The 72,089-nt window shown below is 31.6% G+C and overlaps 8 protein-coding genes across 14 annotated transcripts in view; 4 read left to right on the plus strand and 4 right to left on the minus strand.

Moving 5' to 3' along the window:
- Nucleotides 1-24, minus strand: part of LOC132624961 (uncharacterized) — a 70,221-nt gene extending 70,197 nt beyond the window's left edge. For 4 of the 6 annotated variants that reach the window (XR_009576600.1, XR_009576596.1, XR_009576597.1 and 1 more), the window contains exon 1: nucleotides 1-24. This exon is cut by the window's left edge and continues 1,275 nt beyond it. The gene's annotated coding sequence lies outside the window, so the exon portion shown is untranslated. The other 2 variants (XR_009576591.1, XR_009576589.1) reach the window with 1 other exon arrangement.
- A 4,197-nt stretch (nucleotides 25-4,221) lies between these two features.
- LOC132629189 (probable E3 ubiquitin-protein ligase ARI8) lies at nucleotides 4,222-6,449 on the minus strand. The gene has a single exon (XM_060344911.1). The coding sequence runs from the start codon at nucleotides 6,315-6,317 to the stop codon at nucleotides 4,689-4,691; it is 1,629 nt and encodes a 542-aa protein (XP_060200894.1). The 5' UTR covers nucleotides 6,318-6,449; the 3' UTR covers nucleotides 4,222-4,688.
- A 7,172-nt stretch (nucleotides 6,450-13,621) lies between these two features.
- Nucleotides 13,622-17,256, plus strand: LOC132625055 (transcription repressor MYB5-like). The gene is made up of 2 exons (XM_060339832.1): nucleotides 13,622-14,022; nucleotides 15,096-17,256. Exons 1-2 carry the CDS (start codon nucleotides 13,733-13,735, stop codon nucleotides 15,694-15,696), a joined length of 891 nt encoding a protein of 296 aa, XP_060195815.1. The 5' UTR covers nucleotides 13,622-13,732; the 3' UTR covers nucleotides 15,697-17,256.
- A 6,468-nt stretch (nucleotides 17,257-23,724) lies between these two features.
- LOC132625042 (BTB/POZ domain-containing protein At3g05675) lies at nucleotides 23,725-27,938 on the plus strand. 2 transcript variants are annotated; one of them, XM_060339815.1, is made up of 3 exons: nucleotides 23,725-23,876; nucleotides 25,804-26,845; nucleotides 27,802-27,938. In XM_060339815.1, the coding sequence occupies exons 2-3, from the start codon at nucleotides 25,942-25,944 to the stop codon at nucleotides 27,804-27,806; spliced, it is 909 nt and encodes a 302-aa protein (XP_060195798.1). In that variant the 5' UTR covers nucleotides 23,725-23,876; nucleotides 25,804-25,941; the 3' UTR covers nucleotides 27,807-27,938. The 2 variants fall into 2 exon arrangements, with proteins under 2 accessions (XP_060195798.1, XP_060195803.1); XM_060339820.1 differs by lacking the exon at nucleotides 23,725-23,876 and adding an exon at nucleotides 24,238-24,598.
- A 239-nt stretch (nucleotides 27,939-28,177) lies between these two features.
- On the plus strand, nucleotides 28,178-29,360 carry LOC132625073 (uncharacterized). The gene is made up of 3 exons (XM_060339852.1): nucleotides 28,178-28,503; nucleotides 28,611-28,721; nucleotides 28,832-29,360. The coding sequence occupies exons 1-3, from the start codon at nucleotides 28,178-28,180 to the stop codon at nucleotides 28,836-28,838; spliced, it is 444 nt and encodes a 147-aa protein (XP_060195835.1). The 3' UTR covers nucleotides 28,839-29,360.
- An 8,653-nt stretch (nucleotides 29,361-38,013) lies between these two features.
- Nucleotides 38,014-44,351, plus strand: LOC132625065 (cytokinin riboside 5'-monophosphate phosphoribohydrolase LOG8-like). The gene is made up of 7 exons (XM_060339842.1): nucleotides 38,014-38,264; nucleotides 38,428-38,525; nucleotides 39,118-39,148; nucleotides 39,314-39,413; nucleotides 39,742-39,812; nucleotides 43,148-43,291; nucleotides 44,058-44,351. The coding sequence occupies exons 1-7, from the start codon at nucleotides 38,169-38,171 to the stop codon at nucleotides 44,133-44,135; spliced, it is 618 nt and encodes a 205-aa protein (XP_060195825.1). The 5' UTR covers nucleotides 38,014-38,168; the 3' UTR covers nucleotides 44,136-44,351.
- A 352-nt stretch (nucleotides 44,352-44,703) lies between these two features.
- Nucleotides 44,704-47,384, minus strand: LOC132625035 (uncharacterized). Its single transcript, XM_060339801.1, has one exon. The coding sequence runs from the start codon at nucleotides 46,548-46,550 to the stop codon at nucleotides 44,877-44,879; it is 1,674 nt and encodes a 557-aa protein (XP_060195784.1). The 5' UTR covers nucleotides 46,551-47,384; the 3' UTR covers nucleotides 44,704-44,876.
- Nucleotides 47,385-52,742: 5,358 nt separating this feature from the next.
- Nucleotides 52,743-54,032, minus strand: LOC132624197 (uncharacterized). Its single transcript, XM_060339015.1, has one exon. The coding sequence runs from the start codon at nucleotides 54,030-54,032 to the stop codon at nucleotides 52,743-52,745; it is 1,290 nt and encodes a 429-aa protein (XP_060194998.1).
- Nucleotides 54,033-72,089: the final 18,057 nt, after the last annotated feature.

Raw genomic sequence — 72,089 nt, forward strand, 5'->3', positions numbered from 1 at the left:
TATTTTTTATACAAACATCGTACAAACCCATAAACCTCAGTAAGATTAATGTTAAACCATTCCTCAAGCTTGTCTTTTTCTATCTCTCCGCTTCTTTTTCCTCAAGTTCCTCTTGTTAAAAAAGAAGAAGAGTATTTTGCCGCTGGTGTCACTCTTGAGTCTCTGAAATTTGAGAAGACAAACTCAGGCACACAATTTCTGTAACCATTCTTCTCAAACACTACTAAAAAATTGGCAAAAATCGACGGATTCCATCGATTTTTTCAATAATTTTTTTAAATCTTTTTTTTAAGAAAACTGTCGGACTGCGTCTGTTATTTTTTGCACGAAAAAATATAATTATTTTCTAAAATAAATCGATGTAGTCCGTCTGGTTTTTTTTTATTTTTTATTTTTTAAGAAAAGCCCGTCAGTTTTTAGAGCGAAAAAAACAGTATAAATTAAATCAATCTAAGTATATGAACAAAGAATATCAGTGGTCTAGTGGTAAAGCTCTTTAATGCCAAGGAACATACCCGGGTTCGATTCCAAGTTCCTACATTTCATTCTTTAATTTTCAAAAAAAAAAAAAAAAATCGACTGACCCAAGGAACATACCCCAGTTCAATTCCAAGTTCCGACATTTCATTCTTTAATTTAATAAGTTTTTGGATAGTTAAAGGACTAAAACCGGTAAGTGTATATTTAAGTGACCATTTTAGACCTACTCCCATAGATAAGTGACTATTTATGGCCTTTTCTCGAAATAGTTAAGTAAAAATAAGAAAATGGGCTCACATTTCTATTTTGAAGATTCAAACGCACCTATTTCCTTTTCATATTTATTTTTGTCTGCCATGTCACCTTCTGGGGTGAAATTAGTTCCACAAAAACAAAATATAATGAGGTAATAAGTCGTCTGATTAGTTGGAGTGTGAACTCGACTTTTTGTGTATAGTTTAGGGTGGATTTGATGTATTTTGCCTATAATTTAAGATTAATTTTATTCCATATTTGGTTTGGTTCATCAAAAGTTAATACTTTGTTGTTTGGTGTATGTGACAAGGATAATAATCCTGGAATAAAATTTAAGATTAATTTTATTCCATATTTGGTTTGGGTTTTAGCTAAGCTCTGGATAACTTTTATACTAAAATGGTATTAGTTATGCCATATAGAAGGCACAATAGCTAATCCAATGGGATATCCTCGGACATCTCAACATTGTACCAAGTGACCCTTTGGTTTTCGTCATATATTTTGGTGAACTCTATCTGTTAGATTTGATAGAGACTATGAAAAAAAATGAAAATTAGTGGAAAATTGCATTCAAAATGAAAATTAGTGAAAATAGGTGCTATTTTTGTAGTTTTTCTTATTTTTATTTATTTCTAGAGTCTGATACAGTTTTTGAGGTGTAATTTCTGTATTTTTTTAATATTTTTAGTATCTATTGTAGTTTTTCAATGTTTTCCGTCAAATCTAACATAAATTGTTAATACTAGTCAAAGACTAAAAACTTAAAGGACCAAAATTGTTGAATGGGTAATTACTAATTAGAGTTTCGAATTGTGATGGGATGTACTGGACAATTGTAGCCAATTGAGCTCCTTGATTTTTTTCCTTTCCTTTTCTACATTGTCATAATGATTGACAATGATGAAAGAAATTACTCCAATTACTATGGAAATTCCATTGCATATGACTATTTACTTGATAATATTCATTGCTTTCCTCCTCTTGACTGGAGTCTATTTTATTAAAATATGATGTTAATTATATGTTAGCTATCTTTCTAATTTTGCAAATTCTATTTGAAATCAGATTTCTTAAATAATAATGTAATGTATGATTACTAGTGCACGAATTAAAAACATAGATAACTTGTGTGTAAATATCACTAGTATAACTTATTAAAATTAACTTGTTATTTTCTTAATATAACTATATATAAATGTTTAGGGGATATATAGGACGTGTATTGTTCTTATAGTATCTTGCAAATTATATTCATTCTTTCTCATGATTAATCCTATTATTCACACCATAAAAAAGGTATAGTGGCTATGTTGCTTTTGGATGGTGCAAATTAATACACAAAAGTAGTGCATCTCTTAAGGATACGGAATATGTTAGCATTTTTGGAGAATCCAAGCAATGTAGGACAGACGTGGTAAGCTTAAGCTACCTAGGTAGGTTAGATTTCTCTTTTCCATTTGGTGTTTGATATTCTAGAAAATCTCATTTTAGGGTAAAACACTCTCTATCAAAGACAACTCCATTTTCATGATTCGACTTCGAGTTCTCTGATTAGGAATATAGAAGTGCATATAACTTCACCATGATCTTTGGTGATTTGTTCTTGTAAGATTTCTGCCACAACAACTTCATTAAATATCTATTTTTCAAAGTTGTTTTATCCATTTATAAAAGTTTATATACTGTGTTGGCTGGAAAAGAAGGCCAGGTGAGATTTACTACTCTCAATGCTTTGAAAATCCAATAGTCTTTTGCAACAATGTACAAGCTACAGCAAGAGATGAAATTTGGAGAACTACGAGTTACGATAATGTCTTACATTAACAAATCTATACTTATATAAATAATAAAATACACAAATGAGCTAATCTCCAGTCCATCTCGAGGAAACCTTTACACACTTATGTTATCTTTTGGGAGGTCTATGTCCCATATAGAAATTGTTTACTGGTGAGACTGTCTCTATCAGTGGCGGAGACAGAATTTTCACTAATGGAATTCAAAATATAAAAAAAGCAAACACGTTAAGAAGCCAAGGGAATTCAAAGGGGGTTCGGATGAATCCCTTCTGCCCCTAGCTCCATCCATGGTCCCTACTCCCTTGCCTCGTATTTTCGGACACAAAGTTGGACTACTAGATTTTCCAAAGTGGAATCTGGCTCGGGCCCGACTTGACATCTTTCTCATAAATATTGGTATACCTAAAAGGAATTTTTACTCATTGTAGCTTCTTTTAAGACCTAATTATTAATATTAACTATCATTTTGTTTAATTATATTTAGTAGCTAATTAACTTTTCTAAATTACAATTGGTAGCTATATCAAAAATACATACTTATATATATATATATATATATATATATATATATATATATATATATATATATATATATATTTCTTTTTTCCCAATCACTACCCATTTCAGATTTTTCATTTCTCAAAACCCTAAAAAATCTCTCTCCCCTTCTCTCAACGACCACCACCACAGCCGCACCGCCCCTCTCTCTCTTCTCCCTCTCCCTCTGTGCTCACCCCTCTCTCTCTTCACTCTGGCCGTGTGTTTTTTTTGGTGGTGGCGGCGATGACACTAATTTTGAGATGGCGGCGGAGAAGATGATGTGGAGGTGGAGAGATTAGGGTTTTGGTGGTGGTGGAGAGATTAGGGTTTTTGGTGGTGGTGGTGGTGTCTCAGATTAGGATTTTGGTGGTGGTGGAGAGATTAGGGTTTTTGGTGGTGGTGGTGTCTCAGATTTGGCCGTGTGTATTTTTTATATTTTTGTGTGTATTTGTTAAAAACCAAATACAAATACATTCAAAAAATCTACATCTCACAAATACACTATTTTTTAATGTATTTGTCTTTGTATTTTTTTAGTGTATTTTTTAGTGTATTTGTTAATAGCCAAACACACTGTTTTTGAATGTATTTGATTTTTTTTTTTTTTGTCTTGTATCTGAATGTATTTTTTGAAATTCATTCAAATACATGAAAATTTGAATGTATTTGGCTTCATATGTAGTTGGAATGTACATAATATATTTGAAATACATCAAAGAAATACATAAAAAAAAAGGCATTGAAATACATAAAAAAAAAATCACTAAAACACATCCAAAAAGAATCACTGAAATATATTATAGCAAAAAAAATCACTGAAATATATTAAAGCAAAAAAAAATCACTCTGTATTTAAAAACAAACAAATACACCCGTTAAAATACATAAAAAAAAAGGCAGCCCGGTGCACTAAGCTCCCGCTATGCACGGGGTCCGGGGAAGCCGGACCACATGTAAGTTTACCTACTTAAAACCCCGTACGGACACTCACTATATTTACATATGTAAAAGTTTCTGGCCTTTGGAAAACATCAATGAATCCTCTTTACTACTGGTTAGGGTAATGGAGTATCATTTTAACAAAACAGATGACTTAACCAAAACTGAGAAACAATGTAAATTTTTTCAGAAAATGTATATGCCATCAGCAAGAAGTCAATCAATCAGGTTAATGTCTTTTGTCTATGAATATCATTTCAAGTCTTGTTAAAAATAAAAATAAAAAGAACAATCTATAAAGTATCATACAATTCGAAATAATGAAACTATATGAATAATGCACTTGTTTTTCTACCCTGATTTTCTTGACTTAAATTAAATATAGGAGTTTTCAACACAATCCTAAAAAGAATCAATGAGCTTTTTTATGAGAAATACAAGCTTGATCAAAAAGCATGCCTGAGATAGAAATTAAACAAAACAAAAGTTGACATACTGATAACTGAAAACAAATGAAATTATATAAAAACAAATTCTTCACACAAGAAATTGAGAAAAAACCAAGCTTTATAAGTTTATCATACTAAATAATCTAGTCTTTAATTTGACCCAATTTGCTAAGCAAAAAAAAAAAAAAAATACCCCTTCTAAATTCAGTGAACTAAATTTGCTTCATTGACCAAGGCACATTTGACAAATTGTGTCAAAATCTTCATTCAAGAATGTGCACCTATCACACTTCCACATAATACCTTCTTTGTTGCTACTCATTGGTGCTTCCCTTTTTCTAGTGAATTCTCTTGAAGTATTCACATCTTTGAGTCCATTTTCTAGTGCCATAACCAACTTGTCAAAGTAATTTCCAGTAATTTTAATCAGGCCAATGACTTTCGAACGAAAATTTTCGAACTTCTTGTAAGACCCTTGCTCTGTATAATCCAATTCCTTGGTCGATCCAAGATGGTCCATCAATTCTTTCTCCACACAATGATGAAGTCGCTCCAGACCTGCCTCAGCTTCCCCTTGTAAGTACTCGAAAAATCGTGTTTTTGCCACCTCCTCTTTTGGTAAATAAAATCCATAAGCGTAAGTCCATTTCAACACCCTCCTACATTTAACAATTTGTTTCCAAGCTTGTATAATAAATTCAAATTCAGTCTCAGCTAAAGAGTGCAATTCACTAAAATTCTTCAATCCTTCATCTCTCATTTTTTTCAAATCCACTATGGCCTTTTGTTTTGACTTCTCATTAGATAACCATCTCTCATAGAAATGCATGTACCTTTGAACACATTGTTTGGCTTCTTTTATCTCTTTTTTTTCCTCATACCTATTACATTTACTATAACAAGTACCCCATTTTTCAAAACAAAGCCAACAAAATTGGTAACCACACCTACAAGTCATATGCATACACCCCATATTTTTCTCAATTGAGTTGTCACACTTGGGACACTTTTTAGTAAAAGCCAAAATCCAATTCGTATTCGCGGCTTCTTCGTGATTCCTAGAAATCCACTTAGCTATAGTGTCACAATCAATCGGGCGATGAATTTCCTCCACGCAATTCCAACAAAAACCATTAGAACAATCACAAATCACATCATAACTCTCGCTCCCTATCTCAAATTCAACAGCACATTCACATCCCGGAGCAGGACACCACTTGATCTTCCTATTTTCTTCGACATAAGATCGAAATAAACAATCATAATACATCAATCTATCTTTCTCAGAAGCTAATGTAACGATCATACTTTCACCTACCATAGCGTCACAACGTGGTTCGGGACAACGTAAACCGAGACACTTATTAGAACCATCATCAATCGACGCACTAATGTAACCTTCCCAACATAGCTTACAAAAAGGATGTTTATTACAAGTAGCAAAAGCAACCTTATCAAAAGAATATTCCTCAAAACAAATCCCACAATTCACATGATTACTACTTCTTTTCAAAGGGTTTTTATTTTCTGAGACTGAGATGTAGTTGTTTTCAGATAACATACCTATAGACTTACGAACTTCGTGTTCATTAGCAAACCACTCTTCATTAGCTCGAGTGACATTCCAATTATAACGTCGTAGAAGTGCTAACGAAACGTCTTGTGGGACAGAGAGAATGCTTGAAGTTTTCACGACATCTTCTTTCACGAGTTGACGAATATCAGTATCCTTCAAGATTTTGTAATTTTTCTGATTGTCAGAGTGCATGGATTCATCAATGTTGTCGCCATCACTGAAAACTACCTCATCTTCGTCTGAATACATATCGTAAATTTCATGGTCGGAATCCATTAGCAAAAATTTTGATAGTGAAACGTAGAAATTATTAGGAAGAGATAATATTAGCAAAAAATTTAATAGAGATAATTAATATTAATAATAAACCCTAGAGATATCCTACGGCTTTTGGAATTTGGAGGACTTTAGAAGAAGAAACCTAATGGAACTTGAAGGCCTTTTTTTAATCAGTTTATGTTTTCATATAAGTACTGTGTTAAGGAAATATATATATTTTTTTTTTGGGGCGGATTGCCTTCTTTTGGGGTTGTCTTTAATTTTTGTCCCTCAAATTGGTGGTCTTTTAAGTTTTGCCCCTCGCTAATACCTAGAGGTCCTGGGTTCGAATCTAGGCTAAGTAAAAAAAAAATCGCAAGTCATAACCAACTTATGCCTTAAGGCAAACTTTTACCCAAAATTAAGCCTTAAAGGTAAATATTTGTCTTAAGGCCTAACTTTTGCCCAAGGTAAGCCTTGAGGTTTGTGAAATTCCAGCAAAATATATATATTTTTTTTTTGCCTTAAGGCAGATTTTGAAACCCAACTTTTTCCCTGCGAATCTCAACTTATGTCTTGTAATTTTTTTTTATTTTTGACTAAGCAGGGATTCAAACTCGAAACCAATGACTTTTAGTGAAGGACAAAAATTAAAGACCACTGATTTGAGGGGCAAAAATTAAAGACCACCCCAGTGAAGGACAATCCTACAAATTGACCAATAAAATATGCATTTAAAGCACAATAGAAACCTAACGCAGAGTTACAAGTCTGTTTATGAGTTCGGGTTTGACCCAAATTATGTACTTATTTTCAATTTGTATAAATGGAAAATTACGTGATTTAATGATTTAGGCTCACTAGTTCCCGTTTTAGCAATACTATTAAATTATTACGAAAAAACAACTAGATTTTTATTTTTATAGCAAATCTTTACTATATGTATGTATGTATGACGGCAATGTATCTATGACGGTCAATATATATGTATGACTGTGTGTATACGACGACTATTGTATGTATGCATGCACGCGTGATTGTATGTATGTATGCCTGCTAGTGTATGTATGATATGTTTTGAAAAAAACTGTTGTGTATTTTGAAAACTCAATAATATCGCCATAATTTGCTATTAGGGGCATAAATAGTGCTATTAATTATGAAAATCCCCACTTAAAAATTCACTTAATATGAATAGATATTTTATCAAGAACTTAGTATGTTTTTTTTTTTTTGGAATTTAGATAAAAAAACTTTACTGAGTACCTTATTTGGACAACGCTATTTAACTTGTACCAACGTTATTAGAATTTTTGCATATATACCACTTCAGAACAACGCTATATATGTAGTGTCTGAAATTAGGCTTGATAATCATTGAAGGTATATATGACTGAAGTTCAGACATTTCTTCCTTAACTTCAAGCAAATATGACTGAACTTCAGGCAGAATAATGACGGAAGTTTAGACAAATATGACTGAATTATATTTCCTTAAATATTTTCTAAGTTATTTATTCTAATTATTGAGAGTAGTTTTTAAATATTATAAATAATCTGATGAATAGAAAATATTGTGAGTTGGAAAGTAGTTCAAATATAATATTTATTATAGTTCATATATAAAGTTCAAAGATAATATGGAAGGAATTACAGTTTTTTACATTATTTAAATAAGGATATGATTTACATAAGGTAATTAAAATCGTGATTGATTTTAAAGCGCTGAATATTATGACTTAGTTCAGATACTGTTAACTTTCTAAGCGTTTTAAATTTGTAAGTTCTATTCTTAAGAAATCAGTTTCTAAAATTACTACAACATTTTAGTTTAAGGGAGAAGTTGCCTACTAAATACTAATATATCAAAATTTTAAGAACCTCTAACGCACTTCACTCGGTTTTCAAAATAATTGACTAAACGTTATATTTTAAGAAAGAATAATTGCTTCCTACTTCTTCTAGGTTTTTTTTTTTTTTCTTTTTCTTGAGACCATATAGGTTTAGGTTGTCTATTGGGGTTTATATTTTATTGTTTTCAATTGAAGTACTACGATTATTTGTTTCAATCATCTGTCCAAGAAAATAGGAATTAAATCAAGTGGCATGCGGTTAAGATCCCCTCCAGTACAGTTTGCTCTAGTTTTGTTCAATTGGGTATTACTCCCTTCATTCCATAATAAATTACTCTTTTAGTTCATGCACACCCTTTAAAAATTACTTACTTCTAGAAAATTAGGAATATTTTTATCAACTTATCCCTAATTATATTTTAAGTTAACATTGGATATTGAATAGTAGGTAATTAAAACTTTAGTTGAATGAACAATTAACGAGGGGGTGTCATTAAACCTTCAACTAACAAAGCATATGACTTCAATGAATCTTTTGGAGTACGTACAGTTAATAGATGAAACTTTAGAACAAAAATCACAACATGTAAAAATTTCAATTGTAAATCTAGATTATAAATGAAAATTTAAAATTGGAGCCAACTTTTTTAACATTTCCCACCAAAATTGTCCTATAACAGAAGGTTTAAACTTCTTCACGTGAAACTAAAACTAATTGCTGAGTAAATATGGTTACAACAGAAAATAACCAAAGATCTTCACTTCAAATTGATCTGAATATTCCTTTTGAATATGAGAGTGAGTATGTTGGTGGAGAACAACTTGATCTTAATGTGAATACATACACATTTCATTTGATATAAAATATTGTGCTTATATACTTAAATATCTATAAAAAGAAAATGTAACTAATGAATCTTAATTATTTAAACATTAAGGACAATTTTGGAAGAATCTGTCCAAATATTCTTGAAATCCTAAAACGTCACTTATTTTGAAACAAAGAGCCCGTTTGGATTGGCTTATAAGTTGCTTATAAGCTGTTTTCAGTTTTTTTTTAGTGTTTAACTGGCCAGTTTAAAGTCATTTTGTGCTTAAAATAATCTCAAAAAAATAATTGGGCCCATTTGACTTAACTTATCTAAAGCAGCTTATAAGCTGAAAACAGCTTATAAGCCAAAAAAAATAAATTAGACTACCCCAACTTTTTTTTTTTAGCTTATAAGCTGTTTGCAGCTTATAGACATAAGTCCATCCAAACAGCCTCAAAATAAAACGCCTAAAGGTCACTTAATATGGAATGGAGGGAGTAGCTTTTTGCCACGTGTCCCACCTACATATTAATGGACAAGATTTATTGAATAAAAAATACTTGTTCAAACATATTGCTTTGTTACTTTTGCAAATAAATAAATTAATAAAACTACACGTTTCTGCTCATACAAAAAGATGTTTCCTAAATATAATTAAAACTACGTCTTAAATTGATCATAATAATAAGAACTATATATCAAAGTTGATTAAACTCATTAAGATACATAATTTGAAGAACTTAAAATTATAGATCTTGGCTAGGCTAAAACGGGGACTTCTAAATTCTCCTACGTACTAAATAGCAGTAGTAATTTAAAGAACTAGTACTATACATGTGATGAGGTTTTCAGCAATACTGAATTATCAATTAAGTAGTAGAATGAAAAATCACCCCTAAATACTTCAATTTATAATTTACCCTCCTATTATACTAGCGAAAGGTAGTTCATTCCAGTCTTTAATTTACCACCTCCACAGTTTACACCAACTAAAACAGTACTTTTTCTCAATAAATCTTGTCCATTGATATGTAGGTGGGACACGTGGCAAAAATTTAATACCCTATTAAACAAAACTGGAGCAAATTGTACTGAAGGGGATCTTAACGATGTGATTGTTAAATGGTTTTTATTGAACTTGCTTGGAGGAAATTCATCAACATTGTGACATTATAGCTAAGAGGATGATTAGGACAAATGCGGAAGAACAAAAAAATTGATTTTTCGCTTTCACTGAGTGTGAGAACTCTACTGATACTTGTACGTGTGGTTATAAATTTAACGGAAAAGGGTCAAAATTACCCTTGAACTTTGAAAAATAGTTCATTCATACCCTTCGTTATACTTTAGGGTCAATTATACCCTTACAGTTATACTATGGGGTCAATTATACCCTTATGACTAACGGCTGCCACGTGGCATCATCCCAACCCTTCAAAATTATTTTACCCTCAAATAATTTTTTACCCACTAAAATAACTCAACCCGACCTGATTTTTTTTTCGAGCAAAATTAATACGGATACTTTTTCCAGGAAAAAAAATAAAAATAATTTCGTATTATTTTTGCTAGAAAAAAAATTGTTGAGTTATTTTAGTGGGTAAAAAATTATTTGAGGGTAAAATAATTTTGAAGGGTTGGGATGATGCCACGTGGCAGCCGTTAGTCATAAGGGTATAATTGACCCCATAGTATAACTGTAAGTGGTCGTTTGGTTTGAGGTCAAAATAGTCCCGGGATTACAATCCCGGGACTAATTTATACCATCTGTTGGTATTATTTTATACCATCTGAAAGATGGTATAAAATAATACCAGTATAAGTGGGTTAAGAAGGTATAAGTTGAGTTATTCCAGCACTAATTTTTATACCACGTTTGGTACAAGGTATAAAATAATCCCGGAATAAATCTATACCTTATATCAAACGTGGTATAAAAATTAGTACCGGTATAATCCATGTTATACCTTAAACCAAACGACCACTAAGGGTATAATTGGCCCTAAAGTATAACGAAGGGTATGAATGAACTATTTTTCAAAGTTCAGGGGTAATTTTGATCCTTTTCCATAAATTTAATTTGTTGGCTTTGTTAAGTTTAACAAAATGGGACACTCGTTATGGTAGATGTAATCGTTATAAGGAAAAAGAAGAGATAAAGAAGCCAACAAAATTAGTCAAAGGTACACACGTTAGTACTATGAGAGATGGTTTTCAATGAGAAGTCACAACAAAAGTCCTTAAAAGTATTTGAAAAAAATATAAGATGAAGGATTAATTGATGGATTACCTTGGGTGTGTTGTTACTGCTTAACATAAAGGTTCATTATTTCTTGTATCGAGCCCGGTGACATGGCGCTCTCTAAATTCAGAAAACACATTTATCTTTTTTCTGATCTTGTTTTAGCCTTTTCTGCTTATTTTTTCCTCTATAATCGTTTTAATTTAAGATGCCGAAAAGACATGTCTTTTCATGTTCATTAAAGCAAGAAACTGTCCCAACAGTATTTGTTACCGTTGTATCCCTTTGTATTCCTTATTTACGGGGGAAAGAACCCCTGCAATATAAAATACAAAAGGTTCCACCAATGTAAAAACTGACAAAGGCTTCCAGCAATGGCTTTCTGACATTTCTAAAAATTTCCTCAATTTAAATCTAAAAAATATTTTTCCTGAAATGTCTCTCTTTCCAACTTTTTTCTTTCATTATTTCTACTACATGAAGCAGTTCAACCTAATTAATTAGTCTGATGAACTAAATTTATGACTTTTTGTGGCTTGCTTGGAATGCTTTTTCCTAATTTGGATATGCTTACGAAGTAGTTATAGACAACCCAATTTCTGATTATTTTAAACTATTTACTATTAGAAGAAGATCATTCTGTAAATACAATTAGGTCTTTTAAATTGCGGGAAGTGCGGGGAGTTCACTAGTGTTATTATACCAAAAACAATTTAGAATTATCCGAAAAGCAGAATGAATTATAGAGATTGGTAGGCTCAACAGACTTCGAGCGTAATATATGCTAGGATCGGATCCTTGTCACATCTTAGCCTATGGTTGAAAAATACAGCGATTAAGAAATCCTCCACTGAATAAAATATCCAAAGAAACTCTTCTCTTTTCACTATGAACAAGGCGAAGGCGCTATTTTTAGTGCCCTAACAAAAATGAACGCTCGCGAGTCATTCGGCGGTAACACTCCCAAATCTGAAAATTCATATGCGATTTTATGATATGGCACTCAAGGTTCCAGAACGGGAACTTGACTGATTTTCTGGAGGAAAAAAGTGGTGAAAGTCCCTTTTTATACATAAATATGAAAATTATGGTCTTGTGTACACAACACGTAAAAACAAGAAAAAAAAATTAACACAACCCTTAAAAATATGCAATTTTACTTTGATTTTCTCTTTAAATAGGGAGTATTTATTAGGATTTAATATTGAGTTGGTAATGCCATTGATCAAAGTAATTTTGGGTGGGTAAATGTCACTGTTCTTTGCTGCTTTGAAAGTGAGTAATTCCTACTGTGGAATATTTTGATTGAAATTAATTATGTAACAAATAGAGTAAAAGCTTATCTATTTTTCACGCCCAATAAATTTAGATCCCCCAAAACTTGCTCTATTTAAGTGTCAAAATTCACTTTTATACGTTTTGCTATTTTAGGAAGAATAAATATACAAAATTCTGTATTAGTATCTTGAGTCTTCAGTAAAAACAAAAAATATAAGGCTCGAATGACTTCATTCTATAAGGCTCGAATCCGTCGAAGTCGAGACCTCTTGTTAACTAAGGATGGAGGGATATACTTACTGTCGGACCACAACCATTAGTTACATAAATGTGTTACACAAGATTTTAATTAGATGTATCATTTTTATGTTGAATAATCAATATATATAAAAAAAGATTCAAAATTCAAATGAATAAATGTACTCTGTGACGGAAACAACCTCTCTATCTCTCTGAGGTACGGGTAAGGTCTGTGTACACTATCCTTCCCATACCGCACTTGCGAAAATATACTGGATATGTTGTTAAATGGTCTTCGATCAAATTCAAAAATATTTAAATTACTTTTTCCTTGTATATTTTGATATCTAGTTATAATCAATTCGTGAGCCCCATTCATATGCATGTCGTTACCATTTGTCCAAAAGAGGTAAATGATGCATCTATATATTGAAGTCTTCTATATTTGGCCACAACATTATATGAAGAAAACCAAGTGCAGCTTCCACCAAATTGTAGGTGGCCTGTTTTTCGACAATACAAATACAGACTTTATGTTTTGTACACTTGACAATACAAAGAATTTTTACGCTCTCAAGTAAAGTTGACGTATATACATAAACTTCCTCTACCAGTAAAAGTTTACGTGCACCAGATATTTACACCAAATTAAAAAAGATAAATCATGGTCATCAATGAAGTGGACATGTTGAGGTCTCCGGTTGAAATTGCTTCCGCAACACGCTAGCTAGGTGACTTCTTCTAATCTCTCTCAAGTCCTTATGGACAGAGTTATCAAATACTCATGCAAGCAGGTCACCAAATTAAAACCAAAAATGGCAAAATCAATCTGGCAAAAAACGTGTTCTAAATGCAAGCGTAAACTACGGAGAGAACACACTCCTTTCCCCCCTCCTAAATTTAGTACTAAGACATTATCACACTCACCCAACTTAACATGCAAACCAAAACTCCACAATCCCATCTCCATCGCTCCCAAAAAATCACAAAAAATAGAGAAAAAAGAAAATGAGAACCCCATCATCATCAAGAAAAAAAGTAGTAACACCATGTTGTAACAAAATAGGGTTAAAAAGAGGGCCATGGACACCCGAAGAAGACGAAATACTGACTAATTACGTCAGTAAAGAAGGTGAAGGGCGGTGGCGTACGTTGCCAAGGAAGGCGGGGCTCCTCCGTTGTGGGAAGAGCTGCCGCCTTAGATGGATGAACTACCTCCGCCCTTCCGTTAAACGGGGACATATTTCGTCAGATGAAGAAGATCTCATACTTCGTCTTCATCGACTTCTTGGCAACAGGTAATTCAAAAAAAAAAAAAAAAGCTTCTTGATTATATATATCGAGTGTTGTTTTGATATTATTTATGGGGTTATTGATTTTTATGTGCAATAAAAAGAAAAGAAATGCAAGTGCAAGTGCAAAAGAAAACCCTTTTCTTGGAGTAATTTTCTTGATCTGCTGATTATATAGGGTTTATTTTCTCCAGCTTTGCTGCATATCTTATTCACTTTTTTTAAGTTGTATATCTTTCTGTCATTTTTCTTTTGGCTTCTATCTAGGATTTTTGTTAGATCTATTAGTTATTTAGGGTTTTGTATCCTCAACTCTGATCTATACTTTTCCTTTTTTGGTTCTTTGTCCCGTGATCCGTACCCGCTTTGGGGCCTGATTAATTCGGACTCGTGCTTAAAATGTTCCCTATGAAAGGAAATTTCATTTTCCAGGCTCGAAACTCGAGAACTTTAATTAAAGATGGAGGAGTACGACCACTACATATTTGGGGCCATTTTGTTCAAGAGGGGTTATTCCGGTAAATTTTGGAATTAAATTTATCCAAGTGTGTGGTTGGAGATCTGTGTATTAGCTGAAATCAAGAGTATTATTTTTATACCAAAATCTTGATATATTACTTATCCCATATAGAAGATGCAGGTTATACCCCGCTTGATTATAATTCAAGGATTATAATCTTAGGATATCCTCGTTTTGATCCAGACGAACCTTTAGTGGTATATATCAGCTTAGTTATATGTTTTTACCTCATTAATTGTGTTCTTATCTTAGTTTTGCTATGGTTTGCAGTATTTTGAGTTTAATTTGTTGTTTGATTTGGTTTTGATTAATAAAAAAACTAAAGTATTTCTCGGTGGATTTTGATCAAAAGAACAAAAGAAGTATTTATCCTTTAATGAAACAATTGTTTATTTATTTTCTTTGGAATAAATCAAACTAGGACTGAATTCAGGTATTCAACTCCGATATATATGTTTTTTTCCCCTTCTGCTGTATTTTATTTAGGTGTCTCTAATATTTCTCTAATTAATTAAATGTTTTTCTTTCTTATAATTTTTTTATTGTGGAAATTTTGTAGGTGGTCATTGATAGCAGGGAGAATTCCAGGGAGAACAGATAATGAGATAAAAAATTATTGGAATACTCGCCTTAGCAAGAAATTAATCAGCCAAGGAATAGATCCAAGAACCCACAAACCAATAATACTAAACCCTATTGCCTCTGGTGATGATAATCATATTATTACCAACAATAAAGCTAATTCTACTTCTCCTTCTTCATCTTCAAAATTAGCACATAATGATCCCGACATAATTATTCCAAACCCCATTAATTACATTCCTTTCCAAATGGAAGATCAACCCTTAAGGAGCATGAATAATAATCGCCCAAGAGAAATTACGTGTTTGGATGATTATCAGTATCAGAGCAGTCAAGCAATGCTCGCCAAATATCGCGATGATGATATGAATATTGAGGTCCGTGATAAGGGAGACGATGAAATGAATTGTTGCACGGACGATGTATTCTCCTCCTTCTTGAATTCTTTGATCAATGAAGACATGTTCAGATGCCAAAATCAACAAATCAATGGTACATTGCAAGATTTTGATCCTTTGATCATAGCTTCATCTACACCTTCATCTGCTCAAATAACTCCAAGAGAATATAATGGATAAATAATGATGAATGTTTGATTATTAAATGCCTTGTTAATTACCTTCATATGTTTATATAAGAAAAACATGGATTCTTATATTGATATTTGTAACTAAACAATTCTTTCCCCTGGTGATTTTCTAGCTAGATTATTAATGCCTTAAATTTTTATATATGTAAATCTTACTGATATTGTAATAGAGTATGCATGTTTGTGAGGGTTTCACATTTAGGAATGCTATAAGTTATATATTTGAGTTTATTTTCTTGCTATCTAAGGTCTTTAAATTTACAGAATACGGGGTCGCGATGAACCAATAGTTCATGCGTTACATTAAGTTATAGCCTATAGGACTATATATACATCTGATAATAAATGTCAGACAAAAAGTAATTCCTTCCTAATTTATCTGCTGATATCAATGCTTCACTACGCTAAAGTAGCGGTTGATTAACACATGATAGCTAAAAAAACAAGAGAAAAAGAAGCACAAGAAACAAACAAAATTAAAGAAAGCAATGCAACATGTTATTAACCTACGATCGAGTATAAGCCAAGTGTTTAATTTTTTGCAACTCATAAAGCATTCATATATGGACATCTAGTTTACCAAAAAGAAATAGCTATATATATATATATATATATATATATATATATATATATATAGTTACCCGGTGTCAAGGAAAGTACTCGTGTATATTCAAATGAATAGTGAAAGTACTAGAGGTTTGGACTTCGAATGCTGGAAATTAACTGGAAAAAAAAAGTGGTAAGTAACACTTTTCTCATTAATGGATCTTATTCGACGCAAATACCGATTAGTCGAGCCATATCAATTGATACAAGATGGCTAAACAATAAAAGAAAACATAGTGAAAAATAAATGAAAGAATACCAAAACAAAAGTACTCAGAATTAAAAACATCTTGATTCTCTTAATATATATTTATGTGAAAGTAATAACTTGTTCATGTCTTCAATTGTCAAGCTACCGTCTACATCCTCATTTATATTTGACAACATGATATACCATATATATTTCGACCAAATATTCACAACTTCAACTCAAAGACAACTACCAGTCTGTTTTATTTAATATATTTGATTGGTCGGTAGCTCTACATATGCATTCATGATTTTACTTTTCTTGTACAATTTTAGAGTAAAAATGATTCTTAATTCACAGGTGGAACTAAGATTTTGAGTTTATGAGTTTCGAATTTTAGAACGGGAAAGTTACATAGTCGGCCGGTCGGCCAAAATATTAACAGTCGGCTACACAATACATATATACATATATTATACATTTTCCGGCTAACGTTTTTTTGTTAGTAGGGCGACTATATTATGTAAGAGATTCAGGATTCTAAATACAAGGTCTGGTCTAAAGTTACCAAGCTCGGCAGAACTTGCAACCAGAACATAACTCTCTTCACATGATTTTTATCCTCACTTTTGTAGATTTATTAAAGAATGTTGGTAAGTTTATATGACTACATGAGGGTATGTGTATGTATGAAAACTTTTCATTTGCTTCTCTTTTAATGGAGTTGCAATCAAACTATTAGCATTTAAAAGTTTTTTTTTTAAAAAAAAGTGTGAGAGAGAGAAGAACAAGAGAATGTTACATAATTTTATACTCCTATAACTTCTGTTATCAGATAAGAGTTCACATTTTATAATTATAAGGTCCCATAGAATGAGACTGGAAATTACAAAGGTGGTCTATCCTAACCATTCAAAAAAAAAAATAACTGAACTAAAAAAATAAATCAACGACCAAGTTGGAAATATTTCTAGTTCCTTTTTCAATTACTAAAAAGTAAAAACTTGAATTTTCGAGGGACGTTCTCATCGAAAATATGAAATTTCGGATGGGAAATCCGGCGAAAATTTTCCGACAAGCCAATTCCAGAATACAGGGTCGCGATGAACCAATAGTTCGAGCGTTACATTAAGTTATAGGACTATATATACATCTGATAATAAATGTCAGACAAAAAGTAATTCCTAATTTAACTGCTGATATCAATGCTTCACTACGCTAAAGTAGCTGTTGATTAACACATGATAGCTAAAAAAACAAGAGAAAAAGAAGCACAAGAAACAAACAAAATTAAAGAAAGAAATGCAACATGTTATTAACCTACGATCGAGTATAAGCCAAGTGTTTAATCTTTTGCAACTCATAAAGCATTCATCTATGGACATCTAGTTTACCAAAACGAAATAGCTATATATATATATATATATATATAGTTACCAGGTGTCAATGAAAGTGCTCGTGTATATTAAAATGAATAATGAAAGTACTAGAGGTTTGGGCTGGAAATTAACTGGAAAAAAAGTGGTAAGTAAAGCTTTTTTCATTAATGGATCTTATTCGACGCAAATAAGATACAAGATACGGATTAGTCGAGCCATACCAATTGATACAAGATGGCTAAACAATAAAAGAAAACATAGTGAAAAGTAAATGAAAGAATACTAAAACAAAAGTACTCAGAATTAAAAACATCTTGATTCTCTTAATATATATTTATGTGAAAGTAATAACTTGTTCATGTCTTCAATTGTCAAGCTACTGTCTACATCCTCATTTATACTTGACAACATGATATACCATATATATTTCGACCAAAGTATTCACAACTTCAACTCAAAGACAACTACCAGTCTGTTTTATTTAATATATATGATTGGTAGGTAGCTCTACATATGCATTCATGATTTTTACTTTTCTTGTACAATTTTAGAGTAAAAATGATTCTTAATTCACAGGTGGAACTAAGATTTTGAGTTTATGAGTTTCGGATTTTAGAACAGAAAAGTTACATAGTCGGCCGGTCGGCCAAAATATTAACAGTCGGCTACACAATACATATATACATATATTATACATTTTCCGGCTAACTTTTTTTTGTTAGTAGGGCAACTATATTGTGTAAGAGATTCGGGATTCTGAATACAGGGTCTGGTCTAAAGTTACCAAGCTCGACAGAACTTGCAACCAGAACATAGCTGTCTTCACATGATTTTTATCCTCACTTTTGTAGATTTATTAAAGAATGTTGGTAAGTTTATCTGACTACATGAGGGTATGTGTATGTATGAAAATTTTTCATTTGCTTCTCTTTTAATGGAGTTGCAATCAAACTATTATCATTTAAAAGTAAAATAAAAAATAAAAAAATATAGAGTGTGAGAGAGAGAAGAACAAGAGAATGTTACATAATTTTATACTTTTATACTCCTATAACTTTTGTTATCAGATAAGAGTTCATTTTACTTCTCGAACATTTTATAATTATAAGGTCCCATAGAATGAGACTGGAAATTACAAAGGTGGTCTATCCTAACCATTCAAAAAAAATAACTGAACTAAAAAAATAAATCAACGACCAAGTTGGAAATATTTCTAGTTCCTTTTTCAATTACTAAAAAGTAAAAACTTGAATTTTCGAGGGACGTTCTCATCGAAAATATGAAATTTCGGATGGGAAATCCGGCAAAAATTTTCCGACAAGCCAATTCCATAGGAAATTCTCGTTTTTTAGTAGTGAATACTTCTCATCAAACTAATGACTCCTCTTCTACATGTTATCTTTTTCTTTGTTTCATCCACAACGGGAAATGATATAATATTGGCCTGAAAGAATTTATCGACGACCCTAACTTATTTGGAACTAACGCGTATAGTAATATATCATAGCGGAAAATGTTTTTACTTAAATAGTTTTAACATTCATAGAACTCCTCACGGTCTGAAAATATAATTGTGTAGAACTGCACTTCTAGTGCATGATATGATCATATAACTAGTCAAAACTACAAGTCGAATTTAGGTAGCTAAGCTAATAATGCATTTGGCTAATTTATTTAATCTATCAACCCGAAAATTTTAAAAGTTAAAAAAATAATTTTAAAACATTACTAGCCAGTGCATTAAAAAAAGGTACCTTGCAAAAAGAAATATAGAATATGTATTCAACAAGAACAGAATTAAGAACTATATGTACATCAGAATATGTATTCCAAAGTACCAAAAATATATGAAAACAAAGACATGCGAAGTTTGTTTTTGAATAATACCATTTACTAGCTCTAGAATTAAACAGGAATTAGCAACATACAATTTCTATCGGTAAACATAAATCGTTAATCTTATTTAATTAATGATAGATTATTAAAAAAATTGTTGCTACGGTTTATTAAACAATAGATTAGCGATGAATTTTGTAGCTAATTCTTATTTTATTTTCTTGTAGTGAGGGTTTATCGAGATGACTTTGCATTAATATATCCTTAGTCACAATGAGAACTGAGAAGAATACATAAAAATTTGTGAAAATAAGGAAATAAAGAAGAAAAATAAATTCTAGAGATTAAAATATTTGACTCACCCGGAAAATTCGCAGCCATTGCCATGTTGGAGCTAGAAAATATTAATTCCTTTTCAACTTTTTCCATCTCCATTTTCCAGAGAGTACAACTTGTGAAATAAAATTGAAAAATTGTTTGTGGACAAAATCAAATTGTAGGAGAAAAATAAAGAATATTAGGTTTCAATTTGAAACTATATTAGAAGAGAGATAGAATAGAAGAGCTTCCAACATCTAAACTCCTATTTATACCCCATAGTTGCATGGTAGTAAGATAGCAATAAAATGACACCCAAAAAAAAAAAAAATGCGTCAATGACATGAGGATTCCAAGTTGAATATTAGTTGAAAAGAAAAGATATTTTGGCTATTCATGACCAAGAATATTAATGGAGCATTGCAAAAATAGTTATTTTTCCCCTAGAAAAGAGAATGTGTGCTTTTAAAAAATTTATAATTGAAGGAAAATATGTGTCTAAACTAATTAGATTGCGTATAAATCATAAAATGAGAACTTATAGGTTGTTCATATACGGAAGTGGAGGACTTGTAGCTGGAGTTACATTATATATGTTGGAGCATGTGGTAAAACATTGTCTTCGGTATGTATTAATCCTACACTATAGGTGTACTTTTATAAGGAATATTAGGATAAATAATAATTACTAAACTTTTATGTATTTACCCTAATGAATCTTTTAGAGCACTCCTTATAGATGGATTCTTATTTCCAACAAAATAATATAATCGAAGTGTTTTTTTTGTCCCTTTCCAAATTATTGTTTGCTTGTGTAAGATTGACCGGTAGTTGTTGTATATAAATGTGGAGATCTTGGCTACAAATAAATTGAACTAAACAAACATTCCAACTAATTGACAAGCAGGCTATTGACCTATTGACATGGTTTGTTACCATAAAGAATAAACTCTGAGATATGATGTATATCTAATTTCTTAAAATAATTATTTAACTGATAGTCAATATTGACAAACTTTAGGTAAAAATTGCATAGCGTGGTCTGAAGTTTTTGACACATGTTTGAAGTCCCTTTTTATATTAGGTAAGTGCTGTTAGAAAAAATTGAAAATATTGAAGAGATGAAAATTAGCTGTATAAACTACTCAGAGTTTCCTATATACGTATTCTAAGTTGGTAGAGTGTCGAGCTAAACTCTAAGCACGTCTGAACTCTGAAGTGTGGCTTAGACAAGCCAAATTACTCAAGACACATATATAGGAAGTTTGGCCTTTGCAAGCAAACTTCTTGCGCATATCTCGAAAGTGTACTTGCACAAATTACAAGTAATATGGCAAACTTCAGATAAAATTTATAACTTCGAACGCATATAGTTACAACTTCAGCCGCGTACGCTTTAAATTATTCTAGAAATGACTTAAACATACAAAAATTAATGAACTTAGGTAGTAGCTTCAATGAGATCACAAAATCAGTTGTCCCCTCAAATAGATGGAAGAAAGGAAAATCACAGCCAAGTAGCATTCGCCCATCTAGTTTACAAAATATGTACACAGTGTATAGGTAGTATATAAAGTACACTAAATATACATATATTATACATACGTATACATGTAATATACATAACAACACACTACCTATACAATCAAAGAGTAATAGGCAGTGTATACTTCCGCCATATTTGGTAAACTAGATGGCTGAAGCGTACATTTAGGTAAGTTTCCCGATCAAAAGGAAAAATTACAACCAAATGCCATTCGACAATCTAATTTAAAAAATATGTACACAGTATATAGATAGTGTATAAAGTATACTAAATCTACATATATTATACATACCTATACATATAATATACATATCTAAAAATAAGCACAAGATAAAGAATCTAGCAAATGAGAGAGGAAATTTTTTAGGTAAGAATGTTTGCAGAATTGGAGCAAAAATGCATTTTAGCGAAGAAAGGAGATCTAATATGTCTGTGTATATACATTTTTGTCGTTTAAGGTTCTGATCTTTGTAAAAGCACATCTTATGATGTGCGGGTTAGCTGACTAGACACTACATATACAATCAAAGTATATAGGCAGTTAGGGTGTATATGGATCGGGTTGGTTCGGATTTTTTAAATATCAAACCAAATTAATTACGTTGAATTTTTGTATTTATAAATCAAACCAAACCAATAAAATTCGGGTTTTTTAACCTCGGATTTTCTCGGGTTATTCGGTTTTCTCGGGTTTTTCGGATTTTTTTCCGTAAAAAGTCTTCATACAAAATACATAACTTTTACTTCAAATATTTCTTTAGTCCTAATAAGATACAACTATATAATTAAGGTTCTTCTTAAGAAATACACAAATGTGGGCTGAGTGATGACATTGTATTAAAATATTCAACAAAAAAGATTAATAAAATTGGTTAAAATAAATAGTGCTAATTAATAAGCCATAAAAAAATGACCATAATCTAAAAATACTAAGTCGTGCTAAAATAAGTACGACTAATAAGTATTAATTATATGACAGAAAAAAAATTAAGTTATGTATTTTCACTCTCTCAAACCAATTATGCAAACTAAAGAATAGATACCCAACATTATTGTCATTCTTAGTGTTAGCATTGAATTTCTTTTGTTAGCATCAGTGTTGAGTTGGTTTTGATTTGGACTTTATTTGAGTTACTAACATCTATGAGATATATAACTTCTAAGTTCAAGCTTGAAATAATACGACAAAGGAAAAAAAACTATGAAAAAGTTTAAGAAATATTTATAAATTACATTACAAATAAATATTTTTATGTATAAAATATTCAAAAATTGAATACATGTAATGTCGGGTTAGTTTGGTTCGGTATGACTTTTTTTAGCTAAAACCAAACCAAACCAATTATGGTCGGGTTTTTTTATTCAACACCAAACCAAGTTAAACCAAACTACTAGTCGGGTTTTTTTCTCGGTTTGAGTCGGTTTATCGGTTTGGTGCGGTTTATAGATTTGCTTTGTACACCCCTATAGGCAGTGTATACTTCAATCATGTTTAGTAGGTGTTTGGACAAGCGATTTGAAACCATGAGATAAAATCAGCGTTTAGACATGCATTTCATCTCATGGTTTCAAATCATGGTTTGAAATCCCAAATCATCCAAAAGGCATGATTTGGGATTTCAAACCATGGTTTCACAATTTTTAAATATAAAACTTGACCCATAAGTTTATATTTTATAAAAGAGACCCATAAGTTGGTAGATATTTTTAACAATTACTCCCACCAACCATTATTTATGTCTACCATGTGAGAGGATTATAGTAAAGAATATTTACATTACTATTCATGTTAAATTTTCTTTTTTATTGAACTAAAAATTTTAATCAATTGATGTTGTATTTTTTAGAAAGGCCTTCCAGTAGCATATTAATTTTGTTATAAACTATGACTTGCTCATTCGGTAAGATTGTATAAGAATTGAGAATATTTTGATAGTTGTCACAACTTGTGGAGTTTTTATGTCTATAACAAAAAATATAACTTAAGAAATTCAAATTATTTGAACAAACATGATTTCAAATTATGATTTCAAACCATGTCCAAACGACTCCTTAGTAAACCAAACACCGAAGTGTACATTTAGATAAGTTTCTCTAATAGAAATATTGAGGCCCAATTTTTAAGCCCAAATCATGTATCAACAGACTCAAATTTAGACCCGAAAAACAAAACCCAATGTCAAACGACAACCATAGTTTTCTTCTTCAACTAAGCTCTACTTTAACTGCAAAAAAAAAAAAAAAAAATCCTTCATTTCCACCTCTCTTTATCCATAGAAAATCAAATGTTTTAGGTACTTCTCTTTCTCTCTCTCTAAAACCCTTTTTATTTATAATTTTTAATCAAAGGAAATAGTCAACTGCATAAAAAAAAGCTTTAATTTTTTTTTTCAGTTCTTGATTTTTTTTATCTTAAATATGATAAAGTTGAGATTTTTTGGTTATGATATAAAAATTACTCTTAAATATGATAAAGTTGAGTTCTTTAAAATTTTATTGTTTGGGTATGATATAAAAATTTATCTTAAATATGATAAAGTTGATTTTTGTTTTTTGTTTTTTAACATTTTATTGTTTGGGTATGATATAAAAATTAAATCTTGATATCTTGGTACCCTAAAACCCTTTTTACTAAGAAATTTTTAATCAAAGAAAATACTCAACTGCATAAAAAAAGCCTAATTTTTTAACAATTAAAGTTGAGTTTTTTAATATTATTTTGTTTGGGTATGATATAAAAATTTAACTTAAATATGATAAAGTTGAGTTTTTTACTTTTTTATTTTTCCGGTATGCTATAAAAATTAAATCTTGGTACTCTAAAACCCTTTTTTACTAATAAATTTTTATCAAAAAAAAAATACTCAACTGCATGTTCTTCTTGATTGTAACAAGTTAACAACTAAATTTGATTACTGTATAGCTGCTAAAGAGCATCTTTTTTTGCTTTATGGAGTTACATTGTACTTGTGCTGCTGATGGGAGGTAATAGGTACCCTATGTAGAATTAGTCGAGGTACGGGTAAGCTGGTTCAGATACAAAAATAGAGAGTCTTTTTTAGCTTTAGGGTGTGTTTGGTACTAAGGGAAGTGCTTTCCATGGAAAATATTTTTTTAGAAAATGTTTTCCAAGTTTTGCTGTGTTTGGTAAGTAAACAAAAGGATATTATCCTAAGAGCATTTATATGTAATCTAGAAGAGAAAAACACTAATGGGGTGGGGGTTCAGAGGTTGGGGGGGGTGGTCAAAGGGTAATAAACTTATTAGGCGTTTGGCCATGAAAACCAAATATTTTTCACTTTATTTGGTATTTTGGAGTTGGAGTTGGAGTTTAAGATGCAGTTGTTGGTTATAGTTTTTGCAAAGAATATTTGGTTGTTTGAATGTATTAGAAGTGAAAAAAGTGGGAAAAAACGTGAAAAACAAGTTTTGGTTGTTTTTCAAATTCCAAATACAACTTCAAGTTGTATGTAGAATTTTTATGGCCAAACACCATAAAGTGAAAAAATATTCCGGAATAAAGTGAATAATTCTCATGGACAAACGGGCCTTAGAATGTCACTTATGGAACTTGTTTTCCCTACTTCCATTTTTGGGAATTATTTTCCTACAGAAAAACGTTTTCCATAAAATGTTTTCGTCCATACCAAACACACCCTTAGAGGTGATAGTTTTTATTTTGGTTGCATAGGTGATTTATGTCACCAGTGTCTAGTATATGTTAAGCAGATGATTTGGTCCTTTTCTCCAGTTTATTCCTGATTACACTTGAAGAGTGCAATGTAGTAAACTGGTTATGTTTTAGCTTGTTAGAGATTACTCCTTGTATGCACCAGAATTAACCAGTGGCGGAGGCAGAATTTTGAGTTTATGGGTTTTGAATTCTAAAAAAAAAGGCAACTTATTGGGTTCTGGATAAATTGTTGATACATATTAAGTGAATTTCTTAACACAAATACAAGTTTTTGACCAAAGCTATTGGATTTTGTTGAACCCCTAGCTTTCTCTCTAGCTCCGCCCCTGCAAGTAACATGGTACAAAGTTTAACTCATTGTGGAAGAATGAGAAGGATGTTTACTCAGATATGCATTCATTTGCTTCTTTGCTAGCTATTACTGTCTTTGCAATCTGCATGTTGTTTCCCTATTTGAAACTCCTTATGATTCTTGTTTCTTTCAAATCCTTCTTTTATTCCTCAAGATTAACCCTTTTCTGCTTCAGGTGGACTCTCTTGGATGTAAATTTCATATTCTTGAAGTCCGTGCTTCTTCAAATTAGGGGGATTCTTCATAGTTGCATTCCGTCGTTTGACTTTTCCTCGGATAATAAAGAGGGAGAGATAATAGGACTTCCTAAACCATGTCCATATTCTTCAATGTACAAGAAACAGAATTAAGTTGTACAAAAGAAGTTTTCTTGTCTGCCATCCGCTTTGCCACTTCCACCGCTGATTCTTTCCCTCAATTCGAGGATGATCTAAGAACCTCAGCCCAGGAACAAGTCGAGTTCATGCTCGAGGATGATGAAAATATTCCCCTGGTCATGGCTGATGATGAAATAAAAGTGGAGACTAGAATTTTGGTGTCTAAAATCTTTAGTTCTTTCGAAAATGAATTATTCTCCTTGATATTGGAGCCCGATTTTGCAAATGAAGAGATGGAAAAGAAAATAATGCGGAGTCTATCTGACCTTGAATGGATCCATAACACTCTTTTGAAGATGGATCTCGTGAAGGATTTTGTCTCCAACTGGGTTAATATATCGAGCAATTTACTGAAGGTCATCGAAGATAAAAGACTTGATTCTATCATGTGGGGTTTGAAGATAAAGTTAATAGAAGTGACATCAAAAGTATTGGAAGCGGTAGGTTATGGAACCGTAGTTCTTCCAGCAGAAAGTCGAGTAGAATTGGTCAAGAAATGGATACCCTACATAAGAAAAATGAAATCCCTTTCCGATAAAACGGAGGCCGCATTTCCATACAAGATGAGCGAAGACCTTTGCCAAGGCGTCGAGGGAGCAATAGTTTCATTGGTTTCAGCATTACCATCAAATGATCAAGCTGAAATTCTATCAGATTGGATAAGTGCTGAGCAGGTTAAATATCCAGACCTTAGTGAAGCTTTTGAGATATGGTGTTATAGAACCAAGTCCGCGAAAAGAAGATTGGACGAGGCTTTGACCGAGTCAGCAATGCCATTGTCACCCTTAATTTCCGAAGAGGAAACTTCACCACTTAGTAGAGTGCCCAACATATTTCCTGGTGAGTTGGCGCTTTGAGAAGATGTGCTGTTTTTGTATCTATCTGATTAATTTTAGTAATTTGATGTGTAATTGTAACCTGCTTATTTAACCGTAACTGGAAACTTCTTTCATCTAATAGACATCTAAAGATAAGAAATGATGCACCACAAATAAAACAAGCATACATTAAAAAGGAACCTCTAGTCAAACAAATAATTAAGTTTACATAAGTTTAGGAATTAGCACCATTGAACTACTCATTGTGCTAGGCAAATGTCCCTTGATATGTTACTCATGTGTCGGTAAATGAATGATTTGCAATGAAGATAAATAGATTGGGCCGGTTTGGAAATGATTGGACTTCTGTCTTCTGGTGGTTCAAACTCCAAAGCCCAAATTGAGAAATATGCTTTATTATGCACATTTGTATATGAGAAATCGAAGTTCTAGGTACTCTTCTCCCTAGGAAAGTCTAAATATTTTAATGCCTCCTCCATATTTTTAATAATTTTGAAGAACTATGCTTTTTACAAGCTTATAAGTTGATGTGCTTTATGGAAGAATACAGGGATCATGTAAAATTTGATTGAGTTGTGGAAACTTTACATTGTTATAGTTGTGCTTGTTTTACAACTCCTCTGGAAAATACAGAAGAAATAGAGAAATAGGTTAAGTTTTCAATACAACAACAACCCAGTAAAATCCCACAAGTTTTCAATACTAGACTTAATTTCTTTCGACTCAAATAACAACACTCAGTTTTACATTTTATGTTCTATCATGTACCTCCGAAGAGGCCTTTATTTTGGAAAGGGGGCATGTGAAGTCATAAGCTAGCAAAGATCACACAAAAGTTGAATCCATGCTATTGTGATTTGTCAGTACCTATGTCCCGTTCATCTTTACTTAATGAACTACGTCAGCTATTTGAGTTTTGTGCTTGGTAATTTTCTAAAGATTGAGCTTGTTCTACAGGGTGATATCTATAATCCTTTCTATTGTTGATTTAGAAGCCGATGCCGATTTCGAGTATATTACTGTATTTGCTGATGATGAAGAAAAACATGGATACAAAAGCTTGAAATTTAACAAGTCGCTGAGGCCAAGAGCTAAAACTAAGATTTATAAGCTTAAAGTAGTGATTGAAGATGATCTTGTTAAGACCTTTAGTCCTCGGAAACCGAAATGTGTGACTCCAGAAAGAGCAAGAGAAGACCTCTTAAGAGAAAGGGAAAATTTTAAGCTAACTAGTCTATTGGTAGACACTCTGAGATGGACGGACAAAGTATTTATGAAGATCGAGAACCATTGAGAAGATCCTGCAAGCGAGCATTGGATTTTGATACTAGGAATGTTGAGAATGATGCTCCCAGTTGTTGAAGGTGTTAATATACTCGTTTGCAAGATCCAAAGTGTTGATTATTTTCCATGTGGCCGGACATTTTCGGAGGATCTAAACTCCTCAAAGAAGCTTGGTTCATCATCAGTGCCTTCCTGGAATCTCCATGCTTTCCCATATTTCTTCCACCGTCAATCTAGCAGATGTTGTTTTACTGTCATCTCCTTTATTTCCGATCCAAAGTATGCTACTAGTATCCGTTGCAGGTGTACCATGGAAGATATGAGAAGAATCAGAGACATAATAAGGGCGAAAGAGTTCATCCATTGTTTCAGAAGGCATAACAAGACTCTCCAAACTTCTCCCTTCTTCAATTTTTATTGCTACATTTTACTATCAGCTTCTCCGTTTCTAATCTAAAGTATGCTATTCTTATCCATTGCAGGCACACCATCGACGATTTAAGAAGAATCATGTACAAAAAGTATAGAACAATTCAACCACTTTTTAGGAAAAGAAAAAAGGAAGTGGAAAGCATCAATATGTGCTATGAAAGGTAATAGAGAAGGTGGTTTGCATTGGTTATACACATAGTTGGATTCATAAACATGTTTGGCATGCCATTTAACAATCAATTCCGTATTTCCTTTTATGTAACTTTATAAGGTTTTAAGGACAGCCGGAGCAAGAATGCCCCCCATTCAATTCTCAAGAATACAAGGCTTCAAGTAGCTAGCAGTGAAAGTGGAGCCGTAGTGAAACATAGTAAAAATTCAGAGTTGACATTGGCACAAGAAATAGGGGGAAAGTTTTGCCTGGAGAGTCTTGTTATGCATTCTCTGAGAGAATGGATCAACTCTTTCTCACTTTTTATATCTGAGATTCTTCTCATATATGCTAATGGTAAACCTGCAATGGATAGCATACTCTGGTTGAGAAAAAGAAGAGTTGATGGTGAAACAACATTTGCTAGACTGACAATTGAAGAAATGTGGGAAAATATTTGCCTGAAGATTCTTGGAAGGCACTGATGATGAACCATGCTTCTTTGAGGAGTTTGCGTCGGTTGATAATGTCCTGCAACATGTGAAATTATCAGCACTTTGGGTCTCATATGCATGTATATTAACGACTTCAACAACTGGATCATCATTATCAACATTCCTAGTATCAAAAATCAATGCTTGCTGCAGGATCTTTTCAAAGGTTCTTGATCTCCATGAATACTTTATTCATCCATCTCATAGTGTCTACCGATAGACTTGCCAGCTTGTAGAAATTCATCTCCGCTGTATGGGCTTAAAAAAAACAGCGCTTATAAGCTGCTTTAGATAAGTTAAATTAAACTGGTCTAATTAATTTTTTGGGTTTATTTTAAGCATAAAATGACTTTAAGCTGGCCAGCTAAACACTCAAAAAAATTAAAAACAGCTTATTGACAACTTATAAGCTAATCCAAGCGGGCTCTAAGTCTAGTGCTGAAAATTGGATCTATGTATCTGTTTTTTTAGTTTATTTTGAATAGGAATTGCAAAGTACAATTATGACTGTAAAGTTTCTTGAATTCATTAAATTTTACCTAATCCTTGTGTTCTGCAATAAAGCACATTACACATATGCATAGCATAGTCCACAAGCATTAATCTTTAGTAATGAGCTTGTAAAGGCATATTTTATTCAAATTTATAAAGATATGGAGGAGTCTGCTCTTTTGACGGTCATTATCGTCTGTCAATAACGCATTGGCGTGGTGTTGGAATTGAATAGGGAGATACATCTAACTCAAATCCCAACTATGAAAGTAAAAAAAGAAAAACTTTGTTGTCCAAGTGTGTTATCAACTTAAGTGCATATCTGCCTTACTGTTGAGTTTATATAATTTTTTTTTTTAAAATTTCTCGCTCTATGTTCGTGTTCAGTATCCGTTTTGAGGTTCCGATTAATCTAGACTTGTGCTGCATAAGATTCATTAAAGGGGGAAACGTTCCTTACAAGAATTTTCTCCATTTCTAGAACTCGAAGCGAAACATTTGATTACGGGGCAGGGATTTTATTCATTATTTTACCCCAACCGCTTTATGTACTTACACGAGTCGCCCTTGTTTTGTATATGAGTTCTTAAAAGTTTCTCGTATCATTTTTCGTGGATTAGCATGACCTCCATTTCAAGTAGGCCCTTTCAAACTATTAGTATCACTCTTGAATGCTTCAAATTTATGTTTTATTACCCTTCACTTATAGTTGAAGGGTATCCTGATTATTTTCTCTCATTTAAGAAAGGCCAAGTAGAACAAATATGGAAAACTTTTAATGGCCCTTCAATGCGCAAATTCAAAGGGCCAGTGAGTTTCAGATACCATATATATATATACACACACATTACTACTATATATAAGGGAGAACCAAGGCCTTTTGTAGTCCTCACAAAAATTTTCAAATTAATGTTAAACTTTTCAATTAATTACTTCTAGGTCCTAATTTTATTTTTTAAAGTCAAATTTACTTTTTTTTTTTAATTATTTTATTACATAGGGGTTAGGGAAGGAAAAATGCGGGAGCGGATTACAATGTGGGGATTCGAACCCTCACCAACAAGGTAAAAGTTCAGGTAGCCAACTAACTGAGCTATTAGATCCATGTACGTCAACTTTGCTTTTTAAAAGCTGTCGGACACCTGCTTTATTTCTTTTTTCACTTTCTTCTATTGATCTTATTTATTATCCTAAAAAAATAATAATTTCTTCGCTAGATATTCTGGCTTCTTGTCGCCCTCTCATTTTTCCCTTTTCATTTGTTGCTTATTATCCTCCAACTCTTTTTTCATCTTGTCATTTGTTCGTTGGTTGTAGATTCCTACATGTACTCATTTCTTTTACTTTATACTTGCATTATTGAATTTGAGAATTTTGGAAATTTATTTACTTACACGTAGACATTTCTATTACATTATATTTATACTTTAGTGTTTAAAAAAATTTGTACTAAAATGATTTTCAGGTGTAATTTTACAAATTATTTAGTCTAAAACTAAGGTTAAAAATCACATTTAACTAGCATAAACCCTTAACACAAAATAATGAGTGCATAATTTAATAAGTAGCAAAAAATATTTATTTTTATATATAAATAAAATCATACGCTCACAAATTCACAAAAATATGAAAATAATTTTTGATTTATGATTTTTGCAAGTTGTAATTATCCTACTTTATCATCTAATTGTGTCATGAAGAAATTTTAATAATTATAAAACTTAGTAATAAGATATCATTAACCTGCAAATACATTAAATTAGTTATCCGGTAGAAAAATATATTCCCTCTGTCCCAATTTATGTGATATAGTTTGATTAGACACGGAGTTTAAGAAAAAAAAAAGGACTTTTGAAACTTGTGGCCTAAAACAAGTCATAGATATTTGTGTGGCTATAGATCATTTCATTAAGAGTAAAGGGGGAAGCTTTAAGTTAGATTATTTCTAAATATAGAAATGTATTATTCTTTTTGGTACAGACTAAAAAGGAATGTGTATCACATAAATTGGGACAAAAAAAATAGCAGGTTATACTTATTTAATGAAAACTTATATTTTTATATTTTGAGTCCGGACCTTCCATGACTAGTGTGTGTGTCTATATATATATATATATATATATATATATATATATATATATTGTATCTCTTAAAATTTTGTATTAAAACGAAAGCGAAAAGAATTGTAGGTAGGAACTACATTTCTAGAATACTATTATTATTATTTTAGTTTCTCATATGTTGTCTAGTACCCATTTTAGAGCTCCATCAATACGAATTTGCGTCAGAAATTTTATTTCAAAACTAAATTATTTTCTATGAAGACAACTTTATTTTTGGAGTTCAAATTTGAAATCGTTTGATAAGGAGGAACATTCCATCACAATATTTGGTGGTGGAATGGTCTAAACTGACTTTATTGACCTAATGCTAAGGATTTGAGTGAAACAAATGTTTGATTGAACACCTTAGGGTCATAATTAATTGTGGTATACATGGCAATAAAGCATTATTAGATTGGAATGATGAAAGGCTGTGGCTGCACGAGTATCTAGTCATTATCGCTATAAATAATAAGTTTGGTCAAAAAGCACATTAGTCACCATTTTATTGATTGCATGTTTTTTTAAAATATTCTTTTTGTTTGTTTAATTTTATCCTTCAAGAATCAAGAAGAGTACACGATTATCTTTAGCCCGCGAATTTAATTAAATGGAGATGTATTGGATTAATGGTTTTGAATTAATTTGTTCATAGATTATAATTAGTTCTTAATACTTTTAAATATAATAAAAAGGGCAGCCCGGTGCACTAAGCTCCCGCTATGTGCGGGATCCGGGGAAGGACCGAACCACAAGGATCTATTGTACGCAGCCTTACCTTGCATTTCTGCAAGAGGCTGTTTGTTTAGGAAAATTGATAAGGTGTCCCTTAATTATAATTTCCTTTAAAAACTTTCATTCTCGATTTTAAGCTATAGTAGAAAAATATCGGAATGGATAGGAAGCACCAAAAGGAATGGAGTTTGGTTTAGTCTTATGATCAATTTTATCTCCATTCGATCATATATTTGCTTTGATTGCCTTCAATAGTAGGTGATACATCGTCCGACGTTCGGTGCCTGCTTTTGAACTCGCCAATTAAAAATAAGAGCTTCAAGTGTTTCAAAGACAGGTTTTAAGATCCGTTACAGATATTGTGAGTTAAGTTTATTGTTATATCATTCGCGTTAAAAAGTCCCATTTAGAATGATACGCTCCCAATCAAGGACAACAACATTCCTAAGACTCAAACCCTAGACTTCCAACTTGAGATGGATGAGTACGTATCACTCCACTGCAATCTTTGGTTGTTGGTACAAGTTCCTTATTTTCTTTTACCCTCTAATCAAACTTCAATTATGTTCATCTAACAAAATTAAGAATTTACAAACATTCTTCTTTTTAAGAATTTCCATAGATTAAACTATTATTTTAGTAGATCCATAAATATAAAGGTTTAATGACGCTTGAAAGATCAAGAAAACTATTGTTTAATTTACTTTATTGTGAGCAGGTTTGTTTTGTTAACGAATTTGGTATTAGGTTTACTTGTTCTTGCTACTAAAGGTGAAAGACTATCTTTAAAATGCATGATTAAATCCAAATTACTTAATTCATTAACCTAAGCTTGAATCTTAAGAAATTTTGCAAACCACTTTTTTTCTTTCTAGAATGCATGATTTTGCAACATAACAAATCAGTCCACGTGTTTCCCAAAAGAAAAAAAATATATATAAAAACAAGAAATAGTCATCTCATCATTTCATTGGTGGATGGTGGTGGTTTGTGGATATCAATTTGTTTCTTTTTGATTAATAATTATTAATAATTGCTCAACAAGAAGAAAAGTAACATGATTATATTTGCAACTAACTGAATAAATCATGGAAGTTCTTTCTTTTCATAAAAAAATGTGATAAGATTTAATTAGTGGTTGTTGAAGTGGATGATAGGCCCCTTCTTATCATCATAACCTTGATTGCACGCTTGGAAATTATATAACACGTCGATTTTGTCAGTTGAATCCTTCATAGAAGAATTATTTAAAAACTACCAAAATGCATTGATATGTGAGATATAAAGAGGGCTATTAAGGATCATGGGGGATAAATAGAATTCTTCTGTGTTTAATACTCTCTCTATTTCAATTTATATGAATCTATTTGACTGAGTACGACATTTTAAAAAGAGGAAAGACTTTTGAAACTTGTGGTTCAAAATAAGCCTTGAAAATTTGTGTGGCTGTAAATCATTCATAAAGTGAATTTGTTTTCAAATTAGGAAAGAGGTCATTCATTTTGGCACGGATTAAAAAGGAAATAAGTTCAAACAAATTGAAACAGAGGGAGTATGAGATTTCAGCTTTGAATTATGACGGTGCGAATCCAAATTAATTGGCGCGAATTCAAATTAATGGAAGCTTCAATAGAACATACATCATATGTGTTGGTGATATTGCAATGAAATTACAATTACAATTGAAAAATAAAAGTGAAGAAATAAAAATTTCTTCGGCTGAGGCGCGGATATCTCGCTCTCTTTAAGGAGATTCAAGCCCACTGCAGCAAATTTACCGGTCCAGCAGTAAGTCTTTCTGACTTGTCCCCTCCAGGATACAACAGCCCGAACACGTCGTATAACTCAACAAACTCTGGACAAGATGTTGAGTCCAAAACTCCACCAAAGAAGAACACCTTCCTTCAACTAATAAACTCTTTTATTTTTACTTTCCTCACTTTTTATGAATTCTCCAAAGGATATATATTTTCCTCTCTACTCTCACAAGTTAATGATTTTTTCTATGTATTTGAATGTATATTATGGTGAATAATAATTCATCCTTTTATAATGGATGAAAAAGTATAGTGATCACATTTTTTTACCACAAAAACGTGAGGAACATTTAACAAATTTGTTGTTTTGTGGCTGCCAAAACATTGTCTCATTTTATGGACAAAAAACGTGAGAGACATGGCTGATGGTTTCACATTTTATACCACAAATTTGTGTCTTTTGTGGCTGCTACAATTGTGAAAATCATTGGCTGCTACAAATGTGAAAAGCATTGGCTGCTACCATGATCAACTTTTGTGGGCATTGTAATATTAAAATGCTAAAAAAAAACCTTACAATATGAAAAATCAAAAACAATTATGGGCATAGATTCTTCACCATTGTTATGTTTGTATGTCATAGAAAATCATAAGGATTATGTTGCCTAAAGAAATCAGAGGAAAATATTTATCCAACCTCGTGTCAAGGCTAGCTTGCGTAGTTCATGAGATATTTGTTAACTTTCACCAACATATATATCGAGTAATTTTATTCATCAATGCTTAAATAAATGGAAAGAAATCACCTAATTAATTACATTCTTATTTTCGTTTATAACTATTGAAATTAAATAGTTTGATTTATCAAGGTAAACATCTAGCGTAAGTGTTTTCTGAATTGTAGGGTGCTAGTTCTTGTCGGTAATATAATATTAGTAGATAATGAGCATTGATTGTCTCTGATTACAAAAGGGATAATTTATATGCCCTTAATTATTAGTGAGGACTAGTCAAACAAAGCTTAAATCCTTTAATTTGTGATTTGGAGAGTGGAAAACTATTTGCAAAGCCATACATATATAAAAATAACATCACAAAAAAGATTGAAGAGCCCACCCCTCCGTCTACCCTATCCAAAAAAAAAAAAAAGTAAGGAAAGAAAAAGGGAATGGTTTTGCCTTCCTTATATACTTTTCTTTCTGAGGTATCATTAATAAAAATCCACCCTAGTGCCATAAAAATTATCAAAAAATAAAAATGATGAAGATACAATTATTTTTATTGGATTTCTCAATCTAGGCAGGAAATTGATGATATTATGTATTACTCTTTCATCGAAAGCATAAGAATCACTAAAACATGAGAATTAACTAAGAAATTTGTTGCTAAACTATCATTAAATAATTGTACTAACAAGATTTTTGGTAATTCATCGCTAATTTATTGTTAAATAAGATTAACAATAATTTTTTATTGTTTAACGACAGAAGTTATGTGATGTTAATTATTATTTGTAGTGACAGGAGTATTATAAAATTAAATAGATATTGAGTTTAGTTTGCTTAATCAAAAGCAAACAATGACAGATAGATTGAGTCATATATTGCCCTTAGGAATCAACTTCTTTCTCAATGTTTCATATCTCTATAATAATTGTATATTTGAAATTTTGTATGGAGAAGAGCAAACATGATTTGCTGTTATTGGTACATGTACATCTAATAATTCTATGCAAAAAAACAAATATCTCTTGGTTTTAATCGAAAGCATATGATAAGCTGAAGACCACTGATACAAAGCTGATAGGTAAGAAACATTTGTTGACGTAAATAGAGGTTTTTTTCATCCATATTCAGTAAGAAATTTGTACGGTAAAATATGATTTTTTCCATTTTATTTCCACCGAACAAGCTCATTGGGAAAACGCATGGTGCGAAACAGATTCCTCTTGAAACGCTGAAAAAACTTTCTAATTTTTCTGTGTGAAAACACTATTATTTAAGATTTTCCCACAGACATTTGGCGAGAAATAGGCACTAAACATTTTTCAGTGGGAAAATCAGTTAGGAAATAGAGATTTTTTTAATAGTGGTTGAGTATACAATAAGTTGCATTTTATTGTTATCATCCGGTATTCGGTACCCGCTTTAAATCTCAATTAATTTGTATTCACATCGGGAAGCCCCACTCTGAGTGTAAAACATTCTCAATCTAAGACGGTTTCATTCCCGTGATCACTCAAACTTGAGACCTCTGGTTAAAATTAGATTTGCTTTTACCACCTCACTATAACATTGGCGGTATAAATTAAACTTCAATTTCTTTGTTACCCTCTCCGTATCCAGTACTCGCTTTGAGTCCCGCTGATCCGTATTCATACCGAAAAGTTACATCACTTTTTTTTGGGGGGGTGGGGGGGATGTGGAGGGTCAAATGCTTTCTGTTAAAGATAGTTTCATTATTAGGACCGGTGAAACGCTTTTTATCAACTCTGATTAAAGGTAGAGGAGTATTTACTATCACACAATAACCTCTTGTTGTATATATTGCATTTATTTGTCATGGATTATTGTAATTCATTTTTTTTTTGTTACCCACCCTGTATCCGCTATCTTCTTTTGAGTCCCGATTAAATTTTGAGAAGTCACACTTTGAAGGTAAAAAACTCCTTACAAGAGCGACTTCATTCCCAGAATTTGAACATGAAACTTTTGTTGAGAGATAGAACTGTACTTATTGCGCACCATAACCTTTAGTGGTATATTGCATTTATTTGTCATGGATGATGCCATTCTTTTTGTTTTTATGACTTGTAATTAATTCAATAGTTGTTAGCACTTGGTATCAACTGGATTCTCGAATCCCAAATAAATTTCTGAATAATCCCTCTATGATTCTAGTGGTGATATTGATGAAGACGTAAATCTCAATGAATATTCACCACTCCTCTATTCGATTATATCTCAACAATAAATTAAGTATTGTACCTATTCTTAGACTATAGAAAATTATAAAGTAGCTACTTTGGTCAAAATAATTAATTAAATTAATAATGCTTGAAAACAATGTTGTCTTTCCTACTTGCAGGAGTAGATTAAACAGCTTTAATAATCACGATTTTTTTTAATTATATGCAATTAAACATTACAGTACAGTTTTTAAAGAAAAGTACATTGACTTGCTTATAAGTAAATGACAAACATTTTGTTCAACTTGGATTTATTAAAGTGAAGAAAATTAAACAAAGAAGTCTAAAATGAGTATATAGCCACCTCAATAGAGTTCTAAAGGACACTATAAGACTAGTTTCAAAAGAACTAAAAAGAATAGAGGAGATGAATTTGATCCCAAATTCTAAGAAGGTGCATGCACCCAACAAAACAAATGGTTGAGTTTGAAAGGGAAAGAAGTGACTAATTATTTTCTTTGACTTCTCCAAAACAAAAAAAAAAAAAAAATCCACAAATAATCACTTTCAGCCCTTGTATTAAAAAATAATCAATGTCATAGAGTTTCAAAGTTTAATAATAAAATTTCAGGATAAAATTAAAAATTTCATAAGAGTGGCTATTTTTCAAAACAAAATTGAAAAATGACTAGTTAGCTCTATTTCGACATAAAAAGGTTAAATAATTAGGACTCCTATTACAAAACTGGGCCATGGACCTTGGCTTACCTATATGTCATGCAAGCCTATCATAATCATGCTATGTAACTTTTCAATATTTATTTAGTTTATTATTTTATTTGCTTATTCATGTGTCTAATCATGTGGTTGACCACTTAAAGTGAAACTCTATCAAAGTACTCAAATAAAATCTCTAGTTGTTTCTTTTTGAAGCTTGAAGGAAAAATTAAGCATCATATTATTATTCATATGGGTAACTTCAAGAAAATTTGTGTATTTTGTGGAAGCAATTCAGGATATAGGAAAATTTTCAGTGATGCTGCTCTTGATCTTGGAACAGAATTGGTATTTTCCTCTTCTTTTTTCCTACTGTTTTTCTCTTCATATGTGCATTTATACATACTTGTTTCAAATTAGTTATCTCTTTTGTTTGTTTTGGTGAAAAATTATTGGATTTTTAAAGGTTGTTATAATAATAATAATAAATTATAAAAACTCTTCTAATTAGGTGGAGAGGAAGATTGATCTTGTTTATGGAGGAGGAAGTATTGGACTTATGGGATTGGTTTCTCAAGCTGTTCATGATGGTGGATGCAATGTTCTTGGGTTAGTAAGAATTAATTACCCCCTCCCCCAAAACCAACTCAACACACACAAAATTCTTTTTTTTTTTCAGTGTTTAAAAAACGCAAATTTCCATTCAGACGGAATATGGATTGTGGGAAATTCCATATTTTTAAAAACGTTCTGATGAAAACATAACGTCCATCAGGAGTTCGTGTTTTTTTACTAGTGTTTCTTCTATTTTCTTTTTGTTTTGTGTAACTTGTGGAATGATTGGAGGGAGAGGAAAAAACTTACTGATACCTCACGATGTTTACATTAAATTATAATCATTTATTACGGTATGTAGCTGATAAAATTGAGGTGAAAATACGTGACATATCACGATTAACTGATAATAGTACATGCAAAAAGATAAATGTCATGTGTTCATTAGATTGATGTAAATATTGGCGAGAATACTTTTCCTTCTTTGGAAGGAGGATTTTATTGTGGTTGAGACAATGTATTTTTTTTTTTAATGATATGGGATTTTGTTTGCATTAATACAAGTTTGAACCAAATTTCTGAATATATGTATGATTAACTTTTATCCTTTCTTTTCTCTTTTTTTTTTCTTTTTTCAATTGAACAGAATTATCCCAAGAGCTCTTGTTTCAGTAGAGGTATTATAATGGATTATTAAAATCTCAAACACTCTCCTCCAATTCCTTTCCCTTTTAATTTTCCTTTTAATGATTTCTTTTTTATTCTGAAACATGAGATGTATGGATATATGCTTTTTATGTATATAAAATTGTTATATATCATTTCGAATAATGTTTTTGCAGATATCAGGCCATGCAGTGGGAGAAGTATTAGTAGTTGCAGATATGCATGAAAGGAAAGCTGAGATGGCTCGTAGAGCTGATGCTTTTGTTGCACTTCCTGGTAAAAAAATCCTAACCTTGGCTTCTTTATTAATAATACTTTAATTCATATTTGAAATTTGTCATATAAAATATAACATGAAAAATCAGTTTCAAAGAAAACTTAGTTGTTATAGCTCACTACCAAAAACAGCGAAGTTTCAATGGACATTTCCATCGAGGTCGGAAATATGAGACTTCCGACCAAATGTTCGTCAAGAAGGGCTTTCAACAAGCCAATTTCTAGAGTGAAATGTTATTATAGAGGATGACAGATGATTCTTATAGAAAGTTCTAATTGTATATTATTATATGAATTTTTTCATGTTAAAATGATGATGATATTGAAGGAGGGTATGGAACTATGGAAGAATTGCTTGAGGTGATAACGTGGTCACAGCTTGGAATTCATGAAAAACCAGTAAGAATTATTACTTCTCCTACTTTAAATTTTTTTGACTTTATATCATAATCATATATATATGTGTGCATATTTCAAATTTCAATCTAAAATATCAAACTTTTCTTTGTTTTTTCATTCGGTGTTTACTATCTACATTGTATTCCGACTAATTCGAATTTCTCACCGCATAAGTTTATTATAAGGATAAACACTTCCTATCAAGAATTGTTCTGCTTTCATGGCCTAAACCCGTGTCCTCCGATTCGACTGGTTTTTTTTCTTACTTCGTTGGGAGAAGATAAGGAAAAAATAAATAAATATATAGATGGGAGATATTTGTTAAATAAAGAGTTGATTACTAATAGTCCATATATAGCTCTCATTTGATTGATGGGACAAAAACAGGATAGAAACTGCTGGCATATGTTATGTACTTATGTTGAATAACATAACGTGGTGCAATGGCCTTTGAGGGGTCTCTCTTTAGTCCCTACTCCTCAAACCCGTAGACAAGTGGTGTTATTTCTTCTAGTAGTTTTTTTTGTTGTTGTTGGTATAACCATTCGATATTCAAAAATCTATTGACCCGATTAATTGGACTTCATGTAATGGCTATAAAAGAAAATGCTTATTAGTCCTCCGTCCAGTTTTACTTGTCACGTTTCACTTCTCGAGAGTCAATTTGACTAATCTTCGGAGCTAAATTAAATAAGATTAATTCAATATTAGATGTTCGGAAACTATACGAAAGATATTATAAGTTACAATTCTTCTCATATAAATATGATGAAAAAAATACATCTTAAAATGTTGCTCAAAGTTTATGCAGTTTGAGTACTCTCGAAAAGCGAAATGTAACAAGTAAAAGCGGACGAAGGGAGTAATTAATAAAAAAAAAAATCAATTTTCAAGACTCTAATTAAGAATCTATGGAGAGATTCTATCAATCCGGCCATATCGATCCTTGATAGTAAGCAGTGTTATTAGCAAAGCAAGTAAATGGTAAGAGGATATAAATGTATAAACACTACGGACTATGGATTAAAATGGAGGGAAAATAACTGAAGAAGAATAAAATTAATAGATTAAGCATAAACTCACCTAGCAGTGGTGGCAGTAATAGTTACTCCTATAACAACAACAATAACAACAACACATTAGTGTTGTTATTTTTTCTTTATGTATATTTTTCTTCTTCTTGATGTAATATTATAGGGAGCACATAGTGAATTTTCTCTACTTGTATTCTTGGATTGTTTTCTTAACTCAATTAGTATAAATTAAGGTTAATGAGAAAAACAGGTTACACAAATATTTTGAAAGTAAAATTAATTTGTATCTTTTGGTTTTTAAATAGCGCAAAGCTCTTTTAAGATTTAGATCATGTCCTTTTCTTTGAGAATTACCAAATGTAGGGCACTAACAGCTTGTTTGGGTGGTTAGTTGTTACCTATTGTATTGTATTGTGTTGTTAGTTGAAATACAATGTTTGTTTTGATTGTTACTTTAATTTTATTGTATCGTATCGTTAAATGCATTGTTATGTAACTACGAAAAGTCCAATTTTATTTAACGACCGATTTGGTGTTATCATATCATTATTATTTATTTTTCTCATTTTGTCTTTACTTATTATTTAATAATCATATTTTATTTTATCCTTTATCATACATTTTAATGATAGCTCTACATTGTATATCCTACTTTCTTATAGGGTTATCCTTCAAATTATTGACGTCCAACATTATGTGGGTCCCACATTATGTAACGATGGGAAACGATACAATCTATCTAAACATTATATCAATTAAAATAATACAGTACAATACAATACAACACTATACGATACGTTATGCAACAATACATAACAACCATCCAAACAAAGTGTAAAAGGGAACGAGGTTTCTTTCGTGTCTACTATTTTCTTTCCAATAATTAAGAAAATTATGTATGATATGTATTTTACACACACACACACACTAGAGATTCATAATAAATGGTTTAAATTTTATTCATATATTTTCCGAGTGAAGTTAAATTTTTTATTTGGCTATGGTTTATCTTCTTTTTTTTTTTTTTTTTTTTTTTTAAAATTTTCTTAAATCGTATAGGCTACTGTAAAATTTCAGTCAAAATGGTGAAGTTTAATTCTTTATTTTCATGACCTTTTTATGTCGTTTTAATTACTAATTTTCAATTTGGTTAACCTTTAGAATTGCATATGTAATGTGTTGCATAAAAACGAGTCAGCATAACAAGGATGTTTAAAACAACATGAAAATGAATTTATTCATTCAAATGACAGGCTGCATGTAAATAGTCAACTTCTAATACTTTAATTAAATATTTTGAGGGAAGATGAGTACATAGTTAAATATACTAAATACTATAAAATTAAGAGTACGCTACTATAAATAATATACCTTTTTGTTTTGATTTTTTTTTTCTTTCTATAAGAGAATCATAACCATGCCTGGCATGCTTCAACTAATTAACTCACGCAAAAGAAAATGTAATTATTCAAAGCAAATCTGAAACCATGATTTTGGGATCTCCTTCTAGATTATTTTCAGTTAGTTATAATTTTGATAATAATGTGATATAGATATTAATTAGTACAAATAAAGTTAACTCGAATAAAAAGAAAAAATCTACGCACGCCATAAAAGGAAATATATATCTGCATCCCATGCATATACTAAAATAACAAATACGTAATATGTGTCTTTTAATTTATTTATCTTTTTTGTTTTTAAACTTAGAAGAAGAAGAAGAGAATCTGAATCATAACCAAATCTGCGTTTATGTCACGTTTCACCTAATTAGCCTCAATCAATAGTTTAAATAAATCTAAAGCAAATGTGAATCCAAGATTTTGAGAACTTTGTTCTAATATTTTATTTTATGTCATAGATGTAGTTAGTGTGACTAGAAATAAATCAATACTCTTCAAAATAATATATAAACAAGAAGGACAAAAAAGATGAACAAATAATCTAACACCATAAGTTCTTTAGTAATAAGATAGATAATTTTCTGCTTTGTTTTTAAAGACGTAGTTGATTGATTGATACTTCCTTTTCAGCTTTGTTTTTAAAGCATATTTATACTTACCACCAAGAAGCATGATTGGTTACTTATCGACGACGAGAAAAAAATACTCATTCATATTCGGTGTTTATATCAAATCAAACAATTTAACCATATTATTATAAATCAAACCAATCGTGGTTAACTGATTTATGAGTGAATGAAGAACACTTATCTTGTATTCATCAATTTAGTGTAAACATCAAGTACGAATAATTTTTACTGTTATGATCCATGATGAAACAATGCTTCTCTTGAAACAGGTTGGACTATTGAACATAGATGGATATTATGATTGCTTGCTTGGATTATTTGACAAAGGTGTTGAAGAAGGATTTATTAAGCCTTCAGCCAGAAATATTGTCATATCAGCTAAAACAGCCAAAGAGCTTTTGGTAAAAATGGAGGTAATTCTTTAATAATACTTGGTTCAGTAGTAAGAGTGCAACGTGTGACGTGTAGGTTAGGCGCACATCCCGACTTCAAACTCTGTTGCAAATAGAAATCTTGTATTCAAGTGGAGAAAGATAGAGGGGTTGATTCGTTATCCACGGAGTTTCAAACTATGTGCCAACTAGCCCTTGAAAATTCTCAATTATCACTGGGAAAAAGAACACCCTTGAAGTGTCCTCGAACTAGCTCAACCAGTAAAATTGCAATGCCTGATGGGTGAATTAGACGACGCACGTCACGTGTTCGAACCCTATCATGAACAAAAGTCTATATTCAGCTGGAGAAGGATAGAGGGCCTGACCTCTTATCCCCACCAAATTTCAAATTGTGTGCCACAAGGCCCTCGAGAATTTTGTGTTATAAAAATAACCAAAAGTGTTAAGGAAGAAAAGAAAAACCAGCAATATTGCAACTATTACTGGGGTTAAGAGAAGTATTTTGCATTGACAGCATTTTCATTAAAGGGGTTCATCATCTTCTATATATACATATGAAAAAAATTAACCTTATACGTACTATGTGATTTTCCAGCGAAGGAGCTTCAGATGAACTCTCTTCTGCTTCTCTAGCTTCGCCCCGGCTATGAGTCTTGTGACTTATAATAGCAAGAAAGTACAACTATAAAGAACTTTATTATCTCAATAGCCTGATTGAAGTAAAGCATACTTCTATTTGTTTTGTTAATATTGTTCATTTTTTTTGGGGGGGTCCTTTTTGCAGGATTATATACCAATACACAATCAAGTAGCACCAAGCAATAGTTGGAACACTGGTGGACCTGTGACAAGAAGTTCATAATTTTCGGGCTTGAATATAGGTTTATTACCCAAGTGTGAAGATTGTATTTCTCATTGTTTGACAAACACTTTGTAATTTACCACTCACATGAAAATCCCAAATGAAAAAGCAAAAAAGAAAAAAAATACTTTGCTCTTGAGTAGCCAGAGATGTTGTAAATTTGGTAACCAGAACATTTGATTTGTCATTTGTTTAGAATGGAATGAGATTCAACAACCTATGTTCTTGATCATACCTAAATGTATGTTGCTCGGACTCTTCATAAAATCTCGTTGGGGCGTGTCTAATCCGACACGGACATGACAAGCATTTATGGAGAGTCCGAGCAACATAGATCTCCGATCTAAACAGAGTCAACACCCTCATTCAAATAGGTAAATAAGTAACTTTTCCTATAAACCAATACATGCACACGAACATTCAAGAAAAATTTACACTGCTGTTCAGTTTACAGTGTTCCAACTTTTGAACATTATGGTAAAGTACTCGAGCTTCAATATCCGTCCTCGGAGAAAATGAGAGAATAAAACTAAACAAATATGACAGATAAAAGTTTCAGGAGACGAAATAGAGGCAACAAATCTCAATCGAATGAAGATTATGGTGCTGAATATTGTACAAATATGATGTAAAACGTCTCACAAATAACTCAAACCACCAATAAAGAACTAGGCAAATTTTGAAATAGCGGAAACAAGTGTAATGGCGTATACAGAGCACTAAAGGATATCTCCTTCCTATCTAGCAAGTGTTGATTCCATCTTTGCAGTCTTTTGTCAGGTTGTAAAATGTCTCGACCCTTGATTTTGCTCGATAAAGGACCTCTGTGTCAACTTCAACTCTCATATACCCGTCAAACTCAACTGGATGGCCACCGTTCAGTTGTGTTGTTTCGTTATACCACTCACTTGTATTACTCCACAAGTAGCTATAATCATCAAGCAAATGCACTTTGTAGTGAGATCTAAGCTTATCGAAATAGTTATAAAACGGCTCGTTTGTGGCAACATACAGATTCCTCCAAGGCGTAATAATTCCTTGAAGCTTCGTGACAAGGGAATCGGGAGACGTATCAGCATCCAGGTGGGGCCATAACGCCTTATTCTGTGCTTTCTCTCCACGAACAACATGAACAGCATCAAAATCCCAGTCCATGCGTCCACTAATCTCAGTTACTATGTTCATCAGTCGCTTTGATTTCCACAAAGCCTGCCATGGTCTGTGGATGTATTTGGCAGAAGGTCCTTCACAGACCCGATACCAATAGTTCTCAGGTTCAGGGGCATCAAATTGCCTCCATATAATTGTGCTCTTATCCTTCAAGAGTTGGTCGGGGGACACTTTGTAGTCCTTAACCTTTCTTACCGATATTTTCTTCTTATGTGCCCTATTCCATTTCCTCCAATCTTTAAGGAAATCTCCTTCATCGACAATCGATGCAGTTTCCTTCAAATGTTCGAAATCAAAATAGAATCTAAAATCTTTTCCCTCCTCATCCTTATGACTACGAGTATGAGAAGATGCTAAGCAGATACTCAAATCCATCACAAATGTTCGATTCAAGTACTGAGCTTCACCCAAAGCACACAGAAAACTCCACATGTACTGGTTCATTCCTTTACAGTAATCACCACCCCGCGAATAATACAAGTATTTCCCGTTCTTGAAAGCTGAATCAGATCCCAAGATCGGAATGGTATCGTTAATCTCCTCATCTCGAACCGGTGGAGCAAATTTGGCTCTTGGACTAGTTCTACTGGAATTAAATCGACTTCTTGGACGACGTGCATTTACTCCTGAATGCCAACGACCGGCGTGAACCACTTTGTAACTACAATCATTGGTAAACCCGATCTTAAACCTCCGAAAATCCCGGTACTTTCTCCAAGATCTCTCTTTCTTGTTTCTAAACCTCCACGCCACGTCACACTCATTCGGGTTCGACCCATTAACAGGCGTCCGATAGTCCAAAAACGCGATGGACTTAAATGTCTTCAAATTAAACCTCTGGATCGTGATCAAAACCCGAGGATCCGAACAATTCACTACATTCACATCCTCACATCCTGATTTTTTAAGAGTCTCATTGGACAACTTTTCTTCGGATTTCTCGATAGTAGCTTCAGTAATCGGCACTAAAGGAAACGCTCCTCCAGAAGGAGCCTCAATGGGGCTACTAGCAACATCTTCACCAGTTTTTAAGACAGAATTATCAACTTTAAACGTAGCGTTTTTGACTTGTGTGAACACCCTAGTTAGTGCTCTAGATGATTCCCATGGATCAGGAGGTTGGTATGTAATAGCAATAACAGTAATTATAAGCACAGAGAATACAAAAACTGAGAAACACACATTGCTTATAACTTTTATCAAGTTTTGGCCAATTGGATCTGTTGTTGAATTCAATTCCTTCATTTCTACAAAACACTAAAACTTACAAAAACAGTACCAAGATTAAGCTAAAAACACATATTTTTAGTAGAATATCAAACTGACACCTTAAGCTAAAAATCCAAATCAAATCCAAATAATCTAAACATACTACCAAGATTAAGCTAAAAAGAAGATTTTTATGATAAAATCTATAATAAGGGATTACTAACCACTAATCTAAAACTGACCCTTTATTTAAAATCACAAAATAAACAATAAAAATTGGATCTTGAAGTTTAAAAGCACTTAAAAAAGGACAAATTTTCAAGAGAAAATCTAGTTAAGGGCTTAATATACCTCTAATATGAAACTGACACTTTATTCAAAATTACAAAATAAACAATAAAAATTGGATCTTGAAGTTTATAAGCATTAAAAAAAATTATAAGCACTAAAGAAAGGACATATTTTGGAACTGACCATTTATTCAAAATTACAAAAATGAACAATAAAAATTGGATCTTGAAGTTTATAAACACTGAATAAAGAAGCAGAAACAAAAATGAGATTGAGGGGGTCAAAAGGGTTAAGTTTAATTACCTCAAATTTCAGTTGCAGTAAAGATTGGATCTTGAAAAAAAAAATCAATCTTTTTATTTTAAGATAAATTGGATATGAGAGCTATATTTTGGTTTTGAGAAGTGGGGTTTGAATAAAAATTGGATCTTGGAAACGGTTTTTAGAGAAAATGGAAAAAGGATTTGAAAATTATGTCTTAAGCAGAAAATTAGGAACAGATCTAAGTAGATTTTTATATGATAAATTCTGTGTCTTTACTCTGAAGATTTTGGAACTTCTTTCACTTTTTTTATTGTATTTTACTATTTTGTTTCAAGTATCTTACTTTCTTTTTTAATCTTTCTCAAAAAAATATCTCTTTTTATATTTAATAAGTTTTGAAAAGTTAACAATCACAAAATTTAAAAGATTAAATGCATCTTTGAATTTAGGATCATAAGATTTAAAAAAAAAAAATATTTTTTAAATTTTGTGTCAATTCAAACTAATAGCTTGTTGAGAAAATTACACTGTATGTTATTTAGGGCAATAATACTATCAAAATTAACTTATTTTTTAAATTCTTACAAAAAATATTCAAACTTTTTTCTCTCTCTGCCTTCTTATATGTTTGTATTTGTTAGTATATATTGATATAAGTATTTGTATATATTTGTATATGTCTGTACATTTTTGGCTATTTTTTTGTAATGTAAGTATTGGGCTATTTTTTTTACAATATAAGTGACTAACTTGTATATTTTTGAAACTTTCCCTATCCTGTTTGACCAAACTTATTTTTCCCCAAATAGTACTTATTTTTTAAATAAGTCCTTATTTTAAAAAAGTGAGATGTTTAGTCAAACTTTTGAGAGAAAATAAATGATTTTGGGGTAGCAGAAACAGTTTTTTAGAAGCAAAAAAAAATAGTTTTTCCCTAAAGCACTTTTGAGAAAAATACATTTAAAAATACTTTTTAAAAGTTTAGTCAAATATTAATTGCTGCTCCAAAGTATTTTAAAAATTAATTAGCCAAATACAAACTATTTTTAGCCAAAAGTACTTTTTTGAAATTCAAATGTATTTTTTTTAAAATAAATTGATTTTAAGAGGGAGTAATAAATTTTTTAAGTTAGATTAATTACCACTGCTAATCTGTCGTTTTGCTGTATGAGAGAAGTTAAGTGAGCTGTCACTTAACAAGTACTGTGGACTTTAGTTTGTTAGAGTGTTATGTCAGCAAGAAAAGGGACCCACATAGGAGAAATGTGTGAAAGTCTTTTAAAGCAAAAAAAGAAAATAAGAAAAATAATGGATTTCTTTTCTTTTTGCTGGCAAGAGAATTTTTCATTTTTTCCCGAAATATTATTTCATTTTATTTGAAAATAAGCTTTTGGCCATAAAAATTTCAAATATAATTTGAAATTGTATTTGAAATTTGGAAAACAAATAAAACCTTATTTTCTCTTTTATTACATTCGAACAACAAAAAATTCTTTGCAAAAACTATAATCAAACACAACTTCAAAATTCCTAATAAAGTGAAAAATATTTGATTTTCATGACCAAATGCCTACTTAAGTTCCATCACCTTTTTAACTTCTTTTAATATTATTATTTTTTAGAATGAGTATATGATCCTTTAGATTAATCAAGTTTTCTCTCTATAACAAAAGAGTTGAGTAAATTGAGATTATAACTTTTTTTTTAACGGTGATCATAATTGAATATAATTTACATTCAAACCGTGAGTTCTGAAAGGCAAAATATTTATTTTCACAATTGATTAGATGGTTAGTAATACCAAAGCCTTTGGTACTTCAATAGGGAGCAATGACCATCCCTTAAATAAATATAAGGCTAAAGATTATCAAAACAACCATTAAATGCGTTCATCTATTGGATGATTGATAAATGGTTGAATGAAAGAAAAGATTATTGAAAATCAATTTGATTCACGAGATACTTTTAACGTGTTAGAAAGTTGAAAAAAGGATACTGGAACTCAATAAGTAATTTGCACACATGGGTCGTTTGATGCATGGTATAAGCTGAGATATTTCAGCACTAATTTTTTATACTATATTTGGTAGAAGGTAAATTTATACCTTATATCAAACAAAGTATAAAATGCATCCCATGATATAAGCTGGAATATACCTTCTTATACTACTTATTCTGAGATTATTTTATATCATTTATGAGATAAATTAGTTCCAAAATTATAATCCCGAAATAATTTTGGCCATGCACCAAACGATCCCTGAGTGATAAAGACTACAACAACTTTGGTTGAGAGGATAAGAAAATGTCATTTCACGTTTCTTTCTACAAATACATCCCAACTGTCTTTCTCACCAACCTTTTGGTACAATAAATAGAGATTCCCAATTCTCTATATTTTCTACTAACATGAAAACACAGGGTTAAGTTTAATTACCTTCAAAACCCCTCAAATTTCAGTTGCAGATCTTGAAAAAAAAATCAATTTTTTAAAGATAAATTTGGTATGAGAGCTAAATTTTGATTTTTAGAAGTGGGGTTTAAAGAAAAAATGAATCTTGAAAAAAATTTTAATCTTTTTTTAAGATAAATTTGGTATGAGAGAGCTAAATTTTGGTTTTGAGAAGTGGGGTTTGAATAAAAATTGGATCTTGGAAAGGGTTTTTAGAGAAAATGAAAAAAGGATTTGAAAATATTTTTAGCAGAAAATTAGAGCAGATCTGAGTAGGATTATGATATGATAAATCTTGTGTCTTTACTAAAGATTTTGGAACTTCTTTCACTTTTTGTATTGTATTGTTAGTCTTTCGTCACAATTTAAGCATGTTACTTTTTTTTTAATCTGTCTCAAAAGTATTTTTTTATATTTAGTAAGTTTTGAAAAGTTAAGGATCACGAGATTTAAAGGACTCAATGTATCTTTGAATTCAGGACCATAAAATTTAAAAAAAAATCTTCCTTTTTAAACTTCTTGCCAACTCAAACTAATAGCCTATTGAGAAAATTACACTGTATGTTATTTGGGGCAATAATGCTATTAAAATTAACTCATTTTTTTTAATTCTTACAAAAAATACCCAAACTTTTCTCTCTCTCTTGCGCTCTCTCTGCCTTCTTATATGTTTGTATATATTATTATATGTTGGTATAAGTGTTTATGTGTGTTTGTATGTGTCTGTATATATTTGTATATTTTGAGCTATTTTTTGTAATGTAAGTATTGGCTATTTTTTTCAATATAAGTAACCAACTTATATATTTCTGAAATTTTCCCTAGCCTGTTTTTCCCCCAATAATACTTATTTTTTCAATAAGTGCTTATTTTAAAACAGTGAGATGTTTGACCAAACATTTGAGAGAAAATAAATGATTTTGGGGAGAAGTAAAAGCAGTTTTTCAGAAGCAAAAAAATTTAGCTTTTGCCCAAAAACACTTTTTTGAAAAGCTCTTTTGAGAAAATTACACTTAGAAAAACTTTTAAAAGTTTGGCCAAATATTAATTGTTGCTCAAAAGTACTTTTTAAATTAATTAACAAATACAAGTTGTTTTTAGCCAAAAGTACTTTTTTGAAATTCAAATGCATTTTTTTAAAAATAAATTGACTTTAGAAATTTGCTAAACAGATTATAAAACACTTAGGTGCCGTTTGGCCATAAATATAAAAAAAATCACTTTTTTTTTGAAATTTTTGAAGTTGGAGTTGTGTTTGACCATAATTTTTGAAATTGTAGTTTTTGGTGAAATGTAGTGTAAAAAAGTGAAAAAATTTTAAAAAATAAGTTTTTCTTATTTTTTGTATTTCGGAATATAACTCTGAAAAAAAGTGAATTTTTATGGCCAAAAGTTAAAAGTAAAAAAAGTGAAAAAAATTTCAGAAAAAGATGAATAATTTTTATGGCCAAACGCCCCCTTAAACTGTGACGGGGGAGTAATAAATTTTTTAGTTAGATTAATTACCTCTGCTAATCTGTCGCTTTGCTGTATGGGAGAAGTTAAAAGTGAGCTGTCACTTAGCAAGTAGTGTGGACTTTAGTTTGTTTGAGTGTTATGTCAGCAAGAAAAGGGACCCACATAGGAGAAATGTGTGAAAGTCATTTAAAGCCCAAAATAATAATAATAATAATAATAATAATAATAATAATAATAATAGATTTCTTTTCTTCTTGCTGGCCATGAGAATTTTTTTATTTTTCCGGGAATATTATTTGGTTTATTTGAAAATAAGCTTTTGGCGATGAAATTTCAAATACAAATTAAAGTTGTATTTAAAATTTAGGAAATAACTAAAACCTTATTTTCTCTTTTATTACATTCAAATAACTAAATATCCTTTACAAAAACTATAATCAAACACAACTCCAACCTCAACTCCAATTCTAAAATTCCAAATAAAGTGAAAAATATTTGGTTTTCATGGCTAAACGCCTCTTTAAGCTTCATTACCTTTTTAATTACTTTTAATATTAACATTTTTTAAAAATGAGTATATGATCCTTTAGATTAAAGTCTTCTCTCTACAGCCAAAAGAGTTGAGTAAACTGAGATTATAGTTTTTTTTAACAGTGGTCATGATTGAATAATACTTCCTCCGGATAAAAAAAATGTCCACTTAGCCTTTTTTTAATCAAAAAAGGTGTCCATTTATCAAATCAAGAAACAATTAATCTTATACTTTCAGATTTGCCCCTATTAAGTGTTATGTGATCAAATCTCAATGTCTATTTAATTAGGGGTAGTTTAGTCAATTTTTATATTTTTTTGGATTGAGTAATTTTTTAAAGGGTGTGCAAATAACTAAGTGGACTTTTTTTTTATTCGAATGGAGTAATTTACAGTTGAACCGTTAGTTCTGAAAGGCAAAATCTTCATTTTTCACAATTGATTAAATGGTTAGTAATACCAAAGCCTTTGGTACTTCTGTAGGGAACAATGACCATCCCTTAAATAAATAAATGGCTAAAGATTATCAATACAACCATTAAATGTGTTCAGCTATTGGAAGATTGATAAATGATTGAACTAAGAAAATATTACTGAAAATCAATCTGATTCACGAGAAACTTTCAACGTGTTAGAAGGTTGAAAAAAGGATACTGGAACTCAACAAGTAATTTGCACACATTTGTTGTTGTTGCTGCTAACATACAACTGAGTGATAAAGATGACCTATTAGATTAGGTCAAAAATATTTCGGTGAAAACTGCATCTTGAAATTGACTATATGAATCATCATTTGCAAAGAAATAGACAAATGATCATACCATCATAGGCAGAGTACAACACCACCACCACCACTTCATCAATTGCAAAGAAGTTGCAGCCAACTATATAGATCATCATTGAGCATATCGCACCATTTAAGCTCATCTCATGTTATACAAAATAAAATTAAAAAACAAAAATAACTAGAAATTTTCTATATTTTCTACTAACATGAAAACACAGGCCTATGTAAGCACGTCCCAACAACATATTATGTCCTGTGCGCATTCATCATACATTGACTAGTTTTACTCTGGCTAACAACAACCTACTGCAACCTCGGGCTTCGGATCGACAATGCGACCAAGCTGACACAGGTGGACTCAAATTTTTTAAAGCAGTAACTACAAAACACTGCTAACGCTCAGAAGGGGTTCACAGATAAAATTGTTGATACCTTGAACAATAGTTTACTGTGCTACAGAACTGCATTTAGTACATTTATTATGTCCAACGCCGCCACACTTGGAACACCGTATAGGTCTTTTTACAGTTTCAACTTGAAGTCCTTTAGGTACTTTCCGGGGACGACCAGGAGGTCTTTTAACACGAGGTGAAAGTGGACATAGCACGACGTCATTACCTGAGGAAGCCGAAGAAACAATATCATCCGGATGTGGTATATCAAATTTTGCCAGCTTATCCATAACTTCGGCATATATATGTTCTTGAGTCTCCCTTTTGTACCAATTAGCAACATACTGATAGATGTTCATACTTGCCATGCTAATCACATTGCATGCATGGCTGCACGGAATCCCAGTCATTTGCCACTCTAAACATGTACATGTCCAGAGTTTGAGGTTTACAACTTCTTCTCTGCCATGCAGGTCCCGTAATTCAAACTCGATATCAGATAGAACCGTCACCGCTAGGTGATCACCGACCTTTTGGTTTTCGAAAACCTTTTCAGCAACTGGAAGACCGATCGGAAGGTTCCATTCTTCGATTTTGAGCTTGTTACTCTGTAAATGTAATAACATATAAAGCTTCTCATGATAAGCTTCCATCAACTCTAGGATATGTACAAATTTCTCCTCCTCTATAAAAGAGTTGAGAGAATCCGTAGATTTACAATTCAGATGGTCCCACCGAGGTTTCCTGAACAAGGCATTAAACCAACGCTCCGGCTGGCTAGCTATTACCCAATTGCACAATTCTCTTCGAAAAGAACAGATCTTTCCCAGAGCTTCATTATAACTATCTAGTGTTCGTGCATATGCAATGTCGGTCAAGTACTTAACTGCAATCTCTTTACCTCTCCCCTGCACTTTAAAGGCAGTATTTCCGTCCACAAATTTATTAAAACTCTTTTTTATGCAATGAAAACAAAAGCTGTGGTTTTCATCGCCAAACATTTTGTCTAAGCTGGAGAGGAAAGGGAGACTCATGCCAGAAACAACAACGACCTCGCGATTCCGCACAACGAGCTTTAGCTTTTCTAGAAACCACAGAAGATCTTCCTCATTCATGGATAGGAGAACGCCGTAAGGTAGAGGATACATCTCGCTATCCGCATCCAAAGCTGAAGCAACTATAAAGGAGCTGTTGTTGCGGAGCCCATTTAAGTTGTAAACATCGATAAAGATTAAAGGTCTATATCCGACGTGGAACCCACGTATCGAGCAATCATATGACACAAAAAGCCACTTGAATCTGTTTTCCTCCGTGCATGGATATGTAGCAATAATTCTGGGCATTGCTTCGGTTAACCGATTGCATAGCCAGGCAATTAATTTATAGGATTGACCTAACTTCTCATCAATTGCCTCGCGAATCCTCTGCTTACACTCCAAGCCTGACGGTAGGTCAATTTGATCGCCAAATTCTTTTCAGCATCTTCGCACACTTTACGAGGCAAACAACCCGGACTTCCCAATATATCTTCTTGCATGATACCACCCAACCACTTCATCTTGATCTGAGGCTAAAGTTGCGATGAATCTAGGTAGGAGGATGCGAGTGAGAATCAACAAATTTCCTAATGGAAACATTTTGAGATTTTTTTCTCGATCCCAGCACTTACTTTCCACGGGCAGCCATCGGAAGCACAATGTATGCTAATATATCTAGGTTTGTTGTGCAAAATCCTGTAGTGAAATCTATTCGCGATCGAGTACTTGAAAACTGATAGCCTAAAAGTATCGGCATCCCCGAAAGCTTGTCCTTCCCCAACAAGTAATTCACTCAAGTTGGCAGCAGCATCTGGAGTTCCATCAGCGATCCACTGGTGTGAAGGTGTGGGAATTGGAGTATCGGCACTCACTTGTTCTTCCTCAGCGCTTCCGAGAGAGACTGTTTTGACATCAGTGGTTGAAACCCTGTGATACAACATTATTTACAATCAAACTCTAGATATTCAAAAAAAAAAAAAAAAAAAAAGAGAGAAAATGAAAAAAATGGTCCCTTATGTATGAGGGTAGGTTTAAAATAGTCTCTTAAGTATGCAGTTAACAATTTTGGTCCTTCAAGTTTGTCAAAAGTTAACACTTGCAGTCTCCGTCAAATATGTACCGAACTCAACCACTTGAAGTGTTAACTTTTGGCAAACTTAAAGGACCAAAACTATTTTGTGCATACTTAAGGGACTACTTTGAACCCACCCTCAAACATAAGAGACCATTTTTGTCATTTCTCCCAAAAAAAAATTACTATAATAAGAATTACTATAATATAAATTACTAGTGGTAGCCATTAAAGGTGTCAACCGGTTTCGTGTAACCGGTTTTAACCGGTAACCGGACCGGTTAAACCGGAACCGGTATAACCGGTCCGGTTCCAAATTTTTCTTAACTGGAACCGGTTAAACCGGTTTAACTGGAACCGGACCGGTTAAACCGGTTAAAATTAAAAAAAAAAAAAAAAGGAAAGAGTCGTTGGACTTGGGCCTCGGTAATGGACCGTTGGTAACGGTCCATTTGCAAAAATGGCCGTTGCCAAACGGTCATTTTCTTAATTTTTGGCCCCCAAATTTTTTTTTTTAACACTTTAACCCCTCCCCCACCCCTATATAAACCCTTCTTCATTTTCATTTCAATTCACTCTTCTTCATCTTTCTCTCAAATCTCAATCTCTCAATTATAGTTACTTTGCAATAATTAGCCACAAAGTCTTATTATAGTTTGAACTTTCAATTATTAATTTTGCAATTATAATATTGTTGGTGGAGTTGGTGATTTTGCAACAATCCGAAGTAGCTTTGGTGGATTTGCAATTCTAGCCGCCTTCGCTTTGTTGGAAATTATACCGAATATGATGTGGGGGAAATTAACGAAATGGTTCAAAATTGGTGATTTTATTATTCTACTATTTTTGTATAACTCATGTATTATTTGCAAGTTAAAAAAAAAATACAACTTGCAAATAAATGTTATCCAAGAATGAATAAAATATATGGCTCATTGAGCTTTCTTCTATTTACTTGTGTTTATATTTTTACTTTTATTAAGTTAGGAATATACCTAAAATATACTAAGAATATACTTAAGTTATATAGTATACTTAAACATATATAAGTATATATAGTATATTCTTAGTATATTTTAAGTATATATAGAAAAAATAGTATATATAGTATATAAGTATATAGTATATAAGTAAGTATATATAGTATATAGTACATATATACAAGTATATATAGTATATATACTATATATATTAAGTTATACACATATATAAGTAAGTAAGTATACTATATATACTTACTATATATACTTACTTATATATAGTATATAGTACATAAGTATATATAGTATATAATAAGTAAGTATATATAGTATATATACTATATATATTAAGTTATACACATATATAAGTATATATAGTATATAAGTATATATATTATATAAATATATATAGTATATATATTAAGTATATATTGTATATATAGTAGATATGTATATATAGTATATATATTAAGTTATACCTATATATATATTAAGCTATCCTATATATAGTATATAGTACATATATATAGTATATATATTAAGTTATACATATATTTAGTATATATATTAAGTTATACATATATAGAGTATATAGTACATATATATAATTATATGTAAGTTATACATATATATGTGTACAAAAAGCACTATTCTGTATTGCTGACTTGCTGTTAGGCTATTAGTCAGTAAATATTTAAATTTTAATTATAAAATTGTATAACATATGTAAATATACCTACAATATACAAATAAATACTATAATATATATATATAATACAAAAAACAAAACAAAAAAAATTTTAACGAATCCAAACCGGACCGGTTCCGGTTTGGACCTTAAAACCGGTTAACCGGAACCGGTTAGGCGGTTCCGGTTTTGGAACCGGAACCGGCCGGTTTCCTAACCGGTTTCCGGTCCGGTTCCGGTTGGAACCGGTTGACAGGCATAGTAGCCATATAAGGAGCAACTGCAAATTTAGGCTCCTTTTCGGAGCTTGATGCATAAACATGGGCAAAACCGTCATTAAATTGTAACAAAGTATTGACACCTTCTTAATCTCTCAGTCGTATCAATTGAGCCATATCAAACTTCACTGTAAACTGCAAGACTTTATCTGAAGGTTCAATGCCTAATCGATCGAAAACTGCATTCACAAATTAAAATCATTGTACTTATGCCTGTCTTCATAATAATCTGATGGGTAATACCTCCCACACACGAAGTGGATCCATCTGGAAGCACTTCGTTCTTTCCGCCCCAATGGCAGAAACAAAATAGTGTTTTATCTTCAGTTCCCATCATGAAGTAGTGTACATGACCACAGAGCCAAAAAGGTCAACAATCTCTCTTTCTCTTCTTTGTTTGTGAGAAGGGAAACAATCTTGAAAATTAAAAAAAAAACCTGATCAAGCAATGTCTGGGATTTGAACTAAAAACCTGATCAAGAAATAAAATGAATTTAACGGAAGCTACTTATGATGGCTGAATGTACTAAAGTCACAATCCATCAGAAAGGTCAAAATAGCACGACGATTAACCAAGCATCTTCAAATACATGAAGTAGTGTACAACTGTACATGACCACAAAGCCAAAAAGGGAAACAAACTCTTCCTCCTTTTTCTTTTTTCGGAGAAGGGAAACAATCTAGAAAATTAAAAACCTGATCAAGTAGTGTCTGGGATTTGAACTAAAAACCTAAGCAAAAAATAAAATGAATTTAACGGAAGTTACTTATGAAAGATGAATGTACTTAAATCACAATCCATAAGAAAGATCAAAATAGCAGGAGGATTAACCAAGAATCTTCAAATACAGGATTAAAATTTTGTAAAAACATCTCAAGCTTCATGATCTTGGAACAAAACCATATTCTAGATACAGGATACAAATCAACAACCAGTATCACAAAACCAGGATAATGAAAAAAATTTTGGTCGTCGTAACAATAGCTTTACCTAAATATGTCAACAAAAAATGAAAATTTCGTCTCCAGTTTCTATCATATCACTACCAAACATAAAATAAACATATGACTATCGTGTAAGACATAGGACTTCAACAAACCAAAAGTATCAAACTTTAACAAAGAGTAAGAAACTTCAAAATGGGTTGAAAGAAAACTTCATATAGGAAACTTCAAAATGGGTTCAAAGAAAACTTCATATAAGAATATTAGTTACTTTTGCTGTGCAACATGAAACTAGCAAACAAACAGCCATAAAATTTCATCAAATGCAAAAAGATTAAAAAATAAAATAAAAAAATAACATTATCCTCCGGAACAAAAAGTTCCAAACTTTAGCAACCAGAATTTTTCAAAATGGGCTCAAATAATAAACTTAACCCATGACAAATCAACTATTTTTTCAAGATGGTGCTTATGCTAAAATTTGATGAATCTAAGCTTATCAATCATATATCTTCCACTTTTGACGTTGAATTCGGATTTGGAGACTTAGGGTTCATACCCAATTTGGGGTTTTTTACTTGAAATCATAAATTAGGCTAATCCTTGGGCTAAATCAACAATTAACGGTGGGATTATGAATGCCTAGAACTCAATTTGGTATTATTTTCCGTTTTGTCCTTGTGGGACCGTTTCCCCAAATATATAGGGTTAGAATTGCCCGAAATGAAATAGTAGCAATATTAGTATCATTCTTCATGATTTCTAATATGGAATTCGATTATGCTTAGACTACTTTAGTTCCGATGTTCAGCGGAAGGGCAAAGCAAAGGAGGGGCATGTTGGTGTTGCGGTTCGGCAGTCTAGGTAGGTTATGGCTTACCTCTAGTGAGACTTCGTATAGCAAAGCACATATTTAGAATATAATATCGCAGACAACATGTGAACCTTTGGGTATGAAGTTGGGTTGGATATTGCCTTAGGTTGGGCCCTGGTGTGTGTTGGGACTAGCCATCCCATTATGTGTGCTTGATTGTTCTATTGTGATGGTTTGACGCCATGAATAGTTGGTAGAATTAGGAATCCGTGTTATCGTCCTGATTGAGATAGAATTGACATACCGATTGTTGGTACTTGTGATATCGATATATTGTTGGCTTACCATTGTAGGTATTGTGATATGATACATTATTGGCGTACCCCCCTGTTGGTACTTGTGATATCATTATATTATTGGCTTACTATTGTGGGTATAGTGATATGATACATTGTTAGCGTACTATGCTTTTGCCAGGCCTGGCATGGCCTATTGAGGCAAAGCATTAAATATTTGCCTCCTCTCTCCACCTTGCCACAACCAAACGAGGTATAACCCTCCCTTTTACTTTGCTTTTTTGCACTCTACGGTCAAAAGGACTGATTTTTCTTAATGATCTTTGTTGTATTCGATTTTTAATTTCAAAATTTGATTAGGTGATGTTTATTTGAAGGGGGATTTCAAGAGAATTCCCCCCAAAACTCACTAGTCCCCATATAGTGATATGATACATTGTTGGCGTACCCCTTCGTTGGTACTTGTGATATTGAATTTGATCATTGATAGTTGATATACGCATTGCACGGATTCTCACACATTCATGATGTATAGCCGATACCGGTGATGATCTGGTATCGTTGATTGAGTAAGTTGATATCTTGATAAACTCTTTACTTGAATGATTATGAAAAGGCTGATGTCCGAAGATCAATTCCGGAATCGTTGATTATATGAAATTGATGTTTGATAAACTCTTTTACTGAGTGATTGCGAAAAGGCAGATGTCCGAGGTTTAATTCCGGAATTGTTCATTGTGTGTGAGATGGATATTTGACACTCTTTTACTTGAGTGATTGTGAGATGGCCGATGATCGATGATCTATTCCAGCATCGTTGTTGTATGGCCAATTCCGATGATATCCTAGAATCTTCGTTAGTGCATGGACTCCGCGGGTCCCCCAGAGTGGTACCGGTGAGACTCCCCCTACGAGCAATTAGCCAGGGTCCCGTCTGTCTTTTGGGCAAAGATCCGGGACGGGTGGCACTTAGACTTCGCAAGTCACACTGGGTTGTGCTACTGAGACGTCGATATATCCGTCTGGAGTATATGTGTACACCTCATTGCATGGCATTACATTTCATTCACACCTTATTGCATGGCATTACATTTCATTCTTTCCATCATTGCATTGCATTATGAGTTGATTGAGATTCTTGGTGAATGAATTGTGATGATTGGATTGGTTCGTATATATTATGACTTGACATATTTGAGTTAGAGGTTTTATATGGGCGATGACGGATACTTGGTTGTAATCTTATTGTCTTATACTTGTTAGATTCCTTGCTATCTGCTTTTCTTCTGAATTGTATTAACTATGCTTAATCGGCCAATGATACCTACCAGTACTGTGGTTTGTACTGACCTGCACTTGCTGTATTCTTTTATGAATACAGAGTACCAGGTCAGATCTATTTCTCTGACCCGTGGCTGATCGGCTCTTCAGCTTCCACTCGAGTTTTCTAGGGTGAGCATGGTGTCCGCTGACCTTGAAGACTTTCCTATTTCATGTCTTACTTTATTTCAGAGACATATATACTATGTATTAGTACTTCAGGATTGTATTATTCTCCTTAGATGCTCTTGTATTATTCAGACTAGACCCTGGGGTAATTTACTACCTTTCGCACCTTTTTACTACTATCTATCTATATATATCGTGAGACTTACATATTTGTTATTTTCGCGACTTAATTCCTTCAATTTATGTATTGGATTATTGTTGGGATGATGGTTCGCTTATCGAGGTGGGAAGGTAAGTGCCCGCAAGGCCTAGGTTAAATGGGTCGTGACAAAGCAATATCTTTCTACATGTCTAGCTGGAACTGAACTGTCTTCCAGTAGCTATTACATTCTTGATTCTTGTCTGTCCCTTAGTAGTATATATTTCATTGATATACAGAGTGATCCCCTTAGATGGTGAAGTTTTTTATGCATCATATAAAAATTTGATCACATCAACTCTTGCAAACATCTGATTAATGTCTTCAAGTCCCCAGATACAATTTTATGGCCTTCAAAGCAAACCTTTTCACTCCAAAAAGTGTCCATTTTCCAAGATTTTTCTTTCTGCAATTTCTTTATTGCAGTGCACAATATTTCAACCCAATCAAATAATAACCTGTCACAAAAGAAAGTATAGTTCCTTCATAACTCGAATAACTAGTGACCAATGGGGCATACACTCGAGGAATGAAAGGGGTAATCTCATAGTTACGTTAGAAACATTGAATTGCACATATGATTAATTAAACTAAAAATTTGTGATAACAAAATTTCACTGCAAAGCAACCTTTATGCACATTATCAAACCAATGATGTTACCTTAAGAGTACTGGAGCTTTATTAAGAGTATAAGATGTAGTTATTTTTCCTACAATCATTCATATTCTAGATGATTTTATCATGGACTTGATGAACAAAAAATTTGGATTTTTGACTTAGAAGTCAAGGTATACACCAACCAACACTCTCATCTTAATCAATCAAAATTTTTGTGGAATTTTGACTTGAGATGTTTTCTCTCGAGGTCTTTACACTACTTATTACTCTTATTCTGACTAATCAAACTTTTTTAAATTTTAGCCTTGAGAAGTTTTTGTCAAGGTCTATACACCAACTAATAGTATAATAGAATTCACATATTGATATTGCGTAACATGCAAAAGGATCAAAAGGGAGCAAAAAGTGTCAATCTTGAAGGGAGGATCAGAATCTTTCTAAATAAAATTCAAAATGAAGCTAGTTTTGAGTACTAAGATTCACCCTTTTCACTTTCCAAATTCAATAATTCAAGAAACATCTCATTATACTAACAATGAAAGACATACAATTAACTCATTTGTAAGTAGAGAATGAAGCAAGAAATAAAAGTTACCTTTAAGCTGCAATTCTTGAATTTTAATTGCGATACCGGAAATCTGTTTATGATAGTAATTTAAATGTTGTATTGGTCCCTTATCTTTTCTTGATGTGAAGTTTGTCTTTGATATATCTAAGAATTGTAGTGGAGTAAATTTTAAGTATTTAACTTAATTTCTTATGTAAATTTTATTTCAACAAGAGTAAAATGGTTGATATCTGAATTTACTACGAAAATTTAAAAAACCTTCACTCTTTGAGCTGTTAATTTTACTATTTTAATATCATACTAATATTACTATTTTAATAAATATTTAAATTGAGCTTGATATTGTTATTCTGAACAAACTCATATTGTCACAAGTTGCTTCTTTTTATGATTTGCATTTGCCGAGTCAAACTTATAATATTTGAATTTTTGACTTAGAAATATCTTTGTCATGGTCATTACAATTAATATTCTTATAGAATTTTCTTCCCCCCCTAAGAGAATTGATTAAATAATTATTTCTTATTTGGCTACATTAATTGAATTTTTGACTTACTTAAAGATATTGTTGTCATGATCCCTACACCAATTAATATTCTATAGACTTTTCTTTTCCCCTTTAAGAGAATTGATTAAATAATTATTTTATTACTTGACAACATTAATTGAATTTTTTATTTAGAAATGTATGTCATGATTTTACACCAATTAATATTCCTGCACTTTTCTTTTTCCCCTAAATAATAATTTTGAATTAATTAAATAATTATTTCTTACTTGATTACTCTTAAATTAAAGTTAATATTATTCACGGTGAATTATTCTACATTATATAAGACTACTTGCAAAGACTTGGGACTATAACGATTTGGTGTCAATGGCAGACCTATTACTTTTTTAAAATTAATCGGAAAAAAGAAAGAAGCAAAGGGCAGAAATCAGAAAAAAGACAACTAATCTTAACCCTCATGAACCCCAAGTCCAACTCCCACTTACCCATTTTCCCCTTAATCTGCACCATGCACACCGTAATATATTGATAAAAAGACATGACGCTTAGGCTTCTCCTTATTTTTGATTTGGTAGTGCGGATGAGCGGTGAAGGTTATACCTCATAAATCATAAGTATACTTATTTCCAACTAACCCTTCCTAAAAGTGATAAGTAGTGCCCCTTTAGTAATGCTTTCTCAATGTCTTAGAGTTGCTTAATTGCCTACAATGCTATTACGTCTTGGTATCATTTCTTGAAAAAGTGATCACGGTATGCAGATTATTTTTTATTTTTTAACATACATGATATTATGTATGGCTTTCTAAATGATAGCCTATTCTCTAAGGAGTTGTTGAACTGTATCTATTGAAATGCTATTTAGCCTGTTTCTTTGTATCATGTGGAAGATCATTAATTAATTTTTATAGTTCTGATTCTTTTTTGTTAACGTGAACAGAAAGTCAACTCTATTAATCAGTTGTTCTGGTCATCTTTCTGTATATGCATGGATGCAGTCTTAGGACAATATATGGTCATATAACCCTTTACTTTGAAAAGGTTATTCAAGTCTACAATGATATCTTATTGGTTCATGCAGAGAAATGAGTTTTTTTTTGTACTTTCGGAGAAAATATTATTTCCTTATGACATTCTATAGTTAGTACTTCTGTTAAATATCTTCTTTCTTCGTTTTAAAGGAATCGTTGCACATTCTTCTTAGTTATAAATATGCATGGTTTTTCAATTTTTTTGTATATGTTAGGAATAATTACTGGATTTGAATAATTTTATGTTAGATTAATTAAGGAATGAATTAAGCCTCATCAATGGAGTTGTCTGAAAGAAATTGAAAATCATTCCAGAAGATGCCAGTAAGTATTTCTTAATTTTTTAAGTGGTCCCATATTTACTGCCTGTCTTTATGTTAAATAGACTATACAGAAAGGAAGGTCGAGAAACAACTAAGTGGTGTTTTATTTTTTTTATTTTTTTTGGACAGATTGAAGGGGCAGCCTTTTTTTTTTCATGCCATATATGATGATTTTGGGAAGCCAAAAAACTATAAAGCTACGCTCTATGTTTATTTTTTGGAAAACATTACGACACATAACCCATATTTTGAGTTTGTTATCCGATTTAACCTATATTTGTGTATAAATACCTTTTATACACTATTATACACTTTATACAAGGCTAATACATTATGTATAATGCGTTCCCCTCTAGTGTAATGTTGTATAATGGGCTATGTGGCGTAATAATTTATGTTGGATTGTATATTTTTGAAAATTTTCCTATTTGATTTACAACAAAGCCAAAAACCCATGAAGTTGTTTGATTTATATATTAATAATTGATTAATAATTAGATACCATAATCTTGAAGGGCAATCAAAAATTACAAAAGAGAATTTGAAAAAGTTGATCATTTCAATTTAAACTTGAAGTAGAAGCATTTCTACACTAATTGTGCCTAGCAGTATTAAATATGGATATTTCCTCTTTATTTCCTATAACGCCTCTGTGAAAATGTTGTTATGAGAACTTAGATATATCGTATCAGCATTTGTGATTGCATTTTTGGACCTTTTAACATTTAATAATATCTACAATGTGCAGGTTGATGAGTTATCGATTAAAAGAGAGAAAGTAATTGTATCTAACAGGCAAGTAAGGCCAGTGTGAATGGATTATTGCAGCTTGATCTCATTTGCACGATCAAGGAAATAAGTATGCGTTCAGAGGCTAAAATTTGAATCAATAAATTTATTAGGGAGACGTTAGAAGGAAATTTTTATTTCATGTTGTATACGATTTTAATATCAATACTTTAAAATACTTATATTTTTAAAATAATAATAATAAATTAAAATCTTAGTTTATAAGTTACAAAAAGTTCAAGCAACCATGTAAAGTCTTGCTAAAAGATTGTTAGATTATAACGTTGAGATGCTATCAATATTCTTAGGTACATCTCAAGTTTGTATTGATTTACGTTATTCATAGCGGCCAAAATAATATTTCTTTGATAGTTTTATATAATGAAGCAATTTTGAGTATTAAAATAAATTAGATTTAATGGGTATAAGGTATTTATTTAAATTATATTAAAAGAGGAGTGATAGGCAAGGACATAAGGAGAAAACTATAAACAATCGTATGATAAAGTACTTAAACAAATATGGAACAAGAAAGAGAAAAATCTATGTAAAGAAACAAATTATAATGTAGAAATATATATATATAGATAGAAGGATAAAACATATTTGAGATGAGAAAGTCTTTGAATTATGATTAGAAAATCATACTATATAAATAAGGTCAGCTAACCAAAATCATAATAGTTATTAAATAAAAACAAATATAATTTAAATTCATATGTAAGTAAATATTAATAATTAAAAAACAATTCAATATGTCATATTGAAAACTAAATATAAATAGTTCAAAATCATTATTTGAGCTATATGTAAAATATTATAGCGAACAAATGCATACAAGAGGATAATAGGGATAGTACGAGGATATTTATGCTACATGTATGGTAGGGGATCGGAGTCACTAGACCCTGTAAACCTTGAAAATATCTTGAAGAACGAACATATATTTAATTAGTCACTCTGATAAACAAATGCTAGCTGGGACATTGATTGAAGCTATTGCTTCCCTTAGTTGTGCTTGGGTTTTAATCCTACATGTCACATTCCTTAGTTTTGTTTTAAAAAAAATATATTTAAACGGCTTCACTATGACTATGATTTCATTCCTGCATTTTACTTTAGTTCCACACACCCCCACCCCCGGGCACCGCCCATTAGCCATTACTAGAGTTTCACCTGCATGGGGTGAGACTCAATAATTAGTGGTGCCTCCAGCGTCTTTAAATTTTGTGTCCGCTTCTACTTTGTCTGATAAGGTATCAAACAAAATGTATTACAATTGATGTGATTTTTCTGTTGTAGCTTTCATTTGAACCTTTCTATCTAATGGCTTGTGCTTTGACTTGAAAATTTGGAACTTTTTATATTGGCCGGCATTCAATTGAATTCATGTGCATTGACTTGTGGATATACTTGACATCTTTTTCGATTAGTTTAATTTCAATAAATTGACAATGTGGAAAAAGCATGAAGGTTTCTGCTGTCCTCCTCAAGGCATTATATTGATAACGCTCTTTAAATATGTATTATTAGAGATAATATCTCAAATGATCACTCAACTGAGGGTAGTTCCCTCATAAAGTCACTCAACTTTATTTTATAATCCAAAACGCACTCAACTATTAATATTTCACCTAGAAAGTCACTCAATCAATTTAAAATATTTTTTTCATTAAATAAAACAAGTTTACGGTAATATTAACTCATCATAGATCTTTTATTTAATGAAAAATTATTTAAATTAGTTGGGTGACTTTCTAAATGCAATCTTAATAGTTGAGTAACTTTTGGGCTATAAAGCAAAGTTGAGTGACTTTCTAAGAGAACTACTATTAGTTTAGTTACATTGGAGATATTATCTCTGCATTCTCAATAACATAGCTCGGATCAAATCGATAATGACTTCTTATTTTTTTTCACATAACAAGTTCCATGGCCCTGAAACATGTTTATATGCTCCTTCATATCAAGATGAAGCTTGAAATTAAGCTAGCTAGTTCTTTTGATATTTTTCCTCAACTTATGGACCAATTCCAAAGAATGCAATAAAAATTTGATTCCATATTGTTCATGCCTGCAAATATGCATTTGAGTCCAAGTTTTCTCTCTGCAATTTCTTTTTTACAAAAGAAAGTATGGTTCCTTCATAAATCAAATAACTAATGATCAATGGAGCGTATACACTCAAGGAGATGCTGTAGTTGATCTAATAATCCATGCTGAAAGGCGGAAAAAAGGTTTCACCCTCTTCCTTTTTGGAACTGAAGATTAAGGAGATCTTAGATTTTTCATCACAATTAGAAAATTCATTTAGTACTATTAAGTATATATGATATTCTTCATAATTTTAGAAGACATAATTCAAAAGAACTCAAATGTTAGAAGACTCCATATTCTAACACTAAATTACCAAACTCAACTTCTGCTGGTCATGCTAAGTTCTTGAAAACTTTCGAATATGTAAATTCATTAAAACTCTTAGAATATAATATTCTTATTATGATCATCACCAAGCTAGTATTTGATTTGGTGCATACATCAAATAACACTTCGATTCTAACCAATCAAAAATTTGTATTTTCTTTACTCGAAATATTTTAGTCAAGGTCTATAGCCGAGGTAACACTCTTATCCTAATCAATCAAAACTTTAAACGCTATTTCGACTTAAAATATTTTTGTCAAGGTCTATACATCAACCAATACTCTTATCCTAACTAATCAAAGTTTTTATAAACTTTTGACTTCAGATGTATGTTTTGTCAAAGTCTATATACCAATTAACACTCTTACACATCCTAACTGTCTTCCATCAGCAGGTACATTCTAGTCGAAATCAGTTCGAGCAGTTGGCACATTATGTAAGGCATTGTCTTTAGACTCTTCTACAACAAGGAAAAGAGTAAGTTAAAGATTATTGCCTATAGGAAAATAAAGATAAAGGAAATAAACGCGTTCTTCAGTTTTTGCTCGGAAACAATTAAGGGATTAGCTCAAAGGAGTACTAAAGTCCATGCAAGATCTTGTGCTAAGAGCATGGAGGTTTTTGTCCTCCTCAAGACATAATATTGAGAACAATCTTCAAATATGCATCCTCTTTTCTTTCGGGAACAAAAAATTAAGGAAATCCTATATTTTTTGTCCCAGGCAGAAAAATTCATTGGTACTATTATGTATAAATGATATTTTGAGTTTATCATAATTTTAGGACATAATTCAATAGAATTCAAATGTTAGAAGACATCAAGATTCAAACACTAAATCACCAAACTCCACTTCTGTAGGACATCCTAAGTTCTTGAAAATTTTCGAAAATATAAATTCATTAGAACTCGTAGAATATAATATTTTTACTATGATCATCGTCAAGTTAACATTCAATTTGATGCAAACACCAAATAACAGTCTTATTCTAACCAATAAAAAAATTTGATTTTCTTGACTTGAAATATTTTTGTCAAGGTCTATACACCAAGTAACACTCTTATCCTAATCAATCAAAACTTCTGTGAATCTTTACCTTGAAGCCAAGGTTTGTAAACCAATCAACACTCTTATCCTAACCAATCAAAACTTTAAATGATATTCGACTTGAAATGTTGTTAGCAAGGTCTATACACCAACCAATACTCTTATCCTAACTCATCAATCGCTTTTCTGAACTTTTAACTTGAAATGCTTTGCCTAAGTTTCTACACCAATTAATACTCTTGTAGACTTTTCTTTCCCCTCTAGGAATTTGAATTGATTAAATAACGGTTTTCTACTGTTAAAGTTAATATTCTCAAGGTGCATTGTTCTACGTTATGCAGGACTGTATAATAGTCAAATTAGTACTATTTGATAAATAAGATTAATAATGCGTAGTAATTGAGTCAGGACTATTTGCAGGGACTTGGAATTGTGAAGTCTTCTTTTGATAAGGTATCAAACAAAATTGCATTATTACAAGTGATAGGAATTTTCTGTTGTAGTTTTCATTGAATTTTTCTATGCAATGAATTTCGCATTGATTTGAGATTGAAATTTGAGATTCTTTCCAGCATTCATTTGGATTCTAGTGCAATTGTTAAATTAGTACTATTTGACAAATAAGATTAATAATGCGTAGTAATTGAGTCAGGACTACTTGCAGGGACTTGAAATTGTGAAGTCTTCTTTTGATAAGGTATCAAACAAAATTGCATTATTACAAGTGATAGGAATTTTCTGTTGTAGCTTTCATTGAATTTTTCTATGCAATGAATTTTGCATTGATTTGAGAATGAAATTGAGATTTTTTTTCCAGCATTCATTTGGATTCTAGTGCAATGACTTGTACATTGATTTGAGAATGTAAACGTTATCTTAATTTCTATACATTCACAGTGTTAAGGAATTGTTACTGTCAGATCTTTTTAAATCAATTTGTAGGAAACTTTAGATTGCAAGCATGAATGATCTGCATAATATGATAAGTAAGCCGTTATAGGCAGCGAAGCAACATGATAGTGCAAAAATCTTTTATAATGTCAATACATATAATTTGAAGTCCATTGAAATAACTGTAGAAACATTATAAAACTCTATACATTGGACATTCTAAATAACATCTAGCTTTAACTGTTAATTTCTTTTTCTGATCATCAAAATTGGAAGAAAAATGTCTAAAGAGAAGCCTAGTTGTTGGAATATAATCTTTTCATTGTACAAATAGTTTCTTTAAGTATGAATGATCGTCTATCATGCCTTGATTCATCACATATTAACCACAGTTACTGAAAAATAAAATTTAATTCTATACATTTACAATAACAAATACTCTTTCAATCTCAACCTAGTTTGGGTTAGTTGTATGAATCCTTGCTATCCATTTGGCTCAAATACAATGTCATTACATTTCAATATTAATTCTATAAATTTAGGGGGGAAATGTCTTGCAGTTAATTGGCCGAACTTTAATTATGAAAGATTAAATAATAGTTTTTTTTTGTTATGAAATAATAGTCATCATCATATCAAAATATATACACTATCACTGAATAAGTGTAAATTTGACTGAAAATGACTAGGTGATCTTCCTGGAATTGAGTATTCCGTCTGTTATATTTGACTGAACTTTGGAAAAAAAGGAAATTAGCAGGTAACTCACATTCAGAAGTACAATTTTTGTAGTTTTTGTTATTTTTCATTTATATTCTAGAGTCTGATGCATATTTTAGGATTTGATGGGACTTTTTTGGTATCTATAGTTAAATTCTTTCACCTTTGTTTCCATCAAATCTTACAGACAGAATTCAGTAAATATTTTACGAATATGACCCTTTTAGCCATGAGAAATTTTTCACTTTATTTGAAAATCAACATTTGGTCATGAGAATTCCAAATGCTAATTTGGAAAACACCTAAAACCTTATTTTCACTTTTTTTTCACTTTTAGTACCTTCAAACAACCAAACACAACTCCAACTTCAAAATTTCAAATAAAGCGAAATATATTTGGTTTTCATGGTCGTTCGCCTGCAATAACTAAAAGTGTTAATTTTTGATAAACTTAAAGGACCCAAACTGTTAAGTGCATACATAAGGAACTATTTTAAACTTACTCTCAAACACAAGGGACCATTTTTGTCATATTCTTGTATGTGTTTGATCAATTCTTATCTTTTTACAAGCATGGTTCAATTGATGAGAACTCTAAAAATATGTTGTTGCAGTTGCAGAAGGGGAAACAACGCCACTTTTGATGAAACACAAGAGGGCCTACTTAACTCAAACAAAGTATGTTCTCCCTTCTCTTTATTCTCTCTATTTATTTTTCTATGCCCCTTTGCTTGTTTCATTTATCCACAGATTTTGTGGTTGTGCTTTGCTTGTTTCAATTCTCCACAGAATTTGGGGTTGTGCTTTGCTTGATGCGTTTGTTTCATATGAAATTTATAGTGACCCGATTCTTTTTGTATCTGGTCAGCGTTAAAATGAGTGGTTTGCAGATATGGAGTTAGAATTTTGAGTTTATGGGTTTTGGTTATGAATTAAATTATTTTTACATATTAGAGTTAATGTTCAAAAACACATTTGAACTATCACTTTTTCGCGAGTTTCACACCCCAGCTAATAGTTGTTCCATTTTCATAACTGCACTATTATTTCGATATTTTCTTTAAATACGATTGATCGTCTATCATGCCTTGATACAACGCATATTAACAAGGTTAGTGATTTTACTACACAATTTCACTAACTTGATATATCAATACATCATAATTTATCATATGCACGAGCTTGCGTTGGGCTGTATTTGAATTGCAGACAGTTCTATTTTGATTTGCTTTAAGCTGTTGTGCAACAATATCAAGTTAAATTAGAACCTTGCAATATTAATATGTGCTGATGGAAAATAGATTGAGACATGGCTTATACCTAATCGTAGCCATATTAGGAGCAACTGCAGAATTGGGCTCCTTCTCCAAACGTGACTGTGATTCCTGATTGTATAGAGAAAGCAAAGTAAAGGGAAAGTATTTATTTTTTCCTTGTTGACTTGCAAGTCAAGCTCTTTACACCAACTAACACTTTATCCTAACCAATCAAGATTTTAAACGATTTTCGATTTGAAATGTGGTTGTCAAGGTCTATAGTTCAAAATTACTTTAGCTGATATTTCAAAATTCACCATGCACAAATTTTCCAAATATTGCTATGTGTACAGTCAAATTATTACCTATCCCATTCTTTCTATTCCCTCTTTTTCTTCCGCAGCCCCACTCCTTTTCTTTTTTTGACTTTTCCTACCTAAATTTACTACATTTCTTTTGACATTTTGGGGAGAGGGCAGATTTCAAGGGATTTGTTTCCCCTTCTTCAGAACTTCAATTTAATGCACATCTTCTTTTTACCTCACCAACCAATACTCTTATCCTAACTAATCGAACTCTTCTTTATTTTTTAACGGGAAATGTTTTCGTTAAGGTTTTCATTAAGATATATACATCAATTAATATTCTTAAAGATTTTTCTCTTTTCCATATTACCAGTTAAAAAAAAAGGCTTTTCAATCTCCAATAATAATTTAATTTGATTAAATAATTTTTTTCCTATTGTTAAAGTTAATATTCTCCAGGTGCCAGAAAGTAATTTCTCCGATAAGGTATAAGTTGAGTGATTTTATTGGTACAAAAACAAGGTTAGTGGTCTTACTACAAAATTTCACTAAATTGATATATAAATACATCATAATTAATCATCTGCATGAGCTTGCATTGGAATGTGTTTGAATTGTAGACGGTTCAACTTTGATTTGTTATAAGCTGTTTTTGCAACAACATCAAGTAAAATTGGAACCTTGAAATAGTGTGTGCTCCTGGAAACTAAATGAAGGCATGGCTTACACCCCGTGGTAGAGCAACTGCAGAATTTGGCTCCTTTTCTGAACTTAATTGTCATTCTTGTTTGTGTAGAGAAAGTAGAATACAGGAGATACTTTTTTTAAGATAGATCTTTTTTCTTCTTCTTGACTCTTAAGACAAGGTCAATATCAATCAAAATGTTAAAGGATTTTCGACTTGAAATGTTGTTGTCAATGTCTATATACCGACCAATACTCTTATCTTAACTAATCAAACTCTTGTGAAATGGGTTTGTCAAGGTCTATACACAATTCACACTCTTAATTTTTCGTTCTCCTCTAAAATTTAAATTGATGAAATAATTATTTCCTACTGTTAAAGTTAATATTCTCAAGTTGCGTTATTCTGCATTATGTCTTGTACTGTTTGATAAATAATATTAATAATGTGTAATTATTGGGTCAGGACTATTTGC

This window comes from Lycium barbarum, chromosome 2 (assembly GCF_019175385.1).
Source record: "Lycium barbarum isolate Lr01 chromosome 2, ASM1917538v2, whole genome shotgun sequence".
NCBI classification, from domain to species: Eukaryota; Viridiplantae; Streptophyta; class Magnoliopsida; order Solanales; family Solanaceae; genus Lycium; species Lycium barbarum.

Coding starts and splice junctions, on each gene's coding strand:
- LOC132629189 (XM_060344911.1), bottom strand. CDS start 6,317: ATGGATTCCGACCATGAAATTTACGATATGTATTCAGACGAAGATGAG.
- LOC132625055 (XM_060339832.1), top strand. CDS start 13,733: ATGAGAACCCCATCATCATCAAGAAAAAAAGTAGTAACACCATGTTGT. Junction 14,023..15,095: donor CATCGACTTCTTGGCAACAG/GTAATTCAAAAA, acceptor GAAATTTTGTAG/GTGGTCATTGATAGCAGGGA.
- LOC132625042 (XM_060339815.1), top strand. CDS start 25,942: ATGTCCATATTCTTCAATGTACAAGAAACAGAATTAAGTTGTACAAAA.
- LOC132625073 (XM_060339852.1), top strand. CDS start 28,178: ATGTTGAGAATGATGCTCCCAGTTGTTGAAGGTGTTAATATACTCGTT. Junction 28,504..28,610: donor TTCATCCATTGTTTCAGAAG/GCATAACAAGAC, acceptor TATCCATTGCAG/GCACACCATCGACGATTTAA.
- LOC132625065 (XM_060339842.1), top strand. CDS start 38,169: ATGGGTAACTTCAAGAAAATTTGTGTATTTTGTGGAAGCAATTCAGGA. Junction 39,149..39,313: donor GAGCTCTTGTTTCAGTAGAG/GTATTATAATGG, acceptor ATGTTTTTGCAG/ATATCAGGCCATGCAGTGGG. Junction 39,813..43,147: donor TTGGAATTCATGAAAAACCA/GTAAGAATTATT, acceptor CTCTTGAAACAG/GTTGGACTATTGAACATAGA.
- LOC132625035 (XM_060339801.1), bottom strand. CDS start 46,550: ATGAAGGAATTGAATTCAACAACAGATCCAATTGGCCAAAACTTGATA.
- LOC132624197 (XM_060339015.1), bottom strand. CDS start 54,032: ATGCCCAGAATTATTGCTACATATCCATGCACGGAGGAAAACAGATTC.